The sequence below is a fragment of the Papilio xuthus genome, unplaced genomic scaffold, assembly GCF_000836235.2.
Source record: "Papilio xuthus unplaced genomic scaffold, Pxut_1.1 DF826945.1, whole genome shotgun sequence".
In the NCBI taxonomy this organism is placed as follows: Eukaryota; Metazoa; Arthropoda; class Insecta; order Lepidoptera; family Papilionidae; genus Papilio; species Papilio xuthus.
The window spans coordinates 5360618-5432706 of record NW_013531704.1 but is presented as its reverse complement, the minus strand read 5'-3'; the positions used below and the strand labels follow the sequence as shown (position 1 = coordinate 5432706).

Sequence of the window (72089 nt, the reverse complement as noted above, 5' to 3'; positions counted from 1 at the left end):
AATAAAACAAGTTAGATTCGTTTTATCTTACGAAATGCTATAGTTATTATAATAGTACGATTTACATTTCTATAACAATGGCTGGTTGTATAATACGAATGTACCAGAATAGATGATTATAAAATATAAACATTTGCCTGAAGTATATACCATTGCTATAATAAAAATCTTACTTTATGTAATTTCCGGTGTTAATTATAACATAGATAAAATTTTACATAATTCTTATGTAAATAACGCATGAAAACTGCGTGAAATAAGTTAATACATATAAAGTTTTTTAAAGAAATATTAAAATTATGAATGTTTATTACCAATTTATTATTACCGATTTACGAAGATGTAGTAAATCTAATATTATAAATGCGAATATTAAGATGGATGTTTGCTTGATTTCGCTGAAATTCGGCATACATATAACATAGCCTAAAAGAATAAATAGGAATAAATCTAAGTTTTTTTTCAAATTCTGAGCGGATGAAATCGCAGGCGACAGCTAGTATTTACTTCGTTATACATAGGAAACAATATAAATTAAGTTTCGATGACGTTTTCACCCATGTTTCGTGTTAACCAAGCGTGGAGCCGGCAGTCAAGTGTAGCAAATATTTGGGGGAATCTTTTCCGTTTAACGCCTATTACGATTGAACCTATTAGAATGTCCACATATTTAAAAATGAACTTTGAAACACACGCAGAAAAAACAATATCATACTTCTTACTAATATTATAAATGCGAATGATTGTTTGAAGATATCTCGAGAACGGCTGTACGGATATCACTAAAATTTAGCATAGGTGTAGAACATAGTCTGGAAGAACACGAAGGCTACCTCTAGTTTTAAACGAATCTAATATGGAAACACGTTAGCATTCCAGATAAAGGCCGTGAATATATTATTATTTTAAGTCTATTACTTTTTATACTACTTTTCTTGCGTCTGTATGCATTTATAAATAAAAAAAAACCCAATTAAACTGCTACAACGGAAATTGATAGTGTTCGACCTTGATACTAAAGTTTAATATATAAGAGACCTTAGGCTCAATTCACGACATTTTTATAACAGTTTTTCAAGTAAGGTCAGAGATATATTGAAAACCGTTACAAGGATCCGTATTTAAAAAAAAAACTTAGATTAATTTAAAACAATTATAAGTTGACATAACACATCCAGTGCTATTATATCTATTGAATTAAAGTTTAATTATTATAGGTTTTAAAGATACACATTTTCAATCTCAGTTGACTATTTGACAACCATACGATGCACTTTAAGTGTACTTATTTAGTACAATTCCTTATGCTCTAAAAACTAACGTTTTCACGATAATTATCTTACTAATATGAGTGCGAATGTTTGGATATTTTTATATCGTATTGTGGCAAACGAGCGAACGGCCACCTGAATATCGCTGAAATAGCCAAGTGACCGCATATGCAATTACCTATAGATATACGCAATTGCATATGCGTTGCCTACCTTTAATCGATGGTGGAGAGGATGCACAGAAAGAAAACATTTCCATGCATCCTCTCATCCGGAAAGTCCACTTCCACTTCCCATCCATCCCTTATAAGAAAAAGAGTAAGAAGGGAAAGAGGACTAAATTAGGCCTACGGGGGGCGCACTGATCAACGAAACGCGAAATTGCTTTCACTTCACGCCTGTGTAAATATAGGTGGATTTGTGTTTGGTATATGCAGAAAGGCTGCACGGATCGCTGAAACTTGGCAAATAGAACATTATACTGGAAGAACACAGACTAATTAAGTTTTTTTTTAATTTCGCGGTGATGGAGCGACAAGCGATAGTTACTAAAATTATAGTATGCGTGCAAACACCTAATCGTTCAACTAAACTTTCTCAGCCTAGTTTCATTTTGCTGTCTCATCCAATCACACTTCGTGCGAAATACTAAAGACTATCATATAAATGGACCTATTCAGAACTATAATTTTATAAGTTTTGTTTAACTGTAACTACGTTGTACGAAAAGAGTTACGTTTTGCGATCTTTGAGTACAGATTTTCGTCAGTAGACTTGAGATGTCAACTATGAAAACGTGTGGAACAAAATATTACGGTAGTGGAATTTAACGGTAAAAAGGAACAAAAGCTGCTGCATATTTCAACGGCTAGTTGACAAAGTCTATTTATACAATAGCCAATGTCTTGATCTAAAGTTCCATGACTCATTGACAAGTTTAAAATAATGTCTACTCTATTGTTTACAATAGACTTATGCTAAAATTTGTTTTGTATTGCAAAATGATTCATACGTCATTAGCAGATGGTTGAAAATCCAAAGACGATACGTATTAAAGAACTAAGCATGCTATAATCAAAAATCGTTATACTTGAGGGACTTTTATTCTCATGTTTTACATCTTTGTTTTACTGGATTTGACTCAAATAAAACTACAACATAGATATAAAATTATGTATGATAAACTATTATCATTAACTTTAAATTCCTCCACAAGTGAGAAAAAGAAACAATGAATTATGGAACGCTAAAAATGTTATGTTTAACTTATTGAATCGGATGTAAGAACATCTAGGAAAGTGTTATAAAAACAGTATTTTACGAATAAAATGCAAGAGAAGATAACGTCAGTAATAAAATAAGCGTAGTAATAAAAATATCGTAGAAGGAAAACCTTATTAGTATTTCGTACTATAAAATTATTTATGTTCATTACAATTATGTTAAAAAGAAACAAACCAAATCATAAAAAATTACGTATAGGTAGATTATAATACCATTAGAAACATACACAAGTAACAAGAGCTAGAATATGAACATATAAAAGCAAAATAAAAAGATAAAAGTTAAAAAAGATAAGAAAAAAAGATAAAAGATAAGCTTACTGTCTCATGGAGCCCCATCTCCGATGCGGCAAGTTCTCTTGATGGCTACAAAAGACAACACAAATGTGAGAAGCGGAATTACGTGCACCAAAACAACACACACATATTAAACAAAAAACAAAACAAAAACTAATAAGCTAAGTTATTTACGAAAGAACACAAACAATAAAAAAAAAGAAAGCATCTTTATACTTGTTGCATTTTTTTTTCTTTTTTATCCTTTGATAATTTATATGTCACAATCAACTGGGACTAAATATATCTTTTGCTACGTAATATACTAAGCGCCTTAGCAAATGTATTTCAGAATATTTGCCTTTACATTTACATCAGGCGAATAGCATAAGATTAAACAGCACATCGTAGATGGCGAATCTTTACGTATTAACGTGAGAGTTTTAAGAAATAATTTTGACTTTATGATTATTAGGAAGATTCCATAGCGTAGGCATGATATGCGTTTGCTACTATATATCTACTTCCCACCCAAAATGCCCAAATGCCCAAAATTTTGTGTCGCGTGCCATTGGTCTTAAACAACTTGTAAATACGTTTTCAAATAAAATTTTGATTTTGCGTTTGTATATATGCCTATAAATTCCCGAATAAATAATAAAATCCCACATGAAATTTGTAAGGCTTTACCTGGGCGGAGTCCGTCTCAGGCTAGTTCTTGTCCACGAGTGTCGGTTTAAGGGATTTGCTGGACTCCTTGAACCATTTTCTAATCTGTAACAAAAAAAACTAAATCAATTTTAAAAATTTCTCAAGGAAAGAAAAATAAGAGAAAAATAAACATTTACATGTAGCTTAGATAAGATTTCGACGGCAACACTTTTCGATACATTACGTTAATAGATGTTCTTTAGACTTCCTCTTTAGACCATATCTTACTTCTTATTAATATTATAATGCGAATGTTTAGTCAGATGGATGTATGTTTCTCAGAAGGTATCAACAACGGTTCAACCGATCTGGCTAAAATTTGCCATACACGTAGAACATAGTCTGGACACAGGCTACTGAGTTTTTTGAAATAATAATAAAAAAAATCTCTTTGAACGGAGTCGCGGGTGACAGCTAGTGCTTCATATACTGCAAAATGAAAGTAACGATACATTATGGAATCTTGAATATAATACATGTTCCTACTTAAAGTAAAAAAACCAAAGGCAATAACAGCTACATTTATTCCCTAAGGGATTCCAGACACGTTATGTCTCATTAAAATAATCATGTAAACGCGGAAGCTAAACAATACGTACATTGACCGGTATGTAGACGGGTATAACAATAACTTTATTTTGTTCCTGCTATAAACCTGCTAGATATAAAAAACATACATAAAAACCATCGTTGTATCTTGCGTGTTAAGCAAAAATCAAAACTGAATTTGGCTTTATGAAGTTAGTAAAAAGAAACATGCAGACGAATTGACCAATGGATGGACCGAAGATGGATCGATGACGTTGTTAAGGTTGCGGGAGCTTCCTGGATGTAGGTAGCACAGTCACGGGACAGCAGACAGGTCTTCGTGGCGATGTTTGGGGGAGGCCTACGCCCAGCAGTGGGCGGATCATGACCGACAAGAAGAAGAAGACGAATTCAGGACCTTCTTTTTGAAGTCGGTTAATACACGTTGAACCAAAGTATCTATCGGTTCAATAAAACTCCAAAACAACGTCTATGAATGTAGATATATGAATGTAGAAGAAGAAAGAGAGGTGTGTTAGGATCTAGTCAAATGTACGTCCGTGGTCTCTGCCTACTCCTCTGGGATACGGGCGTGAGTTATATTGTAGTTGATTATATACTTCCTAATGCCATGAATAATTTAGGAATTATGCGTTTCCATTTATGAACGTGGTCAGCTAACGAGTTTTTACGTCATTTAAGAAAGTTTATAAAGGAAGCTTTATATAAGAAAGGATGTAATATAATATTTATTACCAGCGTTGTCCTGGTTGACCATTTATGAGTAGTCAACAAAAGAGGATATACTTTTTATAGCTTTAATAAAAAAGTTAACTGTAGTTATATTTGATAACTTTGTTGGCTTGACTTGGATACCATTACACACCTATTTGTCATAAAATTGCATTTTGATTTGAGAGGAAGACATTGATGTTATCGCTTAGTTTCCAAGTCGTATTAAATTTATGAAACAACAGTTTGTACGAAATATTGTTGAAATAACGACAAAGTGTGTCTTTCGAGCACTGCCCATACTTTATTTTTTTGTTCCCACCCAAAATGGTTAAACTTACGTATTAATAGGTGTATCACCGTCAGCCTCGCCATAGCATTCGAAGTTCTCTGCATCTGATATGGAGTTCCCGGGACTAGAGTCCGCTGTCGGCTCTGATTGGCTCGCTGATTCTGTGCCGTTCTGCAAACAGACACTTGATATTTAATACTCTTTAGTTATTAAATAATGAGCTTCGGCGGTCCAGGATGAAACACTTGACGCAATAGCCTAATGGTTAAGGGTACGGATTTCCGATCACGAGGTCGAGGGTTCGAATCCCGCCATTCGACTAAAGTCGTAAACCATATCCTAGCACAAGCCTAGAGCTTAGTTGGAATGGTTAAAAGAAATATTAGTAAATTTACAAAAAAATCTGCTAATATTTCATTTAAAAAAAAAATCTGCAGGTCTTGGCTTCGAATCCCACCAAGCACCGATGTGTTTTTCGATTTCCAATTTACATATGAACATTTATCCGACGATCTTATGGATGATCTAGTCACTGACTTAGGGTTGTTTCGGAGCCGCTCTGTAAGGCTGTACAGTGAGCTGATGATGACAATTATTATTGACTTTACCTATGCTGACAGCATGAGTCTACTCCATGTTAGACGTAACTAGGACTAAGTCAACCACGCTGACCTAGTGCATCATCAGTCAATCATTTACCATTAAAACCAAAGGGACGAGGGTGGCGACACTCAGACATGTGGAATATGAGGTGTAATGGAGAAGCAAAAAAGATTATGTTTTGAAAGTAATTGTAACTACATATATGTTTTTAGTTTGAATAACACGTACTTGTAATTTCCTAGGCAGGTTACCGGGCGAGGAGCGAGGAGACTTAGTTCTCTGGAACACACTGGGTGCCATCATGACCGCCACAGGTGCCTTCAACTCTGCAAATAAAGAAAAAAACAAGGTTAATAAATACCAAATTGTGCTAACATAGTACCATTATTTCATTAATTTAATATACGTTTTATATAAATTTAATATGTGTCTATTGTATATGGGAACAGATCATTCCACAATGCGATTGTACTTCCAAGTTGCAGGGAAACCAACAAATTGTGGTAGCATCTATTCATTCTACAAGAGATTCCCATCGGTTGTCATTCGCGTTTTACCAAGATAATAGTGGTAGCTATTTCCAAGCAGCTAATTGTATTTTAATGTAGATGTAAATTACATTGACATTTTTCAGTAGTACTTTTAATGCTTCTAAAGTTAATATACGATAACTTATCTTTTAGATATCTTGTTGTATTTAATTACAAATGTTTACGGACAAACTTTATATGTATGTCGTGATTCGAGAATAAGACGGTATACTCTGAGTCATATTAAAAAGTATAGTAAAAAGCAAATAGTTAAGTAGTACAGTAAATATGTTCGTCACGAACTCGTGATCTTATTTAGTGAGACTTGATAATTAAATTTTAAGTACTGCAATATTTAAAAAGGAGTGTAACATACATTTTTGTAATATGACATTGTGACTAAGATCGACAGTAATATTATTTGAACTCATTAAAGGAAAAGAGACTAATTATCAAATGTATAATATTTTGTGGTTCACATCGACGACATCGCATTGTAAGGAGTGCATAGAAAAGATATCTAAATATATCTTATTTAAATCTTTAACCGTTGGTTTATGGGACCAAAATCTCTGTATACAACATATCGTCATCCCTGTCGTTACCTTTGACAAAACAGAGATAACAATATGTTTCAAACGGAGTTTTTGCTCTGAGCAACTCAAGACGGACCAAGATTCGAATTTAAAGACGTCATTCTTCAAAATCGGGCAAGTCATTTAATTTCACACACAGTTCACAATGAAAAGATCTATAGAAGTGACGTACCATACAATGCTTGGTTGAGCAAACGACAGAACGTAATCAAGAACCTCGCGAGTAGAACCAACCCTCGCCACCAGGTCTCCAGTACACCGGCCACGTCGAGGTCACTCCGTAGTACGAACACTACTTCTGACATAGATGTCACTAGTGACGTCATTTGGAACACTACATAAGCCATATGTTCTTACAATTTCTTTCAAAATTTCATAATTCCTTAGATCATTATTATCTTGTTTTTATTAGCATGTTCTAACGCTATTTAGGTTAACATTGAATCCGCTTAAACATTAGGTTCTTCAAAGTTTTTCTGTTTTCTGTGTTTTTTTTTTAAATATTATATTCCATTGGTATTGATTTCTTTAATCAATTTATTCTTTTTGCATTATAATTGCGCATAAACAGTATGCTTTAAATCTAATCTATCCATATTAAATTGCTTAATTTTCACTCGCTCAATTTTCCACCATTCCATGGTATTTGATTATGAAATCCAGACAGATGTTCTAATAACTAATATGTTCAATAAATCCCCATAGATTAAACTTGAATTATTTATTTTCATTTACTATTCTTCAATTCTTTGGTCACGTCCACCAACTGTCGAAGTCGGAAGCCTTACTGCTGTAAACGCTATGCTATCGTATATCGCAAACAGACTTAGGACATTTATTACCACTTATAATTCCCATCGTCGAAACTGATCATAATTATATACAGCCAAATGAATTTTCACAGTAAGCCCACGTATCATTTACGCTCTCTAAACAGCAATGTCTTTTGTTTTATGCCACTGTCCAAGTCTGATATTTACATTGTAATAGCAAAGACATATCAGAAAGTTAGATTAAAAAAGAATGTTAACACTTCAAACACCGACTTTATTGTTATCAGAATTAGAGCATTACAACACTGGCAGTTTTTAATACGCAGCGAAATTACCGACATACTTCCTTTCAATTTGCGTAAGTCTGAAGGTCCTCTTACAAAAAATACACAAAATCGTAATTCTATATGTAATTATGAAATTCTTATAAAGTTTGTTGTTTGGTCAGTCAACTTTTATGTGAGACAACAGGATACGAAGCGAGTTAATACCGGAAATACGTCTGATAGGAATTCTCGGCACGACTTTTTATGGGTATCGAAACTTTCCTTAGCTTTCATTCGATACTAGTTTTGCTGGGAAACATATGTTTTGCATGTCTAGTCAAGCCGCACACATAGTTTTCCTACTCTACGCACGATATTTTCTGTCACTTATCACTTATAAATGTCTAATCAATTCCACTCGAAATTTATATGTTTTTAATTCTAAATTATTTTGCCTTTACCAGGCACGAAATTCCCGTTTCGTGGGGCCGAGACCGGCATGCCCCGTCCGCCGGTTGCGACTGCCGGCCCTACTACAGCAGCGGGCAGGTTATGCAACACTAGCTAATATTACCGTAATATCGATAAACGGTTAGTAAGAAAAAGCAATCGAAACTAACTGTTGCGAACCCCCGACAACATAGTAAAAAAGTGCCTTTTACATTGTGAAAGTTGTTCGAACGAAATTGTTTGGAATCTCGTACAATAGAGTTGTATGAAAAAAATATATTAATAATATTGAATATAAATGTGGTAGACAGACATAGTTTCATTAATTCCAATAATAATATGGGTTAAAACTTATTGTAAACTACCGAAATGGATGTTTTCCTCAATAAGTTTTTTACATATAGAAAAGAACCTGCAAAGTTTGCTGCCCTGATTCAGTAGACTTCCACAACATTTATCAGATTACCCACTTAACCGAATGAGATGAAAATATCTCTAACATTTTATCTTTATTACTAAACCTATACGAACCTACGACTCCACTTTCGTATTATATACTCTTAATCACTAGACTATTGGGAGTTTTTATTTACGTCATTTTTTTATTGTATCAAAGTGCATTAACCTCTGCCAAAAGCCAGTATTGCACTGATTACGTTTCTCGCATGGTCAGCGGATTATATTGAAAAGGTACAATTTGTAGCTTCGTTTGATTTAAACATGTATCCGAGTTTGTAATCATCTATTTAATAAATTGTGCATGTATCAATCTCTCAAGTACAAACTTCTTTACGTCGATTTCTTGTACTATTAGAAGTACTTTTAGAAGTGTAATTTGTACCAAATAGAGCGAAAACATACGCTGTCTATATTATAATGTCTATATTTACATAACTCGTTACTCATTCTGAATAATAGAGTATGAAAATATATTCTTTCACAACGATTTTAATAACGTTAATGTTACTCAAGTTGTTTACCATTTGGATTGAATATTACAGATTTATTGAGAAAGAAAATCTCAAATTGTCTTGGAACTAGAATATTATTTCGTTGCATTATCATTTCATAACATCTATATATATATAAAAGAAAGTCGTGTTAGTTACACTATTTATAACTCAAGAACGGCTTTATCGATATGGCTGAAAATTGGTTAAGAAGGTAGCTTAGAGCATAGAGACGGACATAGGATACTATTTATTCATTTTTTTTCGAATTTATAATTTACTAATATTATAAATGCGAATGTTTAGATGGATGTGATTTGCATGGATGGATGGGTGTTTGAAGATATCTCTAGAACGACTGAACAGATCTTAATTAAATTTGGCATACATATAGAACATAGTCTGAAAGAACATATAGGCTACACTTATTAAGTTCTTTTATATATCCACGCGGACGGAGTCGCGGACGACAGCTAGTGTACACTAAAGAAAACTTTATATAAATGACTATGTATTTCCATTATTCCTGTTACAACATCAATATAAACAATTGATAAATTATGATGACAAATTCATAAAGTATGTATCCATAAACAGAATGACAGATGTCTTCAATGCATATAAACAAAAGAAACAAGTAGATATTTGGAGATACTTTTAAACAATCGCATTGCACAATACACTGACTAGGGTCAACAAACTTATAAAGGATCGCCGTAGTCGGGGAAAGACCACACCCTAAAAATTCACGGAACTAATACACAGAAACGCCGCGTTTAGAATAGTATGGAAAGTGATAGACACAGATTTAATCTATGAAAATAATAAATAAAACATGCTTAAAGAGGAATTGACGGGGGAGAGGACGTGTAGAAAGGGTAAACAATCTTTTCAGTACATCCTCACATATACGTACAGGTAGGCAATCCATATGCAACCTTCTAACAAATACGGTTATATATTTTCCTATTTTAACGATTTTCAGTGGCCAGTTGTACGTTTGCTTCCGAGTTAAAAAAAATATTTTCAAAACATAGATTAAGTAAATAGTGATTAAAAAAGCAGAACTTTCAGCGCACCGTCTCCAATGCGGGCACTCGCGCAGTCAACGACCCCGCTTGCGCAACCTCCTCTTGCACTCTGATAGAGGTTTTCAAAACAAACCACTTTTACAAGCAATCGTTTATAAAAACGTGACGGAACAATTATTTTTATTCTACAGATAGATTAGGATTGAATGCTTTTGCCTTGTTAGTTACGAATTTAAAAAGTAAAACGATTTTATGTGGACGAACCGCGTAGCAACTGTTGCATAAATGGCCTCAGTCGTTTAAGAAAGTACATTGACCTTAATGAGTTAGGTGACATTAAAAGACTGCCATTGATAACAACATCACTTTCACAGTTGAACAAAAGGTTAAGACAAATCTTATTCTTTTCTTATTAACCCTTTTTTAAAAGTCATAAAGTTACTGGCTGTTAGTCATTTGATGATTTGGGGCAAAAGCTTGATTTGCTAAAATCAATTTTGAAGGCTGTTATTGGTATAAACCGTCATACATGTAATTAAATAGTAATTTTACAAATGGAAGTAAAAGACAAGATAGTTAATAGGTATCTACTGAAGCTAGGGCGGTCACCTTGGTTTATGAAAAATCGATCAAAGTGGACAGATATTGATTGCGTGACGTATGTGAAAGGTTGACGTTTACAAATTTAATGCAAGTATATTATTGCTTCATGTATTATTAATATTTTAAAAATATGATTTATAAGCTGCCATATACAATCACTTTGAGGAATTTGTTTCTTGTGGTATTTCAAATTGAAGTTAAAAGAGAGCGTATTCCTTTTTATTATCTGTAGTCTATGTTGTAGTGGTTTACTTAACATTAGGGCGGGGCTTAGAAAAAAACTAATTCCCTAAATGTACTTTTAGATATTATTAGAATAATTTGGCGCGAATGGCACGCTTTCGTTACAAAGTCAAGTGTCAGAATGATTAGTGAGACATAAACGTTGACATTTTAATAAGGCTAGTGTTGCGCCAGTACACCGCCACAGTGAGGGATTTTCTTCTTAATAATATAATACTAGAATGATTGTAAGATTCTTTGACAAGACTGATGAAGAATTAAAAATGTATAACCGTCTTAATAGCTTTCTTAACATAATTTCTTAAACACATAAATAAGTCGTTCAAACCTAATAGATTTTGACGTCGAAATTTTCTGGTTGGTTTAAAAATAGATAATATGTAGAGCAGGTTATTTTATTAATGTATAAATATATTTAATATTGTTATTTTTTCTGAACGTTTAGGAATGCGGTAGTCCTGTATAGGAGCAACAATTGTAATTTGTTTCAGTTTATTTAATTTAAAAATTGATTGCCACAATATTATGCCTCTATTACTCAAAGAACATAGGACGGATGACATGTTTTTGTATACATGTGTTTCGACACTGCAAACTCAAAGCGAGAAGTAGAGAAAGCAATCTGACACGTCAATTGACCACAATTGCGTGCTATTTGAAGTGTAAATCATTTAACACGTAAAAATTAGAGTCACGAACGTATTAGATTCTAGAGTATTAAACGATATATCTAATATGATTTTAATTGGAAGAAAAATAACTACGACCATATAAATGATAACTTCACTTTCTTAAGAAGTTTAACTTTAAACACGATAAATTCCATTGTTTCTTCTATCTTTAATTATTTAGATTTTTTAAATAAGAAATGTTCATTAGCACTTTTATAAATAGAAATGTTTACAGCATAGAAAAAATATATAAGGAATACGACGTTTTTCCTTTGTGTTACAACCATCGAAGCGGTAGTATGATGTAAATGTAACCGTGCTCGATTGCCGAGAGTAATGGATAGTAACGGATGGTACAGACAGTTTGTATCGCAATCTGAGATTACGATGCGCCTCGTGACAAATTCGTTTCGATATAGATAGTCGAAGTTTATGTTGTAAATAAATTATTAATTTCCGGGCAATGTCGTTTTAAAATATTTGTTTGTATTCGTATTCCAACTAAAAATGTTTTTTAAAAATTTAAAGGCGTTCGACTATATAAAGTGACTAACTATTTAAAAAAATTATATTATCTCTATGCAAATAGTTTATTAAATATAAGAAAGAGATTAAAATATATAATACCACAACATAAACCTCGGCCAGTATCATCAGCCTAATCCTTACGGAGGATCGCTCTATCAGCCGTCACATTAGAATCCACCCCCTTCTTACGCTTATCCTCTTTCACACAATCCATCCATACTTACTTTGGCCTCGGCCAGTATATAATTAAAAATGTAATCCTGCGATAATAACCGATTGAATATTGTTCTCGCAAAAAAAAAATCCGAATCCAAAGTATCACACGTAGAGAAAGAAGGAAAAAGAATGTGTGAAGTAGAACGATATTCCGCCAATTTATAGCAAACAGAAAAACATCACCGTTGTGTCTTCGTGCGTAAATGAGCGATTCAGTACTCAAGTGATCAACATTTGTTGCCTACTTTACTGCAAAGCTCTTAACGTTATTTTTCTTTATTACTTACTAACGGATACGTAGTCAGAATGCGTATTTGATTGGGATTACAAAAGAGTTTCCACTGAATAAACACGTTGGTCATTATCATCAGCTCACTATACCCCACTGAGGGGATCCGTGCCCTCCCTAACAGAGGATTGCCTAGGCCATAGTCAACTACGCTGGTCCAGTGCGGCTCGGTTGACTTTATCCATATCTTTGAATCTCTTTTCAGATATGTGTATCACGATGTTTTCCTTCACCGCAAGAATGTCGGAAAAATGTACATATGTATGTTAATCGAAAATCACATTAATATGTGTTAGTAAACACATTCCAAAACCATAATGCTATCACTCTCATGCTCTTAAAAAATACATTCTTGGACAAATGTTCCGACAATAGCAAATTATAGGAATTTTTATTTAACTTATCTGGTTTAAAGAGGAACCATGTCTGTATTTTTAAGACTTAATTGAGGCATTTGAGTTAATTGACAATTAAATGTTTTATTATTTAATCACCGTTAGTACATAAAAGTCAACATAAGTTCCGCTCCAAACATTTTATTCCGTGGCTTATGGCACAGGTGGTCCAGTTTGGCATGCTTTCACTTTTGCGTTCTTCGCATTTTTTGCTAAAACAAGTTTCTCTGTAATATTTTAAAAACTTATTTACTCTATAAAAATATAATGATGAATTGACATCTTTTACATTTAAATTTTACTACCAACATAAATAAATAAGCGAATTGCAAGTGAAATGAAATTAATGTTATATACAAACATAATTGTTTTTTTTTTCAATCTAGAGATAAAAATAATTTTGTGTCTATACAAGTATTTTGGCAGTGGAAGTGCAAGTTTACCAGTAGTGGTAAAGATCAGATTGAAAAATTGATCAGTTTTTATTTAAAAATAACTTTGAAAGGAAATTTTTATTGGAGTTTACGTCATGCCTATCTCAATCGAACTAATAGCCTCTAGGGCACCCACGATCAACACTAACCATATATGATGAAATTGGATATGCCAAGGTGTATTAGTCACTCGTCTTTTGACCGAAGGTCATAGAACTATTGATATCAACGTAAAGGAAGTCAAATGACTATCGTAGTCATAATTATTCTTTACTTCTTCGGCACATTTCGAATTTTGACAATAACCAAAATTTACACAGTCAAGACACCTTTATAAAAACTCTTATTGTCTATAAATCAAATAGAGATTACAATATCTTTTTGTAAATACTTGTTCAGAATATAGTTTAAGAGCTGTTTTAACTAAGCGATGCGTATTACCCTCTGAATGCATTCCAATAATTCTCATTCGGAATCAATATAAAACGGACCGAGAAGGAAGAGCTCTTTGTGTATAATGTAAATCTAGTTAGATCAGATAGGGCTCGCAACAATGATAACTCTTCACTAGATAGAATCTGACATAATACACACTAATAAATATTTATCAGCAATAGAATTCTTTCTTATAATTTGAATTTTATTATAGCTGAGTAAGCTTCGATCCTAGTAATCAATCTCGATCTTTGACGTGTTTTAATTGCATTTTCGTAATTCTTCTATTTAAAATAATTAAAACAATAGGTCAATAAAGGCTAATTATTGAGTATGGCAACAATTAGACCAAGGTTAGCGGATAGCAATACATACCCAAACTATTGTAAATCATAGAGCCGCGAAATAACGCGACTCTAGGTTTTACAAATGAATTCAAAAGTCCTTTTACATTCGAAGAATTAAACAGATTTGTCCGAGATAGTGCAATATCTTTCAAGCTTCAATTTCATACTCATTTACACATTTTTCTACTAATAAGCTTCGAATAAATTACTATCATATCTAGTACTTCTAGATCCACAACAACTGTTGGCTATATTCCAGCCGCATGGACACTCTTGCTCGTATTTCACTCGGAACAAAATAGCCGTACAAATATAAAGCATAGTATTAATACGCGCTATAATTGTCCCGCGGCGTCCTAAAGTCTGCTCGCAATTGCCAACAGACTATCCTCGCGATGAGCAATCGTGTTATTGATCTAATCGTAAAAGTACGTTAAGTGTTTCGAATTTTGGTTAAATAAAAGATTTTGATATTGATTTTACGTACATAAATTAAAAAAGTCGAATGCGTTATATTTGATCTTATGACGATAGTTTATGTAAAAACAGTTCTTTACGTATTCATAAACAAAGGACCAACATATTTACGTCAAAAACAATGAATGGAGACCAAAATCTCTGTATAAAACATATTGTCATATGTTTTTAAACGCGATACAAGTGGCAATAGGTATTTATAAAGGTCAAAGAATCTTACACTCGCTAGCAAAGTAGAGATTGTTATCTGAATAATGCGGTTAGGGCCATCGAACCTATGTGTATCGATTGACGTTATTTTCTAGGGCAGACGGATACGCGGCGGCCCTTTATGTACCACCATTGTTAACCGACCTCAAACATTAAATGAGCTTCAGGTCAACTACTCTAAACTCGTAAACTTTGTTTTTCAGGTCATCGATAAGATATGAAAAAATTAAAGACTTTCTTTGCTTTATGTACAAAGTCACGATAGATTTCAATTACTAATATTATAAATGCGAGTGTTTGAATGGATGGTTGTTTGTTAGAAAAACAACTGAATGAAACTCGCTGAAATTTGGCATTGATGTAGAACACAGCCTGGGCCAACACATTAATCTGCCTTATCCCTAAAAAGGGTCGGTACCGTATGTACTGCTTCTCCATACATCTCTTTCAGCCGTCATATTTAAATTCACCCCCTTCTTACGCTTAACCTCTTTCATACGATAGCCTAGAAGAACAAGTTTTTCGCAAAGACAGAGTTGCAGACGATAGTTACTTTATAAATGTATATTTGTGGGAAGTAATGCAACTATGTGAATGTTACCTTGAGAGTTGACCAATTAGCATTATGTGACATAAGCGACGTGATCTCTCTAACTATAACTAAACAAAACGACCTCGCTGAATACAAACCAATAATATAAAAAAATAATCCGCCAGCCACAACATAACAAAAGATAAATCGTAGATTTTTATAAAATGCTCTCCCGGCATACTCTTTAACTCTTCCTAGTTTTAGACATGATTAGTTAGAATCCTTTGGCGCGAATGACGTGCTTTCGTTACAAAGTCAAGTGTCAGAATGATTAGTGAGGGGACATAAACGTCGACATTTTAGTAAGGCTAGTGTTGAGTCAATACACTGGCTCATTTTCGGATTAATATAAATGAAAATAATGTATTCTTATCCGGTTTTATACAACTGTAATACCGATGTATTTACGTACACGGAAATGCAAACGAAATGATACGTTCTTGTCTCATTGCCAAGGCATTGAAGACAATTTTGCTCTTCTGTGTAGAATTCAACATATGTCAAACTTGTTAATATCACATGTAGCCTTACTGAGATAATCAAATATTTTAATATGGTTATTGGAATTTTTTCAAATAATATTTTTTATAGATATAATATAACGTATAGATAACTAACCGGAAGAACAATAGTAATAGGCAAAAAGACAAAAAAGGCTTCGGGCTTTTTTGTAACTCAGATAAATTACCTCAGTGTCATTTTTGAAAATCGATTTTCGATTAAATTTCAAACTTGTATAAAACACTCTATCTACGGTTAGTTACCTGTTCAAAGTTGAAGTTAAACTACGGTTAAAAATGAACAAAGTATAAAAATATACACTTAACTACCTCTCACCAATTTTCGTTCACACCACGTAAACAATTTGACTAAAATAGACGTGATGACAGACGATAACAGAACATTTAATTTGGGTAACAGCTTATATGGATGACACTTTTTATACAAACAGAAAAAGAACATAAAAAAAATTCCACTACCATTTGCAATACGAGAATATTCAAAGAAATACTTTAAACATGTGAGTTAAGATAAACATTGATAACAGATGCGGTTATCCGAAATGATATCTTGAATGAAATGGGTTAGTTTTATATAAGCGAAATATTTCACGGAAAAAGAAGCCGTGACCTTAGAGACATTTTTTGTTTGACCTAAAAGAGGAGACTTAAGGTACGCGTTCATTAACCACACGGTACGCATTGCACCCACGGATTATACGCATTTGCTTTGTTTTTCGATGCTGACGGATGATGGAAAATCCGTTGCAAGCTGTGCGTGCGGTGCGTCCAGCGCGAGCTAATGGACCTGTACCTTTATAAACACTGGATTACGATACTTCAAGTTAAAAAAAATATTTATTTAACATTGAACGATCACAATGGTGGCGTAAATGCTTTAAACGCGCACCGACTCTTTTTATTGTTATTCTTTCAATGGAAATGGACGCAGCTGTGCTAACACTGGAAAGAGTTTTCTATTGTTCCAGCGTTTGTTGGTTTAGCGATACAGTTAACATGGTTTATAATGATTACGTTATCAAAACATATGACTCATAGAATCATCTAGAATCTATATACAACAAATCTCAATTTATTATAAAGTATATTACAGTACTTATGTCTAAAACTAGCTGGCGACCGCGACTTCATCTACGTGGAATTAAAAAAACTTAATTAGTAGCCTATGTCTTCTTTCAGACTATGTTCTACATCTATGTCAAATTTCAGCAAGGTTAGTTCAGCCGTTCTGACACCTTCAAAAAAACAACCATCCCTCCATTTAAACATTCGCATTTATAATTAGTAAGAAGTAAGTTAATTAACATTAGATACAGGATCATGATTTTGTACAGGCGATTCTGCAGCCATGGTTAGTAAGCTACGTGGTTTTGACATTTTAAAATCTTTATATTAGGCCGATTGCAACAGCGCTTTAAATTCCTATAGAATTGTTCTAGTGTATGTTAATATGGATTATCTGTTTTAAAGGATTACTCGGTATACAATAGAGTCCCATCATGACGTGCATCTGTACATGTTGATAAACAACATTACGCAACCGTATAGTGGCCAAGTGCGACTTCGATCGACTTCACATCGAACCTGACAATAACACGATTACTAATAGAAATAGGCCAGCGACTTTATTTGTTAGAGCAATAAAGAGTTTTCTTGATGAAAAGACACTGTTAAGGTGACTTCATAATGTAATTAATCTTACTATAATATTATAAATGTGAATGTTTGGATATATGGATGGATGTTTTTAGAAGGTATAACTGCATGGATGTTACTGAAATTTATACAAACATATAGGCTATTAATTATTGCGTTTTAATTGCGCGCGGAAGGTGTCGCGGGCGACAGCTAGTATAGATATAAATTTGTTAAGGTAATACAGCTCTTCTAATTCTTCAAGTACAAATGCTCTTTCCGAGATGTCATAGGATTGTAAAATTCAATGAGTATATTATGAGAGATGTCCAGATACAACATAAACTCATCTGTTCCAGAAAATTCGGAGAATAAAGACAAACGGACAATCTTTTCACCGCTTGCTTACACTTAAATACTGCGGTAAACTAATTAATCTTTACAACATTACAACGCAATCGTTATTAAAAGTGTACTTGTCAATTCAATAGTAAGGAATTGCATCATCCACTTTCTATATTGCCAAACACAAATGATATCAAGCTACATTTGTTTATCGATGAAATACGATATTGGTAAATAGCAGACCACGCAACGCCCCTGCGTATCAACTTGTACCACGATTGCCAATTCTGTTTTCATTGTGTAAAATGTCATTCAACGGTTTTTATTACCATTTCTATTTGGGCTCGTTGAAGGTTAGAGACACGGATCAAATATGGCTGAAATAGGTTAAAATAATTTTCATAGGCTAATCTAAAATCATTAGCTCACTATACATCCCCACTGGGGGCTACCCTAAATTAGGAGTGACTAGGCCATAACACGCTGACACAGTGCAGGTTGGTTGACTACACACATCTCTTTTAATTTCTTACGTATGTGCAGGTTGCATCACTATGTTTTCCTTCACTTTAAATACGTCGGATACCGTCGTACATGGCGGTATTCAAACCCAGGACCTGTAAATTGCAAAGCAAGTGCTTAACCCCTGAGCCACCGACGCTCTATAATCTCTAATCCAGAATGAGTGGCATGAAAACGCAGTAATCATAATCATCCGAATATCCTATCATTTCAACATATGGATAGTTGAACCTGTTAATTATTTGCGATATCCACCCTACGTTCCGGAGTATAGCCTCTATTCCGTGTGAACTAAAGGGGCGACAGGCTACTGTTTTTGTTCGGCTTCCTTACGACGTGGGAACTTGCTTGTTACGGTAACCTTTCCCAAGGGACCGCCTTTGTTGCAATCAATAACCTTAAGAAAGGTCAAGATCCGTGACGTATACATGTGGTACTATTTCTCTTTTAGCAGCCAAATATTAATGAATACTTTTTATATTAGTACACGTATTGTGTACTATTCAAATATTACTTATAATTCATAAAAAAATAAGAAATATTTTATGCAAATGGCTGCTAAAATTGAAGTATGAACAAACAGAAAATGAAGATTTTCTAATTACTAGAAGTAGTAGTACAATAATAAAACCAATATAATAAAAAAGCATACATACGGGCACACACACTCCCTTTCACACATACACTGCATAAATTAGAACCTATTTAAAAAAGCACTATCTCCTGTAACACTGGTCCTCGAACTACTATAGGAGGCAGAGTCCTAAGAAATTGTAATATTTTGTGGATCAATAATTTTTTTTTATTTATTTATCGATATAATTCCGTATTTCGTACAATATTTTACTGATTAAGCAAAGACAATTTTTACCACGTAATCTGTGCAGAGTTTATGCACTATCTGGCTGTAGAAATATAATAAATAGAACAAGTAAATGTTCTTCAAAGTATAACGAATAGATTAAGCGTTATAGGCATTATGACGTCATTAATTTATTCAATTCGGAGGCCTCAATAATCACGGCGTTTATAACTACTGTAATAGAATTTTAAGAACACAACTTAAAATGCGCGTTAAAAATCTTGTTTACCTTGTAATTATAATAAAGCAGTAATATATTCACACACACAAACATACTCATATACATTAATATATGTAGTTAGTATGAAATGTTGAATTAGCAAAATGCATGAACACATTTAACAGTGGTAGAGCCCGCTTTAACATCTTCGCACGAATTGGCCCGGCTCGCCCGGTGAAATACCACAACCACACAGAAGACAGGCGTCAAGTGGAAGCAATTCCGCGTTTCGTCTGATGAATGCGCCTCCCGGAGGCCTATTTTTCTTATAAGGAAAGGATGGGAAGTGGAAGTGGACTTTCCGGATGAGAGGATACATGGGAAGGGAAAATATTTTCTTTCTGTGCATCCTTAAATGTAGGCAACGCATATGTAATTGCGTATGTCTATGGGCAACGCTCACTTCGCTATTTCAGCGATTTGAAGTGACCGCTCGCACGTTATGATATAAAAAAAATTAACAACATTAGAAATGACAATCGTTTGAACGCTCATGACGGTGTAATAGTTACGAGAAAACGAATGCTACTTATGTAATTATTATTGCTAAGTGTTAATTATTAAGTATTAGTAGAATCTTAGTAATAAGAAACTTGGTAATGATAATTGTTTCACCTGTATCATTACACAATAAGTATGATTATAAAGTTAAAATTAAAACACGAAGCTATGGTGGTGTAACTAGAAGTGGCCTAACCTGCATTGCGGTGCTTGAGACAACACAGGGTGGAAATAAACGCTAATCGCATGACAAGTCTGACGGTACACGGTACAAAGAATTATTGTTATTAAAAAATCTAAACGATTTAATCATCCTGTACACATTTTTTTGTCAAATATGTCTTATTTGATATTAAAATATTTCATTAATATGTTCATGAAATCTTTAAAATTTATCTAAACAAATGAAATTGTTTTGTAGACGCTACAAAAAGATTTCATATTTCTATGAACGTAATAAAATACTTATCCTGTGCTCTTAAATTGAATAATTAAAAAACAAAGGCCATATAAAACGAAAAACGCAAGCGATGCTGAAATTTTATCTATTTACACATTTGCATAGCATTACAGAATTGAAACCGGGTCATGGTACTAAAGTTACTAAAAAAAATCAAGCATTTATCAATCATATTTAAAAGTAAGCAGGCAAATATAGAAAAGACCTTAAAAGAAATTCATTTTTTTTAAACTGTAAGTAAAATATATGACAAGGCTTGCTAAACAAATCTGACTAATATTAAAATGCGACTGATAATGGATGGATGGACTTTTGTTTAAAGGGAACAGCTCAACGGATCTCGTTGAAAATTGGCGTATATATAGAACATAGCATATAGGCTTCTTAAGTTTTCTTTTTAATTCTGTGCAAACGAAGTCCCGCACGACAGCTAGTCCGATAATAAATGGCTTTCTTAAAGAAAAATTTAGACGGAATAAATCATTCCAGTGTAAAAAATCCTATATTTTAACATACAAACATACGGAAATAATCTATTTACATAGTGACAAGAATCGAAGCACTTAACAATATTAAGATAATTATTATCACGTAAATTTTATCGGACAGTAATGTAAGTTTATTTATCTTTTTTTTGTATCTTTGTTATAACTTTGATAACAATTTCTCAAGTATTTCATGACAAGTGTCTTACAACAGATATGTAAGCTAACTGAAGGTTTTATTTATAAATAAACTACAAGATCGTAGTAAATTTCTCTTCCATTTATTATCGGGATATCATAAAAAGGGACCTTAAGTGGCTAGGAGCTCATGATTAGGTGATTTTCAATACCAGATAATTTGCACAACATGACAGTTAGACTATTTTTAAGATATTATGGTGCCGTGATGACCTTTTAGCCAGAGAGTAACAAATACGATAGATTATAGATAAACCTTTACACAAGAAAGAAGATAATATCTACTGATGGAAAAAAAACTCAATTTGTAGCCTATGTGTTCTTCCAGACTGTACTCTACATCTATGCCAAAGATACCTATGAAAGAGATACCTTCTAAGAAACATCTATCAAAACATTCGCATTTATTATATTAGTAATATTAACATACTGACTTATGTGTGCTAAGTTTAATTAACTTGTATAAAAAAACAAAGCGGATCATGAGTATACAGTTTAACAAACATTTTTTCATGTTTATAAACATATCGGCCATTGAAAAGTGAGATGTGTATTTGTTTTTTCAACAGTCGCATTTATGAGCAAACTTATTTTTAGTATGGTTGAGAGATCCGGTTGATAAATTAAAAAAAAAACTGTAGTGTATTAAAATTTTTTTGGGTAAAAGTAATTGGCAATCAAATTTTATTGTAAACAAAGCGTTACGAAATGACATATCTATAGTATATAAAAATCTACAAAATAATACCCAATTTACTAACTTAATAACGTATTTGTATGTATAAATTGCTTTACTTGGGAACAAAAGTAATAGACGATTTGGTTTAATATTTGTCAAAGAAAAGACATTACACAATTTTCTTATACTCTTAGGGCTGAATAATTAATTATAGTTTTATTCACAGAAATGTGTTTACTCCGCACGTAAATAAGGATCGTTAGCGTTCTATGATAAAAAAATTCTGATTCAAAATCTTCATGAGCGCAGTGACCTTAAAAAAGAACTGGATATATCACATGACGGTTGCATTCTAAATTAAATTATTCTTAACATTGCTTCAGTCACTGACCTTTGAGAAATAATGTGTTCAGATAATAATCAAAGAACGTTTGAATCAGCAATAGTTTTTTATTTATCTTTCAATTATAATAGCATCATTCCATAAAACCGATTCATCGGTATCACTCTGAAAGGACTCATTATAATAGATTAAAAAAGAAACATAAACATGATACTAATAAAAATAAAATAATAATTCCTGGTTGCGCAACATCCGAGAGTGGACAGGGGTTGCGAGTGCCGCCCAACTTTTTCGCCTCGCAAGAAACAAAGGAAAATATGGAGAACTGATCGCCAACCTTCGCTAGTCGGAGAGGCACCTCAAGAAGAAGAAGAAGAAATAAAAATAAATTTAAAACAACTCAGTCTCTTTATAATAAACACTAAGAAATAAGACTGAGTTTAATGTAGACCAGCGGGGTTAGGCAAAGTGCATTAGCTCCAAAGCGATTCCATAGCGAACTTCAAAAATATATAGAACTGATACGTGACAATTACGTGACTTATCGAAAGTTGTCAGTTCTATACATTTTTAAAGTTCGTTGCGGAATCTCTTCGGAGCGAATGCACTTTGTCTAACCAACCAGACATTTTGCGTAGAAATAATCCTTGTTAGAAATTATCAATCATTGAGGAATTTAGATACAGAAACAACGTATTAGGATTCCTGATATCTAGTAAATGAATGACAGACGTGTCATTAACGTTTTTGTTTAATGCCGAGTCGATTATATAAGTTCATACAACTATCAAGGAACGTAAATTACTTCTACCGTTAATCAATTTGTTCTTGTCTCTCGGGGCTAAGAACTTGGCATTAGCTTCCGTGGAGGTCAGTCATCCTTATATTATTATGATCTAAATCCAGACGGTAAGAAAGTCAGTCAGGAAAGTGATAGATCGATCTGGTGACGTTCGAAAACTTAGAGCGCCGAAATCACATAGAGTAAGACATAAATTCAATCAGACAGACAGAGAAGAAAGAAACAAATTTATTAAATTTCCCAGTATCCAAGGTAAAGGTGCCTTCATAATTTGTCACTATTTTTTTTAATATCGAGTCAAGAACAATGTGACATTGCACCATGGCACGGATTAGCATTACGTCCGAGTCGCAAGACAATACGCGGTGCCAACGAATGCCATCGACACTTGCCTTGCCTTGTAAATATCGATTTTTATGACAATGTCATTTATGTTGTAGTCACAAAAAGTAGGGAATTCAGTAATACAATTTACAAATAGTTTAGCTCTCTTAAAACTCCTCAATATAATCTCTATAACAGGGGAAAAAATGGTTAAAAAGTGCGTAATAAATTTAGAGTAAATAAGGACAAAACAATGTAATTCAGCTTTACGATGAATCGCATGTTGCAAGGAGAACGATAAGTATGAGTGTCGAGGAGAAGTAGGCCTAGTAAGAGATAGATGGATTGCGTGAAAGGCGACATGATTGAGCAGGGGTGACGATTGAGATGACGGTACATAGAGTGATTTGACGGAGACCTGGTGCGTCGACCCTAAGTAAGTGGTACAAGGACAAGGAGATGATGCAGGTTTACAATTAATTTACAATGAAATAATAATTAAAAAGTTAAAAACATTAAAAAAAGTAATTCCACTAAACTCAGTTTTAATTTTATTTATCAACGCTTTATGTTAGGATACTTTTTCAGACGAAGGTTATAACTCATTCACTACGTCTTGTAAGACGAAAGTGTCAGGAACTCAACGAGGATTTCGTCAGTAGCAATAGCCGTTCTGTTACGCGCGATTAATTCAATTACCGACCGTTATGCTGTGCCAAGGTTCCGATTTTAGAACAGAACGCAGCGATAACTGGAGTATATTTAAATGTTATTGACTACACATTCACAGTTCGCCCACGCTACTTCAATTCCCACTAAAAATATCTAATTTGAAGCTTCTTGAAATTTTACATTTAACAATTAGTAACTGCCTTATATATTCGAATATCGTGCTAACAAGTAAGGACAAAGTAATAATTCATCGAATGTAATTACCACAAAATTAATTAAAATAATAAACTATTATCATAAATACGAAAGTTTAGATGGATGGATGGATGTTAGAAGGTATCTCCATAACGGCTAAACGGATCTCGATGAAATTTGGTATAGATAAAAAGACATATCTGGGAGAACACTCAGAACGTTAAGTTTTTTTAATTCCATTCGCACGGACAACTAGTACTTAATATATTTTGTTTTAATAATCTAATAAACAATTAATATATTATGAAGCTCTTAATATTAAGGTAATATGATTAATAGCTTACCAGTACTACAATGTATCCAAGTCACTCGAATTAATATTGTTAGATTGAAACTCACTTTTCCACTAATATTTTGAAGAACCAAACTTCAATTCGATGAGCTTCGTTCAGCACGACTAGTAAGTCGATAATGACAGATTCTTTGCTTTGACTCAATTGTTTAAATATTGGCACCACGTGTCCAAACTTGTGCCTAAATCTTATTAAGGCATTAGCTAAATGCACGTGTCATTTCTTGTGATTGAAGCACGTGCAATATTGTAGCAATACGAAAAGTAAGTCAAAGATATTAACCGCTATAATCCGTTTAAAGTTTTTCATACTAGCGAATGCTCGCGACTTCGTCCGAGCGAAGTTATAAAAATAGTAATCCGTAGTTTATGTATTCTTCCGATCTATATGTCCAAACATTAACATTTATAAGTAAGATTTGGTTTTTTTTTCTGCAAAAACACTACACAGGTTTTTATTTTATTTTAATCAGTCGCCAGTTCGATAAAATTGCCGATTATCTACTCTATGTTTGCGTGAATTTAGTGTATGACATCAAAGATTAAAACCGATCTTTGTAGTTCAATTATAACTAGCAAAATTATTAATATTAGTGAATGAAATCGAATATTTTTCACGCAATTTACGTCAACATGATCTTTAGATAATTGCGCTAATTATAACGAAGTAGTTTCTCACGCTTCAATAAACAGCGTACAGTTTACTCATCAATGAGTCGAGATTCTCGCGAGTTTATTATTTCTACCGTATCTGAAATATCGGTTAATCAATAACTGATTTTTAGAAGACAGTTATCACTAACACGATCCGTATGAATAAGTAAATTGTGCATTTATTTTTCCTAGGTTATAGATTAGTTCAACGTAAATTCATGGATTGAGCTTAATTAAAATTAATTAATTATTAACATTATTTTTTTTGTATTACCGTAGGTTTATGACACCTTAATTATATATTGTTATGTCAGTTTTGTCAAAGATAATGAAAGGGATGACGATTTTGGTCTCAGAAATCAATGGTTAGTCACTCAACTTTTTAAACGAGTCTCTATTTTTCGTAATTCCAGGAATACCCAGAACCAGATTAACAAGGATACAAGTATTGTTTGACTTTTTATGTTAGATTAGATTTAAATATAAATAATACATCTTTTGTGTGAACATTTAACTGTTATATTAGAGAGAGTAAGATTACATTTACGTATACGACATCCGCCATTGTCTGAGTCTGAGATTGTGTTGCGCGTACTTTCATTTTATTGTTTCCATTGCCGAGAAACATGTTGCATACAAATTATCACCCTCACAGCCTCTTTGAAAAGCAGAACACTTATGTGACCACTTGAAGTAGTAAGTGGTGTCAAGTATTCAAATAAAGACATGACGTAGAAACAAAAGAATGCTGCATCGACCACGCAAGAATGTAACCCTTGTCATTTCTAGCAACCAGATTACTAAAAACATTTTAATACAATCATGAAATCAAATTAACTTAACTTCAAGCTTTTTTATATTAAAGAAAACAAATTATTTTCATTGCATTTGAATGACATAACATCGCTATTTTCCAGTGTTAACATTAACAAAGGCTTAGTGGGATGACATCATTGAACACTGTCGCACTATTGGAATGAGTCACAAATACTTTGAAGGCACGTTATGCACCGTTCCGTTTGACAGTGACAGGCGCCGGCGCATGCCACTTCCACCCATGCAACGAAAATAGTTACACGTGAGGAAAAGAGTTATATCCTTTCAACTGTAAAGAGATGTAACCTTTTCCGTAGAAAGAGTCGTTAAATAAAAAGAAAATAATATGTGGCTGAATTAATTGTGATACCTTTGCCTAGATGTCCATAAATCAAAAAAATCTTCAAATCGTACTTTTACAGTGAGATCTTACTAACAAACCACACATATCTACCAAATATAACGTTGTCTCTAATTGTGTGTGGAAAAGCTGAAATTATGTTTTCGTATAGGTTAAACATCACAAAACTTAGTTTCCCGCCCAAATTTCAAAATAAATCAATAAGTATTATTAATTTAGGTTAATCTAATTTATAGCTGGAAAAATTTTAATCTTTACCCGCAAAACGTTTACACTAACACGCAAAAGGACGTGTTTATAAAATTAGCATTGACTTGAAAGTCTTGGTCCGTTTTGAATTCTACAAGTTCATTCTGCATAAAAACTTATCTATTCAAGTCCATCTTAATTTTTTATCAGGTAAGCGGAATTCATAAACATATCGTTGAACAGAGGTAATAATTAAACATATTAATAATTAGTAAGGATAATAACCTTTCTAAGCATGTTACTACATAATACCTGCTTCCTAGAATCATTTATTTACGAGTCTTGCATATTATTAATCATAATATAGCAGTAACGCTTTACAATATACGGGGTTTGATTCCTTTTCCTTTCGTTAGGTTAGTGTAGTTACAGTAACGAATGATTATAGAATTAACTCAAATGTATGGAAAGTATTTTTTGTGTATTAAAGTATTATTTAATATCGCTTACACCGTTATTGAAGCAATCATAAAACGATTTAAGAATAAAACATATAATGAAATGATAATACCAACAACTTCCCAGACAGTCTACAAAGGAAAAAAACTGTTTAATATTAAATTCATAGTCTACCTTAGCCACTAACTGCTTGCCACACGAATAAGAAGACAGCTACAAGCGTCGTTGCAAAGATAAAGCCTCCAATTCAAGGACCGCACACACCACGAGAAAACTTGTTGTCACTGTTTCGAAACGCACCAATTCACTAATATATATTATTGTATCAATAAATACAATTCACTTACACAACAGAATATAGTTATGGTAAAATTTAACTAATTTAATATCGTTTTAAAGCACAAACAGGTATTATTTACGACACAAAATTTGCCGCGCACATTCAACACACCTGTGCAGCACAACAATTTCGTAGAGACTGAAGGCGTTGCTAGACAGAGATAGAACTATGACGCGGGACAGAGAAACATCGTGACGTGTAGGACGACCGCTAAGCTTCAAGAACGCACAATGCTCTACTTTCCCAGCATATTGTTTTGATTTTAATGAAAAAAAAATCATTTTTGTTTCATTTCGTGTTAAAGTACAATAATGACAATCAATCAATCACAAAAGAATAAAAGAAAAATTATTTTGAAATACCTCTGACTCAGTATTTAATTATTGCAAAGTGCATTTACCCTACAAAATAAAATAAATTAAAATGATAACAATTTATTTACAAAAGAAAACTGATGTTTAAAAATAATGGAACATAAATAATACTGTCAACAATAATTTTCAAAAACAAAGTGCATTAATATTTTTTTTTTATATTTGTCCGTACGTTTGTGTGTAGTGTGCGCAGAACCGTACCTCCTGTTACCTGGCACGGGCGGCCACGGCGCAGCGCCCCGCTCCCCGCAGCTCGCCCTGCTGAGCGTACGTTACAAAATTTCAATTCAAACTTTACGATTCTCTACATCAAATTAACATTCTGTCGTTATATTCTATGCAAAATTAGCTTTGTTTACTGTAACCTCGATACATGATAAAGCAAATATAAGAATTATAAACGAAGATTTACTACTTATTAGGTAATTTCGGTTAAATGTTTGTTCCGGTAACATAGGGTAACTTTCAAACTTGGGGTTACCTTGGGGTGTTTGTTCGCAACATAACCTGTTGCCAGGTCCCTTTTTTAGATGTTTCGCTTTCGTTCTTATTGTATTTCTTATCTAAAGTTGAAACTTTTTCTATTAATATTTAAGTAAGCTATTCTGGTTTTATGATTTACTTTTATATTTTTCTAAAAACAAATTAGCGTCCGTTGCTGATATTATTATCTGTGATAAATTAGTTGTCTGTCATTAAAAATCTAACGTTACACGTACATTAGGCTATAAAATCTTTAAAAAATATTTCAAGTCATTAAACTTTAAATTATTTTTACGTAAAGTTTCACACATTTAAACTTGCACATTTTAAGTCAATGTATTGTTGACCGAAGATTGGGGTAGTAAAGAATATCCACAACAGGTAAAGACGTAGACAGGTGCCTTTTTGATACCATATTGTCATTTTGTACATCTAAATGGTGGTTAAATATAGAAGTGTTGTAAAATAAGGTAGATTTTTTCTACTGTCACGGTTCAATGGTGCAAATAATGTAATATAAAATTATAATACGTTTCGTTTTATGTGAATAATAATTTTTGCATTTAAATTTTTAACTAATGTATTGAGGCGAATTAGGAAAGTTGTGTTTGTATTGTAGGAATATCAAACTGATTTCGATTACTTTTTTTCTAGTGTCACATCAAAAAGCAAGGATATATCATTTGAAATCTTGTGGTATAAATAATTTTTTCGTTTCTTATTAATTATCTTAATTAGTTAATTTCTTTAACAATGTACTGGATGAAGTCTTGAAATCATTTTTGTAATATGAAGAGACATGACTAAATTGTATTAAAAAAGAGGCGCAAAATCAATTCTAAAAAGACCTCGAAAGCGAACCTTACAAATTATCTTGAAAATATCGATTGAAAACTCAAAATATACTGAATAGTTTGTGTATCAAATTTGTATAATAGTTTTCTTGAGATTAACTTAACCTTTAGTTAATAATATTTAAGTATATTTATACAGAATGTAGATGTGTTAACAAGATAGATTAACCGTTGGTTTTTACAACCGAAAAAGCTATAGGTACAAATATTTGTATGAGAGAGATGATTGCGTTTTATTGAGCATGGAAATCTACGGTTAGATAAGCCTTATAACAAACAAGGTTATATGTAGTTATCTTTACAATCATTCTTTATTCGATGATATTCATAAATTCTAGGTTAGATTTACATTCAGTAAATGCCATTATTACAATCGTGTAGTTGTATTATATTACTTTAACATTGTTGACCTGACTATAGTCTGCGTATTTTAACGTTGACTCATAGTTTTGAAGACCAAAAGCATTACTTTTATGGTACAAATTACATTTTAGTACAACTGGCAGGGTAATATTTTTCTCCATTAAATTTTAACATCCTGTAACTTTGACTTGATCAAAGCGTGATTCATTATATTTGTATTCTACGCCTAGAGTAATAGCGGTACTGTTTTTTTTTACTAATTAGTTATTTAATGTATAAAATAAGGGATATACAAGCAGATGTAACCTTATTCGTCGTTGCCTGGAATTTCGCAGTTTGCACAGATGTAAGTTATCGAAAACGATAGGTTACGTAAAGAGAAAGCTGCTTACGGTATAGGTAGAGTTCAGTTTGGTTAGACATGCCCTCGCTAGAAAATAGCTATAGTGCTAATAGATTGCCTGTGTAGTATAATACAGTAGATTGCCACTGACGAAATATTGATTTTTTTTTCATTCTATCTCAAATAACTGTTTGTTTTTTTTTAATCAAATTTAGTGATATTGTTGCCTTTTAAATGTATCATAAACTAGAAAAATATCTATTAATTAAATTTAATTATTTTCGATTACTTTTTTGTTTTTTACTTGCGGGAAGTTTTGATAGGTGTGTTGTATAACAAGTTACACATGTTAATTCTGATATGTGAATAACATACAATAAATACATGCATACAACAGGAAAAAACATACATATCGGTTCTTATTGGTCCACTATACGACAAAGTATATTTAAAATATGCAATAATATTCAATCGACGCTCATACTACGTGAAACGTAAAAATATGTCTGATCATTGGCTTCATATGTGTATTCGAACTGTATAACGAGTATTACTATTAAGAAAATTGACGATACGAATATGATTAAATATCTAAATCACAGATAGGGTTGCCACTTTTTTCCAATAAAATAATAAAAATGACTTTGATAAAATTTTTAAATAATTTTTTTCCGCGTATTTCGCTCACTAAAATACAATTATTGTCAAATGTTATGTCAATTTAATTTACATTATCATATCAATAGATGGCGGAACATATTACTAGATCACGATATTGATTGATTTGGTATAGTTATCGACTTGCCGATCGAATTTAATTAAAGTTGACTCGCACCAAGATAAACCAGTGTTTCATTGCGAATACTCGATACATCTCCAGTGAGAGGGAGACTTTTTGAGACTGCTTTACAATTATATTGATGTTTTTTTTAAATGACTTAACATTTTACAATAACAAGTTAGAATAAATATTATATAATATTTTTATATTTTCCAAGTAATTATTTCTCTGATACAAAACCCATCAAAATATATTTCATATTGGAACTTTTTCGGCTGTAATCATTGATTCGGATAAAAGAAAATTATTTACACATTTGTCAACATGGACATATTTTTCGTACACAAAAATATTATTAATAGAATTTAAATAGAGTTGGTTGACGATACAAATGTCGACAACCCTATGACAGTGCATAAAGATAAGAATTATTGAATAAGTTGACGCGTCGGTGCTTCCTAAACGTGTTATCAGAAGCACTGACTGTTGATATGAATCGTGCTTCTTATCAATACCTCATTGTTATACAGTTTCCCGCGAACCGTTTACTTTATGTGTCGTTTTGTGTTACGTGAAATATGTAAGTAATGATTTAAATGAGTTAAATTTATAAATTATTTGTAAATAGAGGTAAATTAAGTAGCCTATATATTCTCCATGTTATGTTCTAAATCTATGCCAAATGTCAGCGATATCCATGCAGCTGTTCTGCAGATACCTTCGAGCAAACATCCATCCATCCATCCAAACATTCGCGTTCATAATATTAGTTAGAAGTAATATTAGTAAGATAAGATTAAAGTAAAATGGTTGTTCGATGAACACCACTCATTTCATAAATCGTTTTTAATCTCAAAACCGTAGCTTGGATATGAACAATGCATTCCCGTAGAATACGGGTAAGGGAGAAGACGTTTAGAAAGGGGAAATATCTTGTTCTTATGCGTCCCCTTCTTTATCCATAAAAGGTACCCAACGCATTAGGTACCTGGCTATTGGTCACCTTAAAAAAACTGTCACTATGACGTGTGGTCTATCACTGGCCGGATATATTTTGTATACTATGCGTATGACACTCGACCTTATAAATTATTCTATTGAAGTCAATTGACAGATCGCGCGGGTGCAGTAGTACGGGACAGTGCGGGACACTCACTCGTGTTTTCAACAAAATAGTTAAGTTTACTTTAAAAGTGTTTATATATTTAAATGGTTTAGCCCTCGATACAATTTTGGTTAATTAACAAAAAAATACCTAATAGTTTGAAGTCAATAGATATCGGTGTTGTTTGATTAAATTCTGGTTAATTTCTGGTAAAATATGCATGTCATTAGAAAACTTCGCTTTTTCACGGAATATATTTGGGCTTTAAAATCCTATGCAAATTTCAATTTGCGTCATTCTGATTTACTGTTTATTCTTAAATTTTTTTTTTATTTGAATATACATTTGGTTTATTATAACACTGGCTGGTTTTATATCGAAACATGCCATATCATTTCATCATCTTTTGAAGATACAATCCTAGATCCTTTAACATATTTATATCTTATCAATTTATATATCCGTACATACACATTTATATTATATATTTTAACTTAAGTTGTTTTTCTTTTCATTAACTTAAATTTTGTTTTTTATTATATGTATACCGGAGTAACTGATAATTGTTAAATACTAAGATGTCGTGAGTGTGGGTTGTTGTAATTTTGTGGACTGAATATTATATACCTATCTGAATATCGGTGCCCACGATACAGGCATTGCCTAGTGTGGCCATCACTAGATTATCCAAATTAACCATAAATGGTAACTTAAGTCTAATTTAATTTCTTAGTTATGTGTAATTTTATTATGTTAGTTATTGTTTCTTGGTTTAATCTGTATTACCTATAATAAAAACTTTTCTTTCTTTCTTTCTTCATTATAAACATATTCTTGCACGATACCAGAAAATGAAGGTGATATCACTACATTAGAGCTGAGGATGTCAAGAGAGGGAGACATACTGTGTTCATTATACCACACATGACGATTGAACTGGGGTGAATTGCTACTTTATAATAGGTGTCTTGTTCATTATCAATCTGTCTTTATCCCAACGAATTGTAGGTACTATATGTACTGCTCCTTTATCATTTCTGTTAGCCGTCATATCAGAATACACCCACTTCTTACGAATATCCTCTTTAACACAATCCATCCATACTTTCTTTGGTCTTCTCCCACCTTGAAATATATAAGGTTGCTTGTTATTAGAGACAATTCATTGTACACCGATGATGTCGAAGCTGGCGGGTTGGTGGCGGCAATCGCTGCGCCAGCGACCACTCATCACGAACACTATAACATATGCCACATTTTACACTGCCGCGGAGCTCTCACAGCAGACGTTCAACAAGATATATTCGGTAAGTAAGCGATTGTAATCAATTCATAGGTATAATGTGTTTCAAATTGATATTTAAACAATGTAAACAAAAGATACAATCATCACTTATAGTACTTTGTAAATAAGAAAGTGCATATTACACGATATTGTGACGTCATAGCTCCAATCACAAAATGTCTCTTTTAGGCATTTATGACAGACTGATGTAAACATTTTTATTTGAAATGCATAGTATAATTATTTACATTAACATTTTTACGAATAAAAAAAAAGAATTTAATAACGTTTTATTAATTAAAAAAGTTGTTGGCAGCGGTGGGATTCGAACCCACGCCTCCGAAGAGACTGGTGCCTTAAACCAGCGCCTTAGACCGCTCGGCCACGCTACCCGTGACTATTATTATTGAAATTTCAGGATACGATCACATTATTTTTATTGTCCATTTTATTTTTTTCAAACAAATTTCAAAAACGATTAATATATCTGAGTTAAAGAATTTATTTATTAATTTTGCCGTTTTTAAAAAAAAAAAAAAACAAAAATCTGAAACTTTACCATTTTGATTCGTCTGATTATTTTTTTTTAGTTGTATTAAATTATATATGTGTTATATTTTCATTAATTTAAATTATTAAAATTTATTTTAGCCAGAAAAACCGCCGCTGGATTTTGCGGCTGCGGCCCGGATTGTGACGGTTGGCAGTTGTGTGTACGCACCAACACTATACTTTTGGTATGTAAATTATTGGTTTTTATAATCTTCTCATATATAAAAATTAATTGTTGTTCGTTAGTCTGGCTAAAACTCGAGAACGGCTGAACGGATTTATCTTATCTTGGTCTTGGTGAGAAAAATTCGAATAATTGCCGGGAACCAATTAAGTTTTTTTTCATTCCACGCGGACGGAGTCGCGGGCGACAGCTAGTTGTATAATAATTAAGGTATTTAAGTAATTTTTATGTTACACTTTATAAAGTAATACTAGTGTTTTACCCTAAACTGCGTTATTCGTAATTAATTCTCAATGCATTGTAGTAGTCAAAAGTCACACACGCTCGTAGAAAAAATCGCAGTTATTGCAAATTGTAAATATCCATTAGCAACAATCTATCGAGTGAAATTTGCTCCCATTTTAGTTTGATTTACGTGCAACAATTGTGTTAATGCTAAACAATAATGATTTACATAAAAAGTGCGCACATGTCGCGCTTCGACGAACGTCCGTCGTCACAATTCATTCGTCCGCGATTTACATCCTGGTAATATGAATACAAGCTACTAGAGATTATAAAACTATATGGAGGCTCGCAATTTTGCATGAGATACGAACAAATAAATTTTAGGTTAGAGTAAGCTCCACAAGTAATCTGACATCTGCACTGTCAAAATCGCGAGTCACCATAAAGTTTGTATACTACAGTACTTTTTCTCGAATTAATATAAGGCGATCCACTGCTTTGTCTTTTTTCTCTTTAAAAAACATTGTCTTTTAAATAGGATTCATCATGCCTCAACATACAAAGATGTCCAACGAAATATACATAAAAATCCATTATTTTTTTAGGTATAAATTCCTGGATAGAAAATTTCCAGGCACAGCAGTGAAGATGGTGGCCACCAAAGTGATGACTGATCAGTTTGTCATGACACCAATACTTCTCGCCGCGTTTTATATATGTAAGGTGTTTTATACAAAGATAAATTTTGTGTTGTCTTAAAAAACGATTCAATATATATAACCTAACTTTAAACCTCGATTCTCGACTTTGATGTCTTCTCGTTAAGGTCTTCCTTTGCATAAAACTATTCCTGAAATAATTATATATAAACCTTATCTTTTATTAGTATCTAAACTAATTAGCAATATCCCTATCAATTGATTCTTTTATTAACCTTTCAGTAATGGGTATTGTCGAAAGAAAAGAGGATATCTTTGAAGAAATAAAGGCGAAGTATTGGAAAACATTCATCGCTAACCAGGCCTTCTGGATACCCGGACAGACGATCAACTTCTTTTTCGTCCCAACACATTTGCGTGTCGTGTATGTAGCCTCAGCGTCTTTTATTTGGATCAATGTTTTGTGCTTCATCAAACGGCAGAAGACCGAGAAGACTGCATGAGTACGTCAAGCAAAAAACTCTATATCAACCATAAGATTATCTGCCATCTCCACAGATTACAATAAATGAACAAATAGAATAGACTCGGATTTGAATTTGGATTTAAGGAAAATTTGTTATTAAAATTGTTTTAATAGTTGTAAGCATTTAATTATTATATAAGTAACAATGTAATGTAAATTTAATTACATTTCAATATAAAATCTGTTTTTTTTTTAATATCTTGAGTGATATCGTTAGGTACAAATTTAGAAGACACATAATTGGTAAAAGACGAGTAACGGCGTTGGTCAAGAATTTTGCAGGTTCTTTTTTTTAAATCCTGTACCTGTTAATCATACAACGCAAACGAAGTCATAGAAAGCTACTAGTAATGTTAACAATGTTACAGTATTATAAGTAGAAAGAAAGTAATAACCTTAAAAGGTATCAAATTAGCGCATTTGTCCAGCTTACTCGTTATGCGACTAAATATATCCTTTGTTTAATTATAGAAGGCCTTTTGAACATCTGGTTAATTAGATTAAAACATAAGAAAAGATTATATAGAAATAAGGTTTCGCGGATATAACTCGGAGCCCTGTGCGTTGTTCCTTCAGTTTGTTCTTAGGTTGTCTGTGAGACAGACAAATATGTTTCCTAATGATAGCAAAGTCTGTTCATGTCACACTTCAGCTAATTTGTTAGAAAATGTGGCTGGTGATTTTCTCCATTCTAACGTTACTTTGGCTAACTCTCGCATTGTAGACAATACGTCAGATTTAGCCCTTATCGTTGGAGTTTTAATTGCGGTGTTGGTGTACATAGCAATAAACGTCGAGGTAAGAATTGTCGTGTGCTTGCAGTTATGTAACCTTGGGTTTCTGGAGACAAAATCCCGTTTGACAAAAACATATTGATATCTCTGTTTTGTCAAGGATAATGACAGAGATGATATGTTTCATACAGAGATTTTGCCCTCAGAAGCCCACGGTAAGTATTGTAGCTTCCTACTGGCTGCTGCATCTGATAATAATTAAAATATCGAGCTCTCTCCCATAAATGAGAAGACTGGTGTCTATCCAAAAATTGTTTAGAATAGACCGACATAAGTATGTTTGAACTATTCAAAAAAGAGTTTACTCATTCCATCCAACCTCAATGGTAAATTTAATTAATATTTCAAATTTATGTTGCAGGGATTACAAATAGAAGCGACATTACAGAAATTCACAAAACATAAAATAATCCAGAGAGCTTTAGTTTTAGCGCTTCTGGTACTAACTTCCCCGATCATAATTTCTTTCACCTTAATATCGTTACTTTACAAAATAACGTGTTATTATATTATAAAAGCGAATGATGTTAACTTTGCTGCATTTCTCGATGGTTTTGATGTTTTCTGGAGTTTAGAAGACGATGACTCTAGATGTGTTATAAACGTGTTAGGAATCATTGAAACCAATACGTCAGATAGTTTAGTCGCAAGAATAAAACAGAAACTTAACATCGTTATTACTAATAAGAGCTGTAACAAGTTATTTTATAGACGAAATGAAAAATACGGATGGTACTATTGGAGAAATTATTCCGAAATTGATTTAAATGAATACGTAAAAGTACTTAATATTGGAAACAAGAAAGGTGCTATTTCAAAAGAAGATATAGAAGACGCGATGACAGAAGTATCTTGCTTGCCGTTACCTTTTAACGATACAGGTTTATTTCAAATCCTTGTAACTGAACAAAGAATAGAAAATAGCAAAGGAGAGAGAAGTAACTATGGTATATTATTTAGAATTCATCATGCCGTTGGTGACGGTGTTGCATTGATTGAGTTTCTTTGCAAAACACTTGCAGACGATGTTAAAAATGATGAAAAATTCTCCATGCCCAGTAACTACATACCTATTGATACATCAACATCTTTATTCGATAAAGTAAGACAGTTGTTCGCAATGCCAATATGTTTCGTTGATGGAATACTAAGAAAACCCGATAAACATTCTCTACATGGTCCTCCTTTGGTTGGAAAAAAGATATTTAAATGGACAGATCCCGATGAAGATTTATTTCAGATGATCAAAGAAATAAAACATTGTAAAAGAGATTTAAATTTCTCTGATATTTTGGCAACATCACTGTCTAGCGGCTTACGAAATTTTTTCTCCAAGGTATCTTACTCATATTATAAATGCGAATGTTTAGATGGATGGATGTTTGTTTGAAGGTATCTCCAAAACGGCTGAACGGATCTTGATAAAATTTGGCATACATATTATTTTTAATTCTCCGCAGAGGGAGTTGAGGGCGACAGCTAATAGTTTCTAATAACACAAATTTAAGCTATCGAAAATAACTTGTTTTTCATTCAACAGACTATGGAATACATGCCTGAAGATGTAGCGGTAATTTTGCCCATCAGATTGCCGGAACATTTTAAACAAAATGAATTGCAGTTTAAAAACAACTTTACAGTAACAATCCTCGATCTACCAACCAAAGAGAAAAGGCAAATTAGAGAAATAAAAAGACGATGCAATATCGTTCGTAAAAGTGTAGATCCCACCGTAAGTAACACGTTTAAAATGACAGGGAGGTCCTTTTATTGTGAAAATTACTGGGAAAGGTGTTATAATAATCATGATTGTTGTTGAATATTAAGTTAAACTCCATAATTGTGAAACTAGCAATATTTTAATCCATTTGAATGAAAGAATCAAACTTTTTCAAATAGTTTTTTTTGTATATTTGTGACTTAAGTTATGCTTTTCAGGTAAACCATTATTTTCTAAAAGTCTGTTACCTTTTACCGAAACAGATTTTACGGCCTATATTCAAAAGTAGCCAAGCCACGTTAGTATTTAGTAACATGCCCGGACCAGACTCTATAAGTATTTGCGGTGGAAACTCAATAAAAAGTTTAATTTTCTTCATACCAAATAAAGGGAGTACTGGTAAGTTCTTAAGGATATCTGCTTTGTTAGTAATTGTGTCAAAACAAACATGAAAAATCAAGGAAAATGTGTTAAAAAAACGAACGTATAATTTATTGCTAATACCACAATTTTTTCATTAATTTTGTTTCTTGTAATAAAAATGTTTATGTCTTGTTACATAGGCCTCGGCATATCAGCTCTTTGCTACGGTGGAGTTCTGCGATTCTCCGCGATGGCTGACGCAAATATAGTGCCGACATCGGAACAACTATCCTTGATACTTAACGGCATGGTGGATGAGATTAAACAAATGCACGAGTTATATGTTAAATAAATAGTATATAATATCAAAAGTATATCTTAAATTGACAAGCTTTAGCTTGTCAATAAAATGTGGGCTAATTAGAATTGTGTGTTTGTATTACGTTAGCTTTTTACTATAAGTTTTGTAATAATAAAGTATGTAAGCTATTAAATAAATTATTTATATGTTTATTTCTTTTTAATTTTCTTTCGAAGTGTTCAGTTTCATATAGTAAAGCCAATGTTACGTTGGCCATTGCATCGTTTATTGAGATTTTGAACCTTACCGTGGTTCCAAGCTACTTATAAAGTAAACACATTTTGAAAAGACTTATGAAGAGAATAAGCTTAAAACAAAGTCTATCTGAAAACTTTTAGCAGTCTGTTATTGAATAATAAAAACTATTGTTTTGGTTAAGGTATGGAGTCTGCCAAATTCTCGACAATAACAGTTAAATATATATTTATAAAACGCACATAGTGGCAATACTGAATGTAACATAACACTTTAAAATAATTAAATAAATCAATATTCTTTTTGTTATAATAAAATTATTTTAATTAAATAAACTTAATAGAATAAATGAAACGTAATAATATTCCTAAATCTTCTTAATATGAATAAGAACTAAATATTCTAAAATCTATGTAAAAAAATCTAATAAGTATCGTTATGTTGTGTGGAAACGCATTCCAAATCTGTTTTCAAACGAAGATTCTCTAAAAACAGAGAATTACAGCGACTAATCTGAAAGAAAGCACTTTATTGTTTAGTATTACAGTTAGTCTTAATATCAGTGTTAGCTGGCGACAGCTAGTTAAATATAAATTCGTACAGAATACCTCTGAAACAAGTAAAGATGTGTCAACATCTTCCGACTCCACAGATTCTTGCGTTTGACTGTTCAGTTCAAATTCAGCGCGTTCCGCTTCAAATGTTATTTCCTGCAGTAAACGCTTCAGAGCTTCTAATCTTTCTTCATACCACTTTTTCTGTTTTGTATTGAAAAATGTACGATTTTGAACGTGTATTACAGTTGGGAAGATTTTAGAATGTACTAAAAACTATTTTTATTTTAAAGTATAGCATAATTTACTATGAAATAACATTACTTACAAATATTCTAAACATAGAAGTCATTCTTTACTTGTTTTGAAGACCCTATATATAAATTATATTGAGCGTTTTAATTGCAGAAGACTACAAAATGGAAATTTAACGGTCATGTCTATGTCGTATATACTTTACAAAGCCGCGATGTGGCTGATCCTTACCGGTATTTAATTAATTACAGTCAGAGTCCTGCATGGAATATGCTTTCGTCCTTAAAGGCCGGAAATAAATTGATGTTGCGGATGTTCATTCAATATTAAGCAATCAGCTTTTGCTCCCTATATAAAAAAAACTAAGTTCCGTCTTACTTGCATCATTTTCTTCCCTCGCAGCATAAGATATTTGTCGCCAACAGAGAGCAGTGCTTGGTGCGCGTGTACAAGTTGCGCGCGCATCCTGTCCGTGCGTCCCTGCAGCCGCGTCACCGCCCTCTCTCGTTCACTCAACGCACTACACCGCTCATCGTACGCTTGAAGTAACGCCTCGTAACGTTTCGATAATTCTTCATATCTTATTAAAACAAGATACTTATCTGACTAACTTATTCATTGAGAATGTATGTACCATTTCCACAAGCGCGGCCACGACTAGTCTTAGAAATAGAAGCACGGCTTGACGTGTAGTGGAAAAATGGTTTAAAAAAACCGAAACTTTATTAGGAGTTTATATTAACTTACTGATATTGAAGGCACACAATGCTCATAGTAGACCAGGATTCCGCCAAGTCAACTTGGTTTCTAGACGATGTGGTTTTGTCTTTATAAAAGAGAACAATAACATGTCAGTCTAAATAAGAAGCATATGTTAATATACCAACTCAAAGAAACTTTATTCTTTCGAGGGTTTTAATCACAGTCTAGAGAAATGAAGTAGTATGAATAGTCAAATCTAAGAGCATAAAGAATCTGTTTGATGTAATTTTTCTTGATCTTTATAAATATGTTACTCACCAGTGTTAGAAATTTTTGTTTCCTTGCCCTCGGACGGTTCACTCTCCCACCAATCGTTATTATGTGTGTGCGAGTGAGACGACTTGCATTTTAACAACTTCTTCTCGTACTTGCCAGTCTTTTGCAGACAACGCTCGAGCCCGTTTAAAATGTTGAGGGCGTTTTGTAAACCGTTCAAGAAATTTTTACGTCGGAAAAATTGAGCCTGATATGGGACATACATGTGAAGATATAAAACCGAGAGGAAACACTAAGGGATACCCTTAGTATGAGATAATTACACTCTAAAGGAATGCTTAATTAACCAAATAAGTTTCTATGTAATAATGCTTTTTATTAATATTTTCAGATAAAAACAATAACTAAGTTACGAATACTTACGGAGTTTTCATTTATTTTGGAATGATGTACAATTTCTGGTATGCAATCATTTGTAACAACATATCGATCCATTTTAATTTATTGATAAAAAAAACTAAATTTTACAATGCTATCACTGCGTCACAATTGGTCAATGTCAATTTTTGACATTACTTTTTTTAATAATGTCAACTGATACAAACCAACCAGTGTTAAATCCCATCTGCAGAGGTTTTGTTTTATTACATTAAAAAAAATAGAATCTCATGACATATATGGACTGTTAAACTTCTTTTCAGTCATATGACGCCCACTACTAGGCATAGGCCTCCACGAAAGATCGCTTTAGTGAAAGGTCCAGTGCTGCCCTCATCTAGAACACTCCCGCGACCTTGACCAGATCATAGGTCAATCTCGGTTGTCGGTTCTTCTGGCAATTCTCTTAGACCGTGTTTTTGAGACCAAAATCCCCATTTAAAACATATTATCTCTGTTTTGTCAAAGATTAAAGACATGGTGGACTATATATTTTATACATTGATTTTGGCATCAGAAACCCATGGTTAAAGAAACAAAGAGTAGCGCAAGTCAACCCAAAGTGTGTCAAAATATAAAAGGAAATAAAACCATCTATAAACATTGTCAGATTGTTTATTCAACTACAACAAAAAGCATATCTTTTAACAACTAAATCAGTCTAAAAATATTCTACCTGCTCCAATTTCACTACATAATTTTATCATCTAAAAGGAATTAAAAACCTATCATACCTTAATTCCCTTATACAAAATACAGCGTGTACAATCGCATTGTAAGCGATATGCAACCTTAAATATTATTTTATACTCTCAAATTTTTAAAGCTGAAAAATATTTGTGATTTCGATTTACTGAAAATAAATCAATTAACAAAACCAATATTCCAAAGATTTAATATTATGGAAGACATTGTTCACAATTCAGGCATTGAAGCTTTCTAAAAACATTTTATTACGACATCCAATTATATTTAAAAAGCTAACATTTAACATTGTAAATATAACAATTGTAAAAATTTGTTATAACAATATGCAATTATCAACATGTTTTTTTTAGGAACGAAAATTTTATATCTGAAAATTAATACATACATATAACATATATAAGGCTTATATTTAATATTGCTTTGTTACGAATTTGCATTTTATTTAACAAGTGAATTACATTTTATTCGACAATCATTTAAAATTCTTAGATACTAGACGTGTGTAACGTTGCCAGGCGTCCGGATAAAGTCAGACATAAGCTTTTTGATTGTGTGTCCGGTCAAGATAAACGGTGTCTGTGTTGTCCGGCTTTTTTATAGTACCTAATAATACTGACACATCATCAATAATGTAATGCCAAACTGGTTGGTCTGTCCGGCTATTAGGTTTGGCGACCTGGCAACCCAAGACGTGTGTAAGACTCGGAACTGACTCAAAATTCAGGTCACTAAGGCTTGAACTGTTGAGTTACAATTTAAAAAACTAAGTAGATATAACAGTATGTTTAAGCGAAGATTTTGGTTTCAGAAACCCATGTTAAATGTTGTAAACAAAGAAAGCATTTAATGTTGATATTTTTAATGTTTTCATAAAGGTATTGATTTTGTAGATCTTTTCTATCATTTGTTCGTGAGCGAAAATCAGATCATTTTTGAATAGAAATCATTAAATTTCTTTTTTTAACAACATTTAAATATTATTCCATTTTTATAGAGTTAACAGTTTTGTAGAGTGGATTTAATGTAATATTGTTTTAAAAAATGTAAAAAAAAAAATTATATGCACATTTAAATTGTTTCCATAACAGAATCATAATAACATAAAATAGATAAAAACAATAAATTTTTGATCACAACAAAGCATAAATAAACATTCAAAATTAACTATTGCATGACATTAAAACATGATAACAACAAACAACACATTTAAGGCCGATATACACGGACTTAAAGCAGTTCGTGTATACCTGCCCTTTTTGGTATATCTGACGTTCGAAATTATTTAATAAATTATACCAATTCTTTGGTAAAAACATATTGGTTACTAACATTGCAATAAAAAAAACTATTTTGTGATAAAATTCTAAGAAATAAAAGAAATATGGGACCGGTTCACAAGATAGACTTCCAATCATGGACTCCAGACCAGGTGTAGGGGATTTTATTAATATGGCCTTATTTATAGCAGTTTAAGTCGTATTTAAATTTTTTGGATTCTTTAAGGGAACGGGGGGTGGGGGGAGAGGAGGAAACAATCATTAAAAATCTATTTGTATTTCAATTTTCCTTGGACTCGGCCCAAGGGCAAATGTATCCCATTCCGGCCGACTTAGTAAATCAAATGAATAAATTATTGCGAGCCAACAAGAAACACTCATATCTCTGAATTACTTTTCTTTTTAAATGTCTAAAATAATAAGCTGCCAGTTCATGAAAGTAATAATTTTTAACAGGCGTCAAAGCATTTTTAAATTATTTTTTAAACGGCCAGTGTTAAATAAAGAATAATCTGAGAGAATATTGGTTAAGAGCAAATATGCAGGACTATAATATTGAGCTTGGATATTACGTCTTACATAAGGTGTATTCTACTGAGATCCACAATCAACTGTAGCTTACTAAATTTAAAAAGCTAAATAAAATGCTAACGTATTGATAACAAATTTCTATTGAAATTACTTTGGTATCTAAAAAATCTCAATAAAAAGTCTAAATACATTTTTGTTTTAAATAAAAACTTACTAATGATGAAAATATTTCACAAAACTATAATCAACAAGTTTATACACAAGTATCATATTCATAGTACAAGAGCAAAGCCAGAGTTGTACTGTTTGTAGTTCGTAAAAAAACACGTCTTCAGGAAAGTTATTTATATTGCTCCCCACAAATACAAAGTATCGTGGAAACCAGCCACTTAATTTGATATTAAAAAGTTCAACAGATATTTTTATACTAGCTCTTAGAGTATAACACTCAACTAATACTAAAATGTCTTTTAAATATGGTCTTTGTAAATATCAAATGCATTTTAAATCTGTTAAACATTAAAATAAGCGATGATATTTGTAATTGCAAAAATGGTATCATAAAAAATATATTTTATTTATATTATATTTATAAAATTTAGTAAACTGCAATTGATTGTGACTTACTGCTATGGTATAATTTCATGTTCCCGTTCTTGGTGTGATAATGAGTGGATCTCAGAGTGAGCTGGTGATGTTCTGGAAGAGTCGCTTGCCCCACCACGTTTCAAGGTCAAAAGGCTTGAAGTCGTGTAGTACTGCACTTGGTGCCTCGTCTTGATAGTAAAGATTCTCTGGGGCTGGTGATGAACTACCCGAACCTATAATAAGAAAAAATCAGAATTTTAACTCATCTTAGGGCTTTTATATTCATCAAATTATTAAAAAGGCTCTGGTGGTTACACAAGTCAATCAAGTAAGTAAACTGGTTCCTTCATATGTACAAAAAGATCAGTTTCAAAATTCCTAAATTGAAGTTATATAATTGATTAATGAATATATATAAAAAATAAACAATGCATTAATTACACAAATATATTTTAAAACTAAAAAAAACTTGAATTATTTTTAAAAAATTTTACAAATTATCAGAAAAACTCTCAAGTATTGACATTGATAAATTTAAATCACAAAATTGAAAAAGGATCTTAAATTTTTCGCCTTTGAAATGAAATGTTTTTAACCTTTATTGTGGCAAGATTTCTTTTTTTGAAGAAAACCTAAAAAACGTCTTGTATGTAATAAAACTAAGTTGAAAATTATTTTATAGTGTTCCTATATTTTTATAAAGTTGTACATATGGCATACAAAATGAACATAAGGGTTAAAGAATTGTGTATAAAAAGTATTTACCTCGGCCCACTGAAAAGGAAGGCAATAAAATTTTAACTGTATTTGGAATTTTAATTCATTGATTACTTAAAACCAGTTTCGCATTGAATTTTTGTTAAGTAATTATGATATATTTGATTAATTTCTTACCTATTGTACTTGTAGGCGTTGATGGTTCACTATCACCATTAGCTGTTTGTGTCCATGCTGAAAAATTAAAATAAAACTTATTTATTTTTTTGGCATATGTATCTGGCATCAATGTATCTGTCCAGTTATTATTTTTCTTTATTATTACAGTGGCAATGGCCATGGCATGGTAGCAATGGGCCACTTGAAGTCACCATAATAGAGGAACCATGGCCAACTATAGACATTGGCAATTGGAGATGCGTGCATCGTCTCCCTAGCCTTATGTCACTCATGTTGAGGTTTGTGCTCAAGGTTTTAAGGCTTAAGGTGACAGAGGAGGGAAGGCATAGATAGAGGATATTCCTCCATTATGTTCTAAAAGTTATGTCATGAGTGATTTAAAAAGTAGTAAAAATAAATAGATACAGCAGATAAATGTGTTTTTTTAATGCAAATATTAGTTCTTGAGATTCAAGTACACTAACAATCTAGCTTGTTAAGTTACATAAAGTTTTAATTTAGAAATTTTTTGTTGTACAAAATTAATGATACTTCTATTTATCACGAATAATTTCTGTATAATTTTTTCATGTAGATAGTTTGTATGTAAGAAAATTAAAATAAGATAAATAATGTAATTTACATACTACATTTTATTTCATGCTTGGCAACAAGGAAGAAAAAAGTTGATTTAAAAAAAAATACAAATCAAAGTGTATTTCCATCTCTTTTTTAGTCTATTGTAAGTTATGAAAAAAACGTTAAGAAAGGACTCTACTGCCAAAGCACCTTTACAAAAACATATTATTATAACAAAGTGATTGAGCAGCGGAAGCCCACAGTTGTAATGTATACAGTCGAACCAGGATAAGCATGAGTATAAGGGACACAATAATATCCTTGCTCATAGAGATATCTCTCTAATGTCTCACTTATAGAGGTATCTGTCAGGACTGGATAATAACTCTCGCTTGGTTTGTCGCAGAGGTTTGAGTGTTCACAAAAAGTCTCAGCAAAATAAGACATGGTTATGAGTGAAAATTAAATGAATAATAAATTCTCGACTCTTTGAAAATTACTCATGAAAGTGACTTTGCCTGACTACATATATGTAAATTCAAAATAATATAACTTACTTTCACTGATATATCTAATTATTTCTTCATGCTGCGGAGTTATAACATGATGCTGTATTCTCTGATGTACTGTCTTTTTACCATTGGAATGGAATACTGGTTTGGGCATGCTGTAAAAAAAATATAATAACTAACTACAGCAATTACTCATAAAAACAATATTATACTTTTGAAATATTTCATAGAATAATATATGCAAGTTTTATACCGCGAGGATCTAATAAGGTACGATCTCAAGGAGGTTATGTAAAGGCTGTGATGAAATCTTATATCTGAATATATTGCATCATACACAAAAAATAATACGTACTTAATAATATCTCCATTGTCTGATTCTGAAGACCTTCTGTTGTGGTCTTTGCGGCTGTCTAGTCTTTCTAAATTTTGTGATAGACCTGTGAACCAAGATTTAGTAAATTAGCTAATTGGTTATGATTAGCCGATACTTACAAATACCATTTTGAAAATTCTGTCTATACTATTACCTCTTCTTGTTTTTGCTACAATCTTGCTAGGTCCTTTCGAGACAGTATACATTTTAGAATTTTACACAAAAAAATAAAGTATTGCACTTAGACCGTACTTGTATCTAAATGTCAGTGTTGCCAATTGCGGTTGACATGACTTATATTATCATCGACTGACAGTGACATATTGACATATGCTGGAGTTGTCATTGAAATTCAACAGAGGTATCGAAATCGATTTCTCGAACCGACATCGAATTTGGTTAGAAAAAAAAATGTTTTCGCCCTCCCTAGACAATTGAAAAATGTAAAATAAATATAAATATAATATAATAAAACTACTTCGAATAAGACCATATTAACGTTAACTGCCCCCGCCCCCCTAGACCTAGCGAAAATCATAGGTGGCGATGCACGTATCCATTACAATACACTTACAATTTATAATAGATCGCTATCTTTTACTCATCCTAGTAAACTCATTATGTAACAATAGTCAATAGTAGTATTATACATGCTTATTCGAAATTATGAAACAATGAGAATTTAATTTTGTTTACATTTTTTCTACTACTTCACAATGACAACCCCACATATCGATGTTTACGGAAACTAATTAAAAAAAGAAAAACCATTTTTATGAAACTTATTTTTAAATAAATAAATTTTAATTTAGCTCAATGATATAACATTTTTATGGAAAGTAATATAAAGGATATTTTTATTTATAACTAGCGGTTGACCCAGACGTCGTCAGCATGGAATTAAAAGAATTACCGTATACAAACGTAGTTTTGCGAACTCGACTTTGAAAAACGCCACAAATATACATAAATATCGAAGACACTATTATTTTATTAATAGCGTAGTATTGTGTCAATCGTGTAAAGAACCTTTACAATATTGACATTTTTTATTATTCTTTGTTACTTATAATTTTATGCACGCTGTTGCTTATAACTGATAAATAATAACCACTTTATTGCGTTTTTGCCACATGTGTGATAAGTAAACATAGAATTGATATTAATACCGCGATAAAAACAAAAGAAGAATGTAAAATTATGACTAAATTGCAAATATTTTTGTACAAAAACAAGTAAATATAATTACAACAATGATTGGAATTTTTGCTGTTGGTGATAAGTGTGATGTTATTTCCCGCCGTCACAAACATATGCTAAGATCCGACCGATCCGACTCCATAGAAGCTGTTTTTTTCACTGATACGGACACGATTGCTACAAAATAACAGCCGAGCGCCTTAAAATCGTGCAACTAGCAGAAAATATAGTATACTAGCTGTTGTCCGAGACTCCGTCCGCCTTTATGTTCTTCCAGACTATGTCCTATATATATATATAATTTCATGGAGATCTGTTCAGCTGTTTAGGAGATACCTTCAAACAAACATCCGTCCATCCATCTAAACATTCGCATTTATAATTTTAGAACGTAAGATAGACAACTGTAGTATTCTTAATATGAATGTTTATTGTTAGCATCATAAGTTTTTAAAATAAAAAGCTGAGTACTAAAATATTTGCTGACATTGGCAATTTAAAATACATTGTAATAAAGCGATGTAAGTTAACACCATTTGGACTTTGAACAGATTATTCTCATATGTATGTACAATCTAAGTTTTCTTTTGCACTTTTTTTTGTGCATATTTGTAGACAATGATTTAAGATGTGTGGCTGAATTTTATTTATACTACGGGGAAAAATATTCGGTTAAACCGGAACTCAAAATGATAGGTCGTTCATAAATACACATTTGCGAAAAACCTTAACTACCTGGGACAGAAAAACAGAACTGGTACATCTTTAAATGATAGTAATCTATTCTCGATATAGTTATGCTTGGTGTCTTTTCGTACCTAAAATTAACTCGTTCGTTACAACTAAGATTTCTTGACGATTCTTTACCTATTCACTAGCTGTCGCCCGCGACTCCTTCAGCGCGGTATTAAAAAATAGTTGCCGATTCTCAGACCTATTGAATATGCTTATAAAATTTAAAAAAATCGGTCAAATAGTTCCGGATGAGTGTGGATAACATTGTGACACGACAATTTTTTTATATAAGATTTCAATTTAACAAACGTGATATGTATCGAGTTTTACCATAAAGGTAAATCTATTTTCTATGGTAGTGCGTAGGCGCAGTACTTTGATACGAACAATGGTGTTCGGCGCGGCTCCCACGACGAATGAAGTTAACGGTATCACCGTACCTCTGCCATGAGGCCCGATTGGGCACAGATTAAGTAACAATGAATAATTTATTACCTATATTTATTATTTATTCTGTGTTGCTCTATGATACCATGGTATCATATCTTCGAGCTCTCTCTAATTTTATACTTAAACTTGCCGCGACTCCGTCTACGCCTGATTAAAAAACAAATTAATAGTCTATGTGTTCTTCTAGACTATGTTCTACATCTATGCCAAATTTTACTGAAATCGAATAGATTTGTTGTTCTGGATATTTCCTCAAACAAACATCCATCCATCTACATATCCAAGTTTTCTAATTTATAATATTAGTAAGATTTTTTATTTTATAAATGAAAATTACCTCAAGAAGATGAAGCAAAAATATAATGCTAGCATGTGATAATTTTGAAAAAAAAAATAAAACGAATTAATAACGAATAATGAATCAGGATAATAGTGAGCCTTTTAAAACCGAACAAACCATTGAACAGGTATTTACGTTATTAACATACATTCGCGCAAAAGGTCGCGCAAAGGTTAACTCCTGGCACTAACTTCAGAAGTATAATATTTGAAGGCGATAAGCTCATTTCGTAAAATATCGAAGAGTTATTAATTTAATTATATGCTATTATTGGGTTTAGAAAAACTTATGGTAACTAGATAATTACGTCTTTAGTTTACCAAGCATCGTTAAATTTTTGAAAAGAGCAGTAGATTTCTGATTTACTTATTCTACAATGATTTCTTAGCGTCGCAATGCGTTCCTTTAGTCCAAATAAACTGTCTTAAATTGTTAAGTTATATCTTAGTAATTAGTATAATTGGCTTGCGAGACCTTGTTTTTTTAAATATTAATGTACGTTTCCAAGGTTGTCTACGACAAAGGAAATTATTATTTTACATGTTCTTATATTTCTGTTAAAACGATACGAAGAAATAAAGTACCTTAATTATTGATATAATGGAATATTTATGTTTTTTGATAGTTTTTATCTTTTGACAATACGTATAATTAATGCAAATTCTGCGTAGTATTCGTACGTTATAAATACGATATGATATGTCATTGTATTTTTAAAACATTGTATGTCGCGTAATGAAAGTGTGGGTGAAGTGGTGTCCCATTTGTGAAATCTGTTTTGAACATTTTGGCTACGGCACTATTGACGTCACGGGTACGGAAAACTAAGGGCTATTCGTGTATTCATCTATTAATAATCAAGCTATAAATCTTATAAACGCATAGGTAAATTTATTTTTAAATATTCTTACTCTTACTAATATTATCAATGCAAAAGTTTGGATGGTTTGTTTGAAATTTGGCACACATTTAGAACAAAGTCTGGAAGAACATACAGGTATTATGTTGTTTTTAATACAGGACGGAGTCGCGGGCGACAGCTAGTTTCGGAATAACTTTTAATTATTAACTTGAATATCTCTAAGATTATTGAATGTAAAATTTTGTATAAGATTTAGTATGTTAAATAGAGTCAATTAGCTCAATGTACCAGACGTGTCTTGAATTGACCTTAAGATCAATGATTGTTCTCGCTCTAGTTGAATTAAATCTTGTATTGGCTGGTCGTAATACAATTTAAAAATCTAATATGATCCTCGCCTTCAAGGATTTTAGGAGAAAGGATGAATTATTCGTTAATAATAAATCCTTCCATATTAAGAAATAAGATACAAAACAATTTACATTGCTTTTTTCGTTAGTTGTATATGTCGTTAGTGTATTGACTAGCCAGCAATGTTGATTAATTTTGCGAAGAATTCGAATTAAAAACTAGTTGCACGGTAAAAACGCGGATCTCCCGCCAAATCTCGTGCAACGAGGAGCGCGCGTCGCGTCGGCCAATCAGAGTGGTTCGCGCTACAGACTCGCGCGCGCGCATTTATTGAAACGTTAAAAATGTTTTCTAACCGTTGGCATTTACTAAACAATAACAAAATTACTTGATACGATCCGACAATCGACATTTAATTCAAATCATTCTCGACCGTCGCGTTGTGAACAACACTCGCGTTGCAAAAGAAATAAAAGAAAATAAAAATTAAATAAAAGTGCAAAAACCAGAGTCCGGTTTCGTTCCCTAGCCTGTTGACTTCGATGGGGTTAAATAAAAACAAAACCGTGTTCCTGGGATGATTCTGTTGTGAGGTTGAATTGTAACTTTTGTTGTTGGTGAATAAATAAGTTATTTTTTAAATAAAATAGATTAAATAGAGAAAGTGTAATAATAAAAATATTGTGTAGTGAAAAAATAGCGTTCCCAAGTTCCAATACATCACTTTTACGTTTGAAAAGTAAGTTTTTATTTATTTTCTCTTTGTTTTCCGATTACAGATACATGTAAATTGTATTAAGATAAGTAACTACATTGTGAGTATTTTTATCTATTTTTTTATTACTTTGATATCGTATTTTAGAGATTTTGTTATCCGATAACTACATATATCTCTTTAAATACTCTTACATTCTAGATATTTATAATTTAGACGCCTTTGTGTCATCAAAGTAAATAAATTAGGAATTATTAGTATTGGTCGTAAATATCAAAATAAAAATTTTGTGCGGAAAATCCACTGGTATTTACGCAGCAATATACCTTCTTAATATAAGCTACTATTAGAAAATGTAGAAACATATTTTTAAGGACACTAACAGACTAGCTCAAGTCGATACAAGTTTATATTCGAATTGGTAATGTTCTTGCAATTCATGTGTTTGATTTTACCTGTTTTCATTACGTCTAATAATAAGGATTGTCAAACTTTCTTAATAATTTAATAATAGAAATATTAATAATAACATCAAAACGAAGTAGTTCAAAAATAACTAAAACTCAAATCGAAGGAATTACCGTAGGTGAGACTTTACTGTATAAAATATATCGCCATCCCTGTCATTATCTTTCACAAAACAGAGATAACAATATGATTTAACGGAGATTTCTATCTCAGAAACCCACTGACAACCGTAAATGTAGCTTAAGCTTTTGATTGCTTTCTATATTTTACCTTTCTTTTACCTCGATGGAGAGAAAAGATAAAATTATCTGTGGTATCATGTTGTCACAGATATTAAAAAGCATTTAGTAAACAATAATTCTGCCAGACAGGTTGGTTGCGATTCTCAACAAGTATTTAATGTATGCAGTAGAAAGTGTACGCATAATGAATTAACGCACTTTCTTCTTAACGAAAGTTTTTCGCAAGCCGGTTTTGTTTCGTGAATGTAGGTTATATAAAAATAATTATGTTTCTTGAATTATAAATTGTTTAAAGATGTCCTTTAACTGACTAAATTATATGTTTGACTATGTTGTAAACATAGTATAAAATAGATTTTATCAGTATGTGAAATAATCAAGAAGTGAAGGAAGGAAAGAAGGAATGACGAAAATGAGATTGATTTGGCATAAAAAACTGCTTGGATATGATATTTGTTTTGTCACTAATTATTTATTTAGGGCCTTCGCACACAAGGCAACGTAAAACGTCGAAACTAACGTTGTATGGTCGCGTCACGCGAATCGTCTATACGGTCAGTGAAGGCTTAGTGACTACATATCAACTGAATAGATTTGTTTCTTCTCACAACGATCTTGATAATCAAGATGCAAGCAACTGTATTTGTCAATGACAGATAGAAATGTCGCGTACGATCATCTTTAACATTGTATTTTGTAAGTTGCCTAACGACTAAAATAGCCAGTTTTCGAAAATTTTTGTTGCCTTGTGTACGATGGGTTTTATTATTTTTAATTGGTGACATTTAAATGTGTGTTTTTTATTATGTTTGCCAGACACGCACGGAAGTTGTTGGCGTGTTGGTTCCGATAGTACAATCGTGATAGTGGCGCGTGCCGGCCCGTTACTCGCGCGTCATTATAATATGTGTGCAACGCGTTTGCAGAATCGTTTCTAAGTGTTACAATTTATCATAAAGATAAACTTTAATTGTTGTTAACATAAAGTTCAAGTTTTTATAATGATTAACACTATTAAAATGATTGAAGTGTGTAAGAATATGAAAATATTTGATTATAATTTGGAATTATTTTTCAGTTTTGTTTAAATCGGAACGACTTTTTTAATCTGTTTATTAAGATCAAACTATCGAACCAGATGAAAACTTTGGTTGTGGGAAGTTCATTAAAAGTCTATTTTTCAATGTTTCTGTGATGTTGCGGTTATTTCCTCGTACTCACCGATCTATGTTTTTTTTTACTCTAGCATATAAAACGTATTTATGTTAACGATAAGAATTTTGCACTATTAAAAAAACTTTACCTTAAAGACCGGTTTTTGTTTTATGTTGAATAATTCGAGTTTTGAATAATCGGAATACCGATACCGTCATAATGCATATATGTATGCCAAAATTCATCATGATACATTAAGCCGTTCTGGAGTTACCTTCAAATAAATATACATCCATCCAAACATTCTCATCTATATATATAAAAGAAAGTCGTGTTAGTTACACTATTTATAACTCAAGAACGACTTTACCGATATGCCTGAAAATTGGTGAGGAGGTAGCTTAGAGCCAGGAGACGGACATAGGATACTATTTATTTATTTATTTGTCCGAATTTATGCCTTGAAGAGCTGCTTTTTAGTTAACTTATCTATATCTTAAATTTTTTATATACCCACGAGGATGGAGTCGCGGGCGACAACTAGTTTATAATATCAGTAAGATTATTTATCGAACCACAGAGCGACCGCGTAAATCAATGCCGTATGGACATCAAATTATATTACATTTACATTTGCAACAACCGGATATCATCACTTGCAGTAAATATGAGCGAATACTTAGCAACCAACGATACTCAAGAGCATTATTGCATTGCTTTAACGCATTCAGATCGTGGTTATAAAGAATATAATAATAATAAAATTGTATGTTTGTCATTCTTAGTGATTTTTTGGTACAACAAATATTACGGACTCACGTTCTTCAAAAAGAAGGAGATTATTAATCCGTCCCTATTTTTTTTATTATGTCATATGGAAGCAATCACTTGAATTCGGCAGAAGATCGAACTGACCATTGGCTATAGAAAGAACGGAAAGATAGAGGATATTTCTCACTCTTATCTGTCCAAGGGTTTTTGATATTAATATCGGGTAGATGGAAAATACATCTGCAATGGTTCACAACTCTACACTTTATTTTCTTTTTCTAGAAATTTTATATAAAGAAATCGAAAAGATGTAATAAGATTCAATTGGATACGATCGAATTGTTTTGCTAGTTTTGTACTACTACCAGACCTTAAATGATTTTTATTTATAAATTAATATGTAATTAGTGATTTTTATTATATTGCAGATAAAGATGGGGTGGCACTGGGTACTGTTAGCTTCAGTACTTGTTCATTCGGCGCGAAGCGACGTACACGGATTGGAAACTAATCCTGACACATATAAGTAAGTTATATATTATAACGTGTCTTATTAGTTCATTATATCTTTTTTATATTTTTTTTCAATCACAAAATAAAATTAACTAATGACAAATTTGTCATCACCTCTCTGGCCTTAGCCCACTCAAATCGCGTGGTCGTACAAGGTTTTATGAACCTTAACGTTTTGGCTTAATTTATATGACCGGCCGCTTGGTTATCGCCAACCCTATTTGGGAGGAATATTTAAAAAATAAATATATAATTATAAACTATTTATTTATAGTTAAATGCTTAAGTAAAGTAAACTTTTGTTTTCATCTTATTCTTTATTTTTTTAAGATTTTTTATTTAATACCTTTTGCATTAATGAAATTTTATAATTCTCTACGTAAATTACAACTGACATATTGTATTTGTACATATTTACGGAACACTAAAGCTAATAGCTAGCATTAAAGTTAATATAATAATATTTTCAATTTTATATCTTGACAACGTAATGGATACTAAAAAGTTATTAACACTAATAATAAGATGATACAGCATCAATATACTTCGTTGAGTTAAGGAGTCTCTAATTCGAAATTGCTTTGAATAGAATGATGTAGTTAGTATGTAGTCTATGATGATATATACATAATTAATTGGAATTTAAATTTTATAAACTTTGGTTACTGTTTTGGCTTTTAGTTGTATTATGAAACCCAATAAATAGTTAAGACTTAACCTATAGAATGAATTGATAAAGGCTTGTTGGCTATATCTTTGTAATCAAAGCCATCTGACTAGCAAAGGCTGGGAATTCGCCATGTTTATACCGTATCTACCGTGGACTATGTTTAAATCTTTTAAGTCAACTTCATAAAGACGTATTTTTAAACAGTTAGTTAGTTTAATAGGTATAAGATCGAAGAGAATATGGATGTATTGTATTAAAGAGCATATAAGAAGAGACTGAATTAGAGCAGATGGACAAAGTACATGACATGACCAATTTTGTTGCAGACCATCATGGGTATACAAATGCGATCCGGAGTACGGCTGCGAGAGGTCAGATCAACCATCGCAAGGTCACGTGAACGCCACCAATGTCTTCAAGAGTTTGGACCTCTGCCGGACAGTGTGCGGTCGCTTTGGAGGCATGTGGCCCAGACCTGTAACTGCGTCCCTGAGTCAAAACATTATCAAAATACATCCAAATTCTATAAGGTATGTTTTAATTAATTTAAATTCATATAAAAATACTCTTCAATGTTCTTTGAGATAAACTAAGATACATCGAAATTCTGTAACTTAATTATTATGATATACAATTTGTTTTGTTTGGATGACCTTGACAATTTTTCATGCATATGATAGGTCGAAAATGAAGAGGTTTTTTGTGATAGCAACATCAAATTGAAAGCCATTAAAACGGACATTAAATTTGACTACAGCGTCTCTTGTATCGACACATATTGTTTTCTTACTAATAATCTGGCAAATGTTTGGATGGATGGATGGATGTTTGTTTGAAGGTATCTCTAGAACGGCTCTCGATAAAATTTGGCATACCTATAAAACATAGTCTGGAAGAACACTTAAGCTTCTAATTACGTTTTTTGTTAATTTCACGCGGACAGAGTCGCAGGCGACAGATATTCCTTTAATATTCTCTTTAAAAAACACAGACATGTTGAAACTCACAGTAAAACAGATACACGCGATAATATGGAACCGGTAATGCATTATCAAACACGTTTTGTGCTGCAAATCGTTTTTTCCTTCGTTAAGTTGTAATTAGCAAACTAGTTGTTGTTGGCTGAACGTTTGCGAGGTAACTAGGACATAACAAATTGATAACATCACAAGATTAATAGGTACTTTGCGAGAAATTCCCTTGAATGTAGAAATAAAGTATGAATAATATAAACGTGGTAGCCAAGTAGATAAATACATAGACGTTATCATTTTCTATCAGAAACTCTTTTGGTTGACTTCAAATACATTTTTATTTGATGATATGTTGATTTTAAGAGTGGTAGAACCCGCTTTAACATCTTCGCACGAATTGGCCAGGTTCGTCCGGTGAAATACCACCACCACACAGAAAACAGGCGTGAAGTGGAAGCAATTCCGCGTTTCGTCTGATGAGTGTGCGTCCCGGAGGCCTAATTTAGTCCTCTTTCCCTTCCCACCCTTTTCATATAAGGAAAGGATGGGAAGTATAAGTGGACTTTCCGGATGAGAGGATGCATGGAAAGGGAAAATATTTTCTCTCTGTGCATCCTCTCCTCCGTCGATTTAAGGTAGGCAACGCATATGCAATTGCGTATGTCTATGGGCAACGATCACTTCGCTACTTCAGCGATTTCGAGTGGCCGCTCGCTCGTTTGCCGCCTTATCATACAAAAAAAAAACACGACTGACATTTCCCAGTGTCACAAAGAAGTTACACATTTATATTGAATATCATTTCACTTACGATAACATAATAATATTTCCTTTGCAATACTTAGTAATAAATTTGAACCTATAATAGACTAGCTTAAAAAAAAAACTTAATAAGTAGCTTGTTCTTCTAGATTATGTCCTACAACTCTGCCGAATTTCGTCAAGATCCGTGGGGCCGTTATGGAGATATCTTCTAACAAACATCTTCTAATAAACTTTAGCATTTATAATATTGGTAAGATTTACGAGGTACTTACGGCGGTAACATATCAAGCTAGTTCTATTATCACCGTTAAATAATAAATATTAAATGGTGTGTTATATTACTTAGTAACACGAGATCAAATGTTATTTACACTATTTTCTTTTTTCTTGGATTGACTGGGTCACTAACGCTGACCTACAAAGATAAACTTATCGTAAATGGAAATTTCACATAGTAAAACGACTAGTGATTTTTCACAAACTATTTTGTTATGTTTCTTACCTAAAAATGTGTATAAGGTTCATCAAATATCTATTAATAACATTTAAAAAAATTACTATTTTACTTCTTACTAATATTATAAATGCGAATGGATATTTGTTAGAAGGTATCTCCGGAACGGCACAACGGATTTTGATGAAATTTATCATAGATGTAGAACATGTTCTGAAAGAACGCATAGGCTACTTATTAAGTTTTTTTATTTTTTATTTTAAAGCTAGTTTTATATAATTTTAAATCGCGATCTATCATTACAGATATATTATTTTACTACGACTACACCTCCGTCATCGCGGTATTAATGACTTATGCGTTCTTCCAGACTATATTGTACATGTATGCCAAATTTCACCGAGATCCGGTCAGCTGTTCTGGAGATACCTTCAAACATACATCCATCCAAACATTCGCATTTATAATATTAGTATGATTACTTCATTGGCATTTGATTTGATATATATTGACTTACATTCAAAGAGCATTTGTAAGCATAGAAACATTACTCTATCGGATAAAGCCAAACATCTGAGAATGACGTGGGCTCTTACGCAATATTATGACGGTCGAACTGTGCGTTCTAACAATATACGCATAATACGTGCCCAATATGTTGCGAGATACAAACGCGTTTAGGGTTACCATGTATTTATTTCCCTTATCGTTGCTTTCTGAGCAAAACCCCTGTATAACACATATTGTTATCTCTCTTTTGTCAAAGATAACGAGAGGGATGGCGATATGTTTTATACACGGATGTTGGTTTCAGAAACCAACGTGTATAAGGCTAACGATATAGCTAAAGTTCATATTACATGCTACAGGATTATACTGAAGGTCATTATAGAAAGGAGATAGTCGCAAAAAATATTGATTTATTCCGTTGACCAAAATTAGGTAACTCGGGATTTATAAAATGTTCAATCTAAAGTAATTAAGAAAAGTAAAGCAAATCTTACATATATTATAAATGCGAATGTTTAGATAGATGGATTGATTGACATATATCTCCAAAACCGCTAAACAGATCTTGCTGTAATTTGGCATACATGTAGAGCAAAGTCTGGAAGGATACAAGAGTTACTTTTTTTTGTATAATTTCGCTCAGACGGAGTAGTGAAGGACCGCTAGTAATACGTTATGTTAAGTGTCAGATTGCGTTTACATTACCGAGCAATATGAGATTTATTCTTCGTAAAATCTTGTGTGATGAATTTATAACATTGTAAGCCATAATAGACTTATACTATTTTGTTGTTATTAAAGAAATAGTATACAATAAAAAGTGATTTTCTTGAATACTTATCTGAATCTGCAGTTTGGTTAACTTTTAATTATTCTATCTTCTATTGAAAAACTTACAGATGTTTCAAGACTAGATGATGATTTTTTTTTTAATGTTATCAAAACCATGTCATAAATATTATTTGCTATAATAAATGTTTGCATGATGTAGATGACAAAAGATACAACTGAACAAATGAACATCAATTGTTACTTCCTCCGAACAGCTTAGTTTTATACGTTGTTCATGCAAATATAAAAAAAATCTGAAATCTAAAATGATGGCAACCCTAGTACTTTAAAAAGATAAGTGTGGAGAGCGCTGCAGGTGTCTAATAAGCGTCTGTCTATTCTCGGCCTCCTGTGACATCGGCGCGGCGTTACGTCGCGTGACACTTCGCAGAACATCGAATGTGACGTTACTCCTAGCCATTTCCCAATCTATATCTATAACATAATAGAGCTAAAGATCGCGATAATCTCAGGAACTAACTAAAAATATCTATGTTTGCTAGCGAATGAGGAAGATTACAGACTGTTTGACAATATATTGTAATTTATATTAAGCTAGCTGTCGCATGCGACACCGTCCGCGTACGATTAAATAATGACTTAGTATGTGTTCTTCCAGAATATGGTCTACATGTATGCCATATTTTATCGAGATCCGTCAAGCCTTTTTGAAGATATCCTGCAACAAACATCCATTTAAACATTCGCATTTATAATATAACAATAGTTAGAAGAACAAAATAGTATAAAAAATAAGTAGAATTAAATCAGGTTATTAAATTTTATTCTAAAACTTAACTTGTTTTAGACAAAAACTTAGTAGGAATTTTGTTACAATTAATGATTGAAGAATCGTATACTATTAAACTATTTTCTTGTTATTCTTCCGCAAACTGGATGCCATAAGCGATGTTACTTCCGCATAACGTAGAAAACGTGTACAAACGTTTTCAAAGAATTCTTTCCCCCTATAACTCGGTCGTTGACGTTTCCAAGTTACTCTCGATTTCTTTCTTTTTGTGTAAAGGGATTCGCGTTTTATCTTAGTGTTGAATGCATTGGAGTTATATTTAGTTTGTGTATGATGATTTTCTTTTGTTCATATTGCATTTTTATTTGTCAAGATGGTTGAGATGTTTCTATAGAACTAAACCAGTATATTTTGTTTCCCAAGAAGAGTGAAAAAAGTCATTTCACGTTTTGTCTGCTTTTGTTGATGCGCTCCCAATCTTATTATCATTGCTGGCACTTATTGGCAAGAAGGAATCGAAATCATTGCAGATAAGTGAAGAATCACTTTAAGAACAGAATTTTTATTTTATCTTACTAATATTATAAATGCGAATGTTTAGATGGATAGATGGATGTTTGTTTGAAGGTATCTTCAGAATGGCTGAACGGATCTTGATGGAATTTTTGCATAAATATAGATCATAGCAGGGAAGAACACACAGACTACTTATTAAGTTTTTTTAAATTCTGCCCAGACGGAGTCGAGGGCGAAATAAAAAAAAATAATATTAAGGTTTTTATTAACTCCTTCGCCTTAAGAAGCTGCCACTAGATCTCTATAATAAACACTTGGAGCGTATGAAATATAATCCGTACAATATAATCAATCATGTCTTATCTACTGCAAACTATGACTATGAATCATAGCACCAAAAATGGCACATACATGTTGCTATGAGACGATAGCGTACAGTCAGCGTCATAAATACCGTAACAGACAAGATATGCAAATATATAGGTACACCAAAAGTAATCAATTATATCGGTACAACAAAAGTCCTCAAATTAATAGATACATTCACCCTGCTCAAATACATCGGTACATACACAGCGTCAAATATATGAGTATGTACGTTGGTGTTTAGTGACTTTGGACAGTCATCGGTCATCCACCTTTCTCATATAACAATATTTATTTAGTGTTCGTGTAAATTTGTCATGTATTGGTATAAAGGTAATTGACCTATCACGATTCGTAGTGCATTGTCTTGGGAATCTTCGATATGTCGCGATTGCCAACTTTGGTTATGGTCCGTCTTATCCCACCTACGCCTTCTTTTGTTTGAACCATGTGGGTGGTTAATAGTGGTTATTCATTATGCTATATTTTTATTTTTAAGTAACTGAAAAAAAATGTAACCCATTACAGGTAGAAGGCAATTATAAAACCATAGCCTGTAATATAACAGAGGTAATCTTATATGTAAAATTCTCGTGTCCCAATTTTCGTTCCTATACTCCTCCGAAACGGCTTGACCGATTCTCATGAAATTTTGTGAGCATATTCTGTATGTCTGCTACTATCAATTTTATAATCCCGCGCGGATGAAGTCGAGGGCGACACCTAGTAATCTATATTTATAAAAGAAAGTCGTGTTAGCTACACTATAACTCAAGAACGGCGTTACCGATATGGCTGAAAATTGGTAAGGAGGTAACTTAGAGCCAGGAGACGGACATAACATACTATTTTTTTTTTATATATCCACGCGGATGGAGTAGCGGGTGATAGCTAGTTTTATCTAAAACTCAACAACCAAATTTGAAGAAATACATCAATATCAATTTACTTTTCACACATATTTAGACCTTTATAATAGTCCTTTTTTTACCTCATTAGTCGAGTCATGGTAGGGTTGACGGGCAAACTTTGAATCGACAATTTGATCGAAACAGTACAAAACTAGAGCATCAGGGGCTCAGGGGTCAAGCACTTTACTTGCAATCTGCAGGTCCAGGGTTCGAATCCCGCCATGTACCAATGTGTTTTTCGATTTCCGATTTACATATGTACATTTATCCGACGTTCTTACGATAAAGGCAAACATCGTGATGCAACCTGCACATATCTGAGAAGAACTTCAAAGATATGTGTGAAGTAAACCAATCCGCACTTTGCCAGCGTGGTTGACTATGGATTAATCACCCTTAACTTAGGTTAGGCTCCGAGTCCCTCGGTGGGGACATATAGTGAGCTGATGATGATGATGAGTACAAAACTTACTTTCATTAATTAAGAAATAAATGTTTTATGAATAAGTTAATTAGCTTTTATTACTGGATAAATATAAAATCATGAATTTACTAAACAAAATTATACTACGCAGTAGAAACATCTAGACGTCTAATGCGATACTGCAAACAATTCTTACAACTACATTGTACAATTTTTATTAAGGTCGTAATTAAAACTATTGTATGAGATATCGCAACATCATGAATGAGATGCTAATGAAAATTAATATTTAATGCTACATTTATTCTTATTTTAACCCTTAGTGTCCGTTTACATAGACCACGGCAAAAAAAAATTGAGCACGGATTAAAAGGATTCCCTTTATCTGGATTCGATAAAGGCGGTGCGGATGACGCGCTATGTAAAATCATGGAAAGCCAACTAAAATCCGTTGCAGGTCGTGCGTACGGCGCGTTAGGCGCGGGTTTACGGACGCGTATCTCTAAGCAGTTAAAACATGGTTTAATTTTTCTTTTTAAGGTTTTTTTGTGAATGCTCTTGATAAAAAAGACGTGCAAAAAACTTTTATATGGTTTCAATCGCATACAGTTTAATTTTATTTGCGATTAAAATCTATGCTCTCCGTCCTGGTTTAATGGACCCTTAGCTGTCACGTAACTTTACAGCGTTGCTATTGTTTTAGCGTAGAGCTAAAGGATTATCGTGTTTATTTCTTAACTTGTTAATGAACTGTTAATAATATACAGAAGAAGAATAATAATAATACAGAACCTTTACAAATAAAAATAAGTTTTTCTCTCTCTGTCTCTAGTGTAGAAATAAAAAATAAGGAAATATAAACAGAAAATAAATTTTGTTAAAAAGAAAATACTCTTAGTTCCACATTCGTACGCCGCATTAATTATATATTGCAGTTGCATTTTTAATTACATTAAGTAGCAGTAAATGTTGCAAGATAAATCTTACATTAAATTAATCTGCAATACGCAGAGTGGTTACATTTTATTTTTAAGAATTTAGATGAGCTACTTTTAAAACATGATAATGAGCAAGCTGGCATATAAATTCGGTAAAATAGCGAAGCCACCGCTGCCCTATAGTCTAATCAACGGGATGGGGATGCACAGAAAGAGGATATGTCTCCTTCCTATGCGTCCCCTCCTTCGCAAGATCCTCTTTCCCTTACCATTACCATTACCATTACCATTTTCCTTATTAAAAACTGGGTTGGAAGAGAACGTGGACTTTGCTTTGCTTTGACTTTGATAAGATGATCTGCTCGGCGATAGAAATCGCACTTACAACTAAAGGTCCGGTAAATTCGAGTAATCCCATATCCTTGTATTACAGGTTTGACTTTAGAGATGTTCCCTTGGAGGCTAAAGAGATCTTGGTGGAAATGACTCATATTACCATTGCCAATCTGGTTGCTGAATGTGCTGGGAACGTCACCGATGTGGTGGCCACGCCAGTTGTCGTCCGCTTAACTGTCAAGTCTCCAAGTCTCACTCTCACATGGGATACCAACGAAGAATACTACTTAGATGTTCAGAGTAAAGGTAATCACATCATCAGCTTACTATAATTCCCCACTGAGGGGCTCGGAGCCTACCCTAAATCAAGGGTGACTAGGCCTTAGTCAACCACGCTGGTTGTCAACCAGTGCGGGTTGGTTGACTTCACATATTTCTTTAAATTTATGCTCAGATATGTGCAGGTTGGATCACGATGTTTTCCTTCAACGTAAGAACGTCGAATAAATATACACATGTAAATCGAAAAACACATTGATACATGGCGGGATTCGAACCCAGGACCTGCAGATTGCAAGTCAAGTGCTCAACCCACTGAGCCACCGACGCTCTGAGTGAAGATAATATTAAAGATTACTTCTAGAATAAATACTTTTAGACAATATTAGTTAAAATCATTTGATGCGAAAGGCGCGCTTTCGTTACCAAGTCAAGTGTCAGATTGAAGTGAGGGGGGATTGAAGTAAGCGTTGATATTTTAATAAGGCTAGTGTTGCGCCGATACACCAGCACAGTGTCAGATTTTCTTCCTAATAATACGAAAATAGATTTAAGTATGACATGGTGTTCTGTAAGACTCTATTTTGTTTGAAGTTGAGGAATTTTCTAGAAGTTACGTATTGTTATTACAATTTAAGGGGCGTACATTTATTAGTTAGCTGCGGAATCCATGACAGCGAAAAAAAAAGATTTATGCCTTTATTGAAAACGTTGTTAAGAAAAACGAGCAATTAAATGAGAAGAAACAATATGCATGAATTTGCTAAAATAGCGAATAAAATGGGGAAAACACTGTAGGTAGAAAAATACTATACAGCTCTTAGAAACAGCAGTTTAACACGATTTCAATTAATAAAGGCCGTAAATCTATATCCGTCTTTGTTTACTATCGCGTGAAACGTATTCGCGATACATTTGACGACCTCGTGCGGTTTTCGCAGGAACTGCTGCTAGTGTATACCGACCCTTATTTGAGAGTACACAGTGTGATATACTCAACTAGTTTACTCACACTGCCCTTAGTGTATAGTAAGATAAATCTACCGTATGTAGAGTAGTGTAGTTAGTGTATAGCGACCCTTATTTGAGAGTATACATCATGAAATACTTCTACTATATTACTCACACTGCTCTTAGTGTAAACTTCAAGAAATCTACCGTATGTGAACGTTTAAATAATCATTAAACTACCCTTAGTGCGGTAGTTGTAGTTATAAAATCATATGTGTTTATAATCTTTCTACATATATTTTCAATTCAACAATATGTAATCATCTTTATCCCTTCTTTAATTTCCTTTATACCTCATTTCAGGTGACATCGTAACAGTACACATATCAGCAGAAACAGTATACGGCGCGCGTCATGGCTTAGAGACGTTAACACATCTAACAGCCTCTGATAGACCGGTCTACTCGACTGAACAGAGATGCGGTCTTCATATCTTAGCTGCTGCAACAGTCCGAGATAGACCAGCTTATGGTCATAGAGGATTAGTGCTGGATTCTTCTAGAAACTTCATGCCCATGGTCGATATAAAGAGGACGATCGATGGAATGGCAGCTACAAAGATGAATGTATTCCATTGGCATGTGACAGATTCGCACAGCTTCCCGTTAGAATCGAAGAGCGTACCACAATTTACGAAGTAAGTAATAGACATTATTAATTAGAATCCTTTGGCGCGAATGGCGCGCTTTCGTTACAAAGTGAAGTGTCAGAATAATTTAGTGAGGGGACATAGACGTCGACATTTTAGTGAGGATAGTGTTGCGCCGACACACCGGCACAATGTCGGGTTTTCTTCCTAAGACTACATTTTATTTTTAATTATCACCTAGTTTTTACAAAAGAATTCATTATTGACTTACTTATAAATGTGAAAGTTTAAATTAATGGATGCAAAAAGGATCTCGTTGATTTGGCACCGATGGAAAGTCTGGAGTACATAGGCTTTATTAAAAGAGAACGGAGTCGTGGGCGACAACTATAGCTTATTTTTAAAGATCTAGTTTATTTTACTATTTACATAATTAAATATTTAAAAGAATGGTATTATTTGTATTTCGTATAATTTTGATTTCTTAGTTCGTTACAAAGATCTGCTAAAACAATTAAAATATAATATGTTAATGTTATTATTGTGCAAATGTATTTCTATACATTATGAAACATATAATTGCTAAAACAAGTTGCTTTAAATTGAAGGTTTACTTCATTAAGTGCGATTGTTTCGAACAATCAGACATAATTACTGTTTATATTTGCGGTTAACGAACATCATTTTATAAAAACATATTGACTGTGGACGCAATCATAAAAGTATGCAGTAGTTTTTAATTTATTATAAAATATTTATAAAAAAAAAATTACGAACTATTATGTAATATTTATGAATTTATTTATAACAAAAATAAAATTACGTAATCGTTTATTTATTACCATGTTAATTACTACACCGTGATTCTTATAATAATAAACATTTATGAGTAAGCAAATGAGTAATAAATTAATGTACGCTAATATTTATAGTTACTATGCAAATGTCAGGGACGGACTTGGTATTAGAGTTCACTAAATAATTCGCTCCAATTATTTTGAGACGATTTTTATTATGAGTGGAGCGAAATGTTGTACCCCTTTTTAAGAAAATTAAACGCACTGATTAACAAATTTAAGATAATATAGAGAATAAGTGAATAAAGCTTTTTTTCTATCAAAATTAAAAAAAATATGGCGAACAATGGCGAACACTAGTATAATTAATTCTACTATCAATAACTCTTTACCTTAAAAATAAATGGTATTTAAACTAGTTGTATACTTCCAGATATGGAGCGTACTCCCCACACGAGTTGTACAGGACTGAGGAGGTCCAGGACCTGATACAGTACGCCAAGGTGCGCGGCGTGCGCGTTGTTATTGAGATCGACTCGCCAGCGCACGCCGGCAACGGTTGGCAGTGGGGCAAGGTAATGTACAACATTTTGACAGCGCAGAAGTCCATTGCAGCATAGCTTTTTAATCGGCAATTTTTAATAAAAACAGATTAGAAAGAGAAATTGAATTGGCAGGAAAGAGGATGTACAGAAAAGTTAATTATCCTTTTTTTATAAATCCACCCATTTGCTATCGTCCTACTTATTGAACATGCCTATAGGCATATATATTCGCTATTTAAGCAATATCAGGCCGCTTGCTCATTTGCCTTATCTTCCTTATCAATAGTACAAAAGCATTTAAATACACGACATATTATTTATCACAACATATCTTTTTTTCTTCCAGGATTACGGCTATGGTGATCTGGCTGTATGCGTGAACGCGGAATCATGGCGGCAACTGTGCATCCAGCCGCCGTGTGGTCAGCTGAACCCTGCCAACCAGGCGGTGTACCGCGTGCTGCGCAGACTCTACAAGGACATCGTCGACCTCCTGCCCAAGCCGGCGCTCTTCCACGTCGGCGGTGATGAGGTAAACATTCAAAAGACAATTTTTAAATTTTAAGAAATGATATTTATATTAAACTATTATACTTAGCGTAATGGCTGAAGTAACTAAACATTCTATAATATATGTGAAAAGTCTGACTCATTTGATTAAGTTCATTTCAACTTCAGCGTTTATGTAATCATTTATTTCCTAAAAGTTTTATATATTTCTAATTACAAGTAATTTGCTTTTAATCTTAAGAGCAAAATGTATTTCTAAACTGAATACTTTCTAACAGGTACACTTAGGTTGCTGGAATTCTAGTGAGGAGATAGTTAACTACATGAAACACAAAGGCTTAGACACTGATGTGGAAGGCTTCATTAGTCTGTGGGCGGAGTTCCACTCTAAAGCTCTCCAGATTTGGGATGAGGAGATCTTAGCGTCAGGTGGTGAGAAGCAACCCGTCCTCATTTGGTCTTCAGAGCTCACTCAACCTGGAAGGATCCAAAATTATCTAGATAAGGATAGGTAAATATTTTTTTTATTGGTTTCTTTGACTTTGATCATATTTCGGAAGAGGATATTTTCTGGTCTTCGCGACCCTTTGAAGCCTTATTTTTAGTTTTCTTATTCTTCTAGATACATAATTGAAGTTTGGGAGCCCCTAAGCAGTCCGTTACTGACGCAGCTGATGCGTTTGGGTTACAAGACGATATCTATACCAAAAGACATTTGGTACTTAGACCACGGCTTGTGGGGCAAGACCAAGTACTCGAACTGGCGGCGTATGTACGGACACCTGCTGCCGCGCGAACCCACCGTGCTGGGCGGAGAGGTCGCACTCTGGAGCGAGTATATTGATGCTCAGGCCTTGGGTAAGTTCTAAGGGTATTGAGTGAGTGGAAGAAAGCTTTGGAATTTGTATACTTGTATGAAAATCAAATCGTTGTTTTTAGCCAAAGTTTCAAAGACGACATTTATTTTTTCTGACAGACAGGCCTTATGGAGCTTTAGATCGTTAGATCACAGGTCTTAATAGTAGCTTAAATTCAGCATGAAATTCATAAAAAGTCACTGAATCCTGAACTCCATTAGCTTTACCTCTTTCCATAAAAATTATTCAAATTAAATATATTTTACTATGAAAGGCATTGGGAAACTCCCATGTCTAATAGTGATGTAATAGGCGGCTGATGATGATGTTTACTGTTCAGACACTCGTGTATGGCCTCGTGCTGCGGCGGTGGGTGAGCGGCTGTGGAGCGACCTCCGCAGCGGGTTCGCGGCGGCGGAGCCTCGCATGCAGCGGCACCGCGCGCGCCTGCTGGCTCGCGGCCTGCGTCCCGACGTGCTCACACCCGCCTGGTGCGCGAATCATGACTCTAGATGCTTCTAGAACACTTACCGCAGGTATACACCGATTCAAACTTAATGCGAGCTCCGTTCGATTGCTGCGCACTCTTATTGTAAATTCCAATCGCAGTGACAAAACACATTTTAGACTTTATTTTGTCAACGAAATGTAAGGAATAACAATTTTTATACATGCAAGTATCAGTGCTGTGGAGTTCAAGGGAATATCAATAAGATGTAATTAGCATTATAAGGATGCAGTGGGTTTACCTACGAAGTTCAGTGCTGGCAATTAACCTCGAGCCGTTATAAAGTTTGAATCTTATATTACAACGCTTGTAAAAAGAACGAGTTAATATACTCTACTTACACAATTTTTAGCACATTCTAGAACAAATGGAATTATTCCTATTTATTTTATCAATTTCATTTTGAACAAAACCAAAGTATAAAAGTTTGTCTTATAGAAATCTTGGTCTCTACTATAACTACGTTCGTAGTTTGTGTCTTTAAAAATAGCATAATGAAACTCGTTAAATATTTCGGTTACTTATTATACAGGATGTTTACTTTAAGTAGTTGTTATTTTAATTTAAGTAAGAATTTAAAGTAGAATTAAGCAAATTATTAACAAAATGTGTATCTTAATTATTTTTAGTTAAACGAAGTATATTTTCGGCAAAGTGTTATAAAATTATTTAATGTAATTCATGATTTAGTTTTATACTTGCCACATTTGATAAATGGTGCTAATAATAATATTAGGTTTAATTTTTATACGATTAGATCTCAGTTATAAAATAATAATTATTATTTACTTTATAAATGACATTAGCTGTAAAATATTATTATATTTTTAAATATAATAAGTTTAAGTTAATAAATTGATTGTTAAATATTTGTTTTTATTTCCATTACGTCAGTATAACCTATGAACATCGCAAAATAATTGTTATTTGAATACGTCCCTGGCGACCGATTATTACTAATACAGTTTTGTATTGATAAGTGTACAGTAAACCTTTTCGTGTTGTGGGAAAAACTGATGGTATATCTTAGGTTATAAGGCTTGCTTAGTTACAAATTACCTAATTCAGTACATGTGAAATGTGGTTCGTGATAAAAAACTACGAACTATATTTTTGAATTTCGCGGTACACCAATTCATGTTTATGGTAGGTAGGTAGGTATGACGTAATTTTTATTCTCACCACACAAGTGGGTAGTTAAAAATATTTCATCGCTACTGTCGTGCGCGGGACCTGCGGGGTTTGTGCGGGGAGGGCAGTGAATCCGCAGAGTTTAGTCAGTCAAGGGAAATTGGCGTGAAAGGGATACGCATCGAACGTGTCGTGTATCGGTTACTTAGCGTACATGGTCTCTCGACTATTTGGTTGTGTGTTTGGACCGTTAACAACGAAGTGTAAACGCGCTTACGGGAAACGATGCATCGGTAGCATAAAGCATAAAGACTATTTGAAAGACTTTGACATCGATTGACATCGACATAGTGACGAGGTAACTGCAGGCGGTCAACGGGGCATCGAGTTGGTGAGTGCCATTTTAAATATTAACAATACTACGCCATTCCTTGCAACGCGTAGTCCGAAGTATACCGGGGTTGCATTCTGTTTGTTTTAACCGACTTCAAAAAGGAGAAGCTCTTCAAGTCAATTGTCATTTTTTATGTATGTATTTTTAGACATTATTAATTACAATTTGGCGCGAATGGCGCGCTTACGTTGCAAATTCAAGTGTCAGAATGATTAGTGATGGGAGATAGACGTCGATATTTTAGTAACGCTAGTGTTGTGCCAGTATACCGGATCAATGTCGGATTTTCTTCTTAAAAGGATGTATGTATAACGATAACGTTGATATTTATGATTGGATTTTTGTCATTTGGATTGTGAACTTAGTAGAATTTTGGATAACAAATTAATTCATGTTATTCAGTAATGTTACTTTATTTATCTGTTATATGAAAATCTTATTATTTAACAATCATCTACAATTAAAGCTATAAACAAAACAACAAATAATTTATTGATATAAGAAAATAATAATTTTACATAAAGCTATAAAATTAAAATTTCGAAATACTACGATGCTTTTCATCCTAGTCTTATATTTATCAACTAAAAATGAATATAGCAATAGTGATACATTGTTTTCTACGATTCTATTTTACAATATATTTTTTCTACAATCGTATATTATAATTAAAATAATTTTATAATTAAGTTTTATCGTACATTATCACTAAGAAGTAAATTGACTAGGAAACGAAAATCGTTTCGGTTTATTGATAGAATAAATTGAACGCATTGAATAAATTTTATACGGGTCCGTTGACGACAATTTAATGTCTATCAAAATTATAATTAATACGGTTTAACGTACCAAAATAAATGCGTTATATTTTACTGTGTTCAAAACAGCCATTGTTAAAAGAAATAACTGAGATTGGCTTATAAATTCTGAGAATTATCTAAAGTGGGGAAAAACATAACTAAAATAACGGACGGACAGATAGCGAATAATGTCCAATGTATGTGTTCTATTAGTATTTCAAAGTTAGTAGGTAGAAGTAAATTTTTATAAAGCAGACGATACTAATGGCCCACTGATACAAAAATAATCTATGATATGATAGCCTAGTACAGAATTTATTCAATGAAAAATTAATACAGACGCGTCCATCAAATTCACATATTTACATTATTCCTGTTAAGATTTCTTTCATTTATATTCTTCACTGCACCCAGACTGAGATCATTTGGTACAAGATCGTGTAACACTGTATCACTTCTAAAGATACTTGTTGCTATTCTATTAGCAAGCCTTTCAGATTCTCGTAAATCATCGTCTTTAGATGAATGAGATGTTAGATCGATTTCTGTATCACTATCACTGTCGCTTGTATCTTTGAGATCTTCTCTAGGTCTGTAAGCCAAATTTTGCGGTTCATTTAGATCTTGAACTGTTGGGCCACAATGACAATTATTGGTTGTCTTAGATGACATAACTCGTAAATCTGTCGGTACTATTTCGTTATCCATGTGTTGTTGCATCAATAATGGTGGAAATGGAAACGGCTGTTGCATCATTCTATTTTCTTCGTTAGTATATTGCATCGGTGGTGGCATTTCGTGGACCGGCGGTGGTATAGAGTCTGTTATGTTGCCGTTGTGATGGTATGTATCGGGTCGTGGCGATTTTAGTTCTCTGTTATCCATTGCCGGTGATGGTTCGGGTGAATCTTTGTCGTTTGGTGATTCACCACCTTCGGGAGACGAGTCTGGTGGTTTTGTGTGGCCTGCAAGAAAATTAATGTGGTCTATACAATTACAAGAGGTTTGCGGTGAATGTTTACCTCACCATCAGATAATTCATAGGTTATTTCGAACCTAACTGGTTTAGTGAGATTATTTCGCGGTCACCCCTTGTCTCACACTGAATAGAGAATTCTAACAAAATTTAAATGTTGCCGATAAAACAATTAGATTTTAATTTTAATACATTACTTGGCATGGGCAATGGCGGGGTACCGAGGCCGAGGCAGCGCATCCGCCACGCGTCCTGCAGCAGCTGCAGGCGTGCCTGCTTACGCCACTTCGCGCGTCGATTTTGGAACCACACCTGTAAACGATGAGTTAGCTTCACTGATTTGTAAAGTTGTTTGTTTAATTGTAATTGCAATTACAAGGCAAACGCATTGATTTTAACTTCGCCTACTTATCCGTAGGGATTTTAAACAAGCATAAAATTCAGAAACCGCTCAATGTTCGGACCGAGCGGTCCAAAAAAGTAATTTGCGTCAATAGTAAGGTGGATTCTAAGATATAGGATTTGCGTAGAGGTTAAGGTCCATTGAAGCCGGTGAAAAGGGTGCTAAAACACCGGAAGGCTGACTAGGGTTACATTGTTTTAGCACTTATTTAATTTAGTATTAGAATAATACAGGAACAACAATCGCTGCGATAATTATGAAGCGAATTTATCGCTCAAAGTATTGTTATATTTTTGAATATCCAATAATAACCAAATTCGGATAGATACTGCTTTATAAAACAACTCATCATTGCATCTTAATATCGCTACAAAATTCTAATTTCCAAAAAAACATGTGTAAATAATTTCAGTTAATAATTAAACAAAAGAAGACGGAAATAACCCCAACCTATTTGAGTATATTTTATATAAATCAAATGTTTTTATTAGCTTATGTAATTATTAAATCGCGAAAACTAAAAGGCGTAAAC

The 72089-nt window shown here is 32.9% G+C and overlaps 7 protein-coding genes and 1 non-coding gene across 13 annotated transcripts in view; 3 read left to right on the top strand and 5 right to left on the bottom strand.

The window, feature by feature from the left end:
- The window catches only part of nuf (rab11 family-interacting protein nuf), a 43075-nt gene extending 37053 nt beyond the window's left edge, over positions 1-6022 (bottom strand). For 2 of the 3 annotated variants that reach the window (XM_013316810.1, XM_013316812.1), the window contains exons 1-4: positions 5925-6022; positions 5143-5264; positions 3521-3604; positions 2876-2920 (exon numbers count right to left, since the gene is read on the bottom strand). In XM_013316810.1, the coding sequence (XP_013172264.1) occupies positions 2876-2920; positions 3521-3604; positions 5143-5264; positions 5925-5999 (326 nt within the window). In that variant the 5' untranslated portion in view covers positions 6000-6022. The remainder of the gene's footprint in view (positions 1-2875; positions 2921-3520; positions 3605-5142; positions 5265-5924) is intronic. The other variant, XM_013316811.1, reaches the window with a different exon arrangement.
- Positions 6023-31250: 25228 nt separating this feature from the next.
- LOC106121090 (mpv17-like protein) lies at positions 31251-35497 on the top strand. 3 transcript variants are annotated; one of them, XM_013316585.1, is made up of 6 exons: positions 31251-31445; positions 31980-32040; positions 33126-33277; positions 33907-33992; positions 34825-34937; positions 35161-35497. In XM_013316585.1, the coding sequence occupies exons 3-6, from the start codon at positions 33146-33148 to the stop codon at positions 35379-35381; spliced, it is 552 nt and encodes a 183-aa protein (XP_013172039.1). In that variant the 5' UTR covers positions 31251-31445; positions 31980-32040; positions 33126-33145; the 3' UTR covers positions 35382-35497. The 3 variants fall into 3 exon arrangements, with proteins under 3 accessions (XP_013172039.1, XP_013172041.1, XP_013172042.1); XM_013316587.1 differs by having other exon boundaries at positions 31969-32040; XM_013316588.1 differs by lacking the exon at positions 31980-32040.
- TRNAL-AAG (transfer RNA leucine (anticodon AAG)) lies at positions 33566-33647 on the bottom strand. Its single transcript has one exon. It is a non-coding gene; the product is annotated as a tRNA-Leu (tRNA).
- A 112-nt stretch (positions 35498-35609) lies between the features above and the next one.
- LOC106121555 (uncharacterized) lies at positions 35610-39110 on the top strand. The gene is made up of 5 exons (XM_013317266.1): positions 35610-36202; positions 36560-37534; positions 37739-37930; positions 38137-38317; positions 38482-39110. Exons 1-5 carry the CDS (start codon positions 36014-36016, stop codon positions 38631-38633), a joined length of 1689 nt encoding a protein of 562 aa, XP_013172720.1. The 5' UTR covers positions 35610-36013; the 3' UTR covers positions 38634-39110.
- A 99-nt stretch (positions 39111-39209) lies between these two features.
- LOC106121138 (uncharacterized) lies at positions 39210-41160 on the bottom strand. Its single transcript, XM_013316646.1, has 6 exons — positions 41048-41160; positions 40667-40871; positions 40394-40472; positions 40025-40226; positions 39446-39595; positions 39210-39350 (listed from the first exon to the last, which is right to left on the bottom strand). The coding sequence occupies exons 1-6, from the start codon at positions 41117-41119 to the stop codon at positions 39261-39263; spliced, it is 798 nt and encodes a 265-aa protein (XP_013172100.1). The 5' UTR covers positions 41120-41160; the 3' UTR covers positions 39210-39260.
- Positions 41161-42857: 1697 nt separating this feature from the next.
- On the bottom strand, positions 42858-46799 carry LOC106121010 (protein FAM195A). Its single transcript, XM_013316482.1, has 5 exons — positions 46664-46799; positions 46489-46573; positions 46179-46288; positions 45061-45117; positions 42858-44399 (listed from the first exon to the last, which is right to left on the bottom strand). The coding sequence occupies exons 1-5, from the start codon at positions 46713-46715 to the stop codon at positions 44257-44259; spliced, it is 447 nt and encodes a 148-aa protein (XP_013171936.1). The 5' UTR covers positions 46716-46799; the 3' UTR covers positions 42858-44256.
- Positions 46800-49967: 3168 nt separating this feature from the next.
- Hexo2 (beta-hexosaminidase 2) lies at positions 49968-68722 on the top strand. Of its 2 annotated transcripts, none has more exons than XM_013317137.1 (10): positions 49968-50119; positions 54227-54324; positions 55308-55511; positions 62855-63063; positions 64351-64684; positions 65867-66008; positions 66325-66510; positions 66767-66999; positions 67111-67346; positions 67686-68722. In XM_013317137.1, exons 2-10 carry the CDS (start codon positions 54233-54235, stop codon positions 67865-67867), a joined length of 1818 nt encoding a protein of 605 aa, XP_013172591.1. In that variant the 5' UTR covers positions 49968-50119; positions 54227-54232; the 3' UTR covers positions 67868-68722. The 2 variants fall into 2 exon arrangements, with proteins under 2 accessions (XP_013172591.1, XP_013172589.1); XM_013317135.1 differs by lacking the exon at positions 49968-50119 and adding an exon at positions 50755-51186.
- Positions 68723-70290: 1568 nt separating this feature from the next.
- LOC106121133 (retinal homeobox protein Rx2) overlaps positions 70291-72089 on the bottom strand; it is a 3990-nt gene continuing 2191 nt past the window's right edge. The window contains exons 2-3 of the mRNA XM_013316641.1: positions 71352-71466; positions 70291-71143 (exon numbers count right to left, since the gene is read on the bottom strand). Of these exons, the coding sequence (XP_013172095.1) occupies positions 70533-71143; positions 71352-71466 (726 nt within the window). The 3' untranslated portion in view covers positions 70291-70532. The remainder of the gene's footprint in view (positions 71144-71351; positions 71467-72089) is intronic.

Coding starts and splice junctions, on each gene's coding strand:
- LOC106121090 (XM_013316588.1), top strand. CDS start 33,146: ATGATGTCGAAGCTGGCGGGTTGGTGGCGGCAATCGCTGCGCCAGCGA. Junction 33,278..33,906: donor CGTTCAACAAGATATATTCG/GTAAGTAAGCGA, acceptor AATTTATTTTAG/CCAGAAAAACCGCCGCTGGA. Junction 33,993..34,824: donor GCACCAACACTATACTTTTG/GTATGTAAATTA, acceptor TTATTTTTTTAG/GTATAAATTCCTGGATAGAA.
- LOC106121555 (XM_013317266.1), top strand. CDS start 36,014: ATGTTTCCTAATGATAGCAAAGTCTGTTCATGTCACACTTCAGCTAAT. Junction 36,203..36,559: donor ACATAGCAATAAACGTCGAG/GTAAGAATTGTC, acceptor TTTATGTTGCAG/GGATTACAAATAGAAGCGAC. Junction 37,535..37,738: donor TACGAAATTTTTTCTCCAAG/GTATCTTACTCA, acceptor TTCATTCAACAG/ACTATGGAATACATGCCTGA.
- LOC106121138 (XM_013316646.1), bottom strand. CDS start 41,119: ATGGATCGATATGTTGTTACAAATGATTGCATACCAGAAATTGTACAT. Junction 40,227..40,393: donor ATTGTGTGCCTTCAATATCA/GTAAGTTAATAT, acceptor TGTTTTAATAAG/ATATGAAGAATTATCGAAAC. Junction 39,351..39,445: donor CATCTTTACTTGTTTCAGAG/GTATTCTGTACG, acceptor GCTTTCTTTCAG/ATTAGTCGCTGTAATTCTCT.
- LOC106121010 (XM_013316482.1), bottom strand. CDS start 46,715: ATGTATACTGTCTCGAAAGGACCTAGCAAGATTGTAGCAAAAACAAGA. Junction 46,289..46,488: donor GACAATGGAGATATTATTAA/GTACGTATTATT, acceptor TTTTTTTTACAG/CATGCCCAAACCAGTATTCC. Junction 45,118..46,178: donor AATTAGATATATCAGTGAAA/GTAAGTTATATT, acceptor TTAATTTTTCAG/CATGGACACAAACAGCTAAT.
- Hexo2 (XM_013317137.1), top strand. CDS start 54,233: ATGGGGTGGCACTGGGTACTGTTAGCTTCAGTACTTGTTCATTCGGCG. Junction 64,685..65,866: donor AGCGTACCACAATTTACGAA/GTAAGTAATAGA, acceptor GTATACTTCCAG/ATATGGAGCGTACTCCCCAC. Junction 66,009..66,324: donor ACGGTTGGCAGTGGGGCAAG/GTAATGTACAAC, acceptor TTTTTCTTCCAG/GATTACGGCTATGGTGATCT.